At 42.2% G+C, this 72,089-nt stretch overlaps 2 protein-coding genes across 2 annotated transcripts in view; both read right to left on the bottom strand.

Annotated features, from left to right (window-relative positions):
* The window catches only part of LOC149459883 (alcohol dehydrogenase class-3), a 21,133-nt gene extending 19,986 nt beyond the window's left edge, over positions 1-1,147 (bottom strand). The window contains exon 1 of the mRNA XM_089680577.1: positions 1,023-1,147. Within this exon, the coding sequence (XP_089536703.1) occupies positions 1,023-1,040 (18 nt within the window). The 5' untranslated portion in view covers positions 1,041-1,147. The remainder of the gene's footprint in view (positions 1-1,022) is intronic.
* A 15,813-nt stretch (positions 1,148-16,960) lies between these two features.
* LOC149459882 (all-trans-retinol dehydrogenase [NAD(+)] ADH4-like) lies at positions 16,961-63,518 on the bottom strand. Its single transcript, XM_089680575.1, has 9 exons — positions 63,411-63,518; positions 46,659-46,760; positions 34,054-34,195; positions 30,982-31,069; positions 25,726-25,957; positions 21,304-21,564; positions 18,370-18,505; positions 18,110-18,248; positions 16,961-17,248 (listed from the first exon to the last, which is right to left on the bottom strand). The coding sequence occupies exons 1-9, from the start codon at positions 63,426-63,428 to the stop codon at positions 17,224-17,226; spliced, it is 1,143 nt and encodes a 380-aa protein (XP_089536701.1). The 5' UTR covers positions 63,429-63,518; the 3' UTR covers positions 16,961-17,223.
* Between the last annotated feature and the right edge of the window lie 8,571 nt (positions 63,519-72,089).

The following is a 72,089-nucleotide window of genomic DNA, read 5'->3' as shown; positions in this document are numbered from 1 at the left end:
TTAAAGCGGACAGTCTGCAGTTAAAGCAAATCACTACTAGACTTGTATCTAACCTTCTCGGCACTGTACGAGACTTGTAATCTTATTTTTTTTCAACTGAATTGTACACTGGATCTCTACACTCTGCATGTCGTGCTCCACCCTGTACACTGCATTCTCCAGGTTATCCCACTCTGCACAATGCATACTCCAGGCTGCTACACTCTGCATTAAGTCCTACAAACAACTACCCTACCCTTAAACCCATATAAAAACTCCGCCCACTCTCCCATACGTTGCACACCCGGGGGCTCCGCACACTGTGCCCTACGTTGCACACCCGGGGGCTCCGCACACTGTGCTGTACGTTGCACACTGTGCAGCTTTGCTGTATCTTACATACTCCAGGACACTATGCCCTGTACACACCATTGTGTAGGGGATATTTTCTAGAACTTATTAAAGAGTAAAATCCAATGTTATGGTGAGGTAGAAGGTTGGAAATGCTGGGGAGAGACACAAGTAGCTGGGTAGTATTGCCCCCTCCTGTATACAGGCACGTATAATGAAGTGTACAAGCACAGCTGGTGTTCTACACCTACTTCTTCCTATCCTCATTGGTAGCACATAGGAGTGGCATACCTCCAGACAGATCAGTACATGCTGGAGGAGTCCCATACAGAGGAGTGCACAGCATGCTGGCCTCTGCTCAGTCACTAATCAGGCTCACCATAGAGCACAGTATTATATTGTGATAGATGGTCTACCATGAGGACTCTGCTGTAATCATCTCCTCTCCATACACCAGTCTCAGCACACAATGACGGGATCATTATGGTCATTGGAGTAATGGCATCCATAACAATGCACAGTGCCCATTACCACCCCCCTTCTACAAGCACTGCTTGGGGCGCTTTCAGTTCTGAGAGGAAACAAGTTGAAGTTCTCAGAGAACCCAGACCGGCTCATCCACATACAATCCGCGAGCCTCAAACAGAAACACAGCTGTATGTATGCATGTGTACACACCGCCCTGCTCTCACCTGCCCAGCGGTGCTCATGTCTCAGGCTGTACTCCGACACTGTGCCAGGACTCTGCTAAGACTTCCCCTCCCACTCTAGCCCGCTATATGAGGCGTTATTCAGTACCCGTCTCCGTGTGATGTCGCCCCCTGCCGCACGGAGGGACCCGAGCAGCAGCAGTTCTATCACAGGTTACTTGGGCACTGCAAGTTCTAGTGTGCACATATATGCAGCTCCCTAGAAAACATCCCTCGTATGGGGCTATTTGAGAACATTTCCAGCATGTCTTTTCACACCTTCTGTTACCACAGGGAACACTTTGGGGGAGATTTACTAAAACTGAAGCCCCAAGAATCTGGTGCAGCTGTGCATGGTAGACAATCAGTTTCTAACCTCGGCTTGTTCAATTAAAGTAGAACTCTAGGGATTTTTTTTCATTTTGGATAGAGCAAGGGAGGGTTATATCCTCTGTCAGATTTCTTTCTGTGTCCCATTGCAGAGATTTCCCTTCACTTCCTGTCCCATAGCCAAACAGGAAGTGAGAGGAAATCCCTACAAATTAAGGGAATTCCTTGGGCGGACCTTTTTTGGGGTACTTTTTTGGGGACAACTCAAAATATGGGATTTTCTTTTACTTTCACCTTCAATGATAATGGTAAACAGGACAAATAAAGAGGGGGAATCTGCCTAACCCTAGGTTCACACCTAAGCATTTTCCACATCATTTTGCATTTTGCAGAAATGCAGTACAGTCCATTTAACATGATTTCCTATGAGACATGTTCACATCTCCACGTTTTCACCTGCTGTGTTTTTTGGAAAGGGTCAGGAACTTTTCTGAATGCAAAAAGTTGCGCTTTTGGTTCTATAGATATCAATGGAAACACTGCAGAAAAGCATGTAGTGCATTTTGGCTGCATTTCTGCTGCATTTTTGCTGCATTTTGAATCTGCTTAGCAACAAAAAAAATAAAAAAAAATGAAAAAAAAACCCACAAAAGGCATCAAAAACATGACAAAAACACAATGCAGAACTGGCTCAAATGCAACCTGCATAGGTGTGAAAGCCTAAAGTGACCAGGTGTTCTAATTCTACACTATATCCAAAACTAAAAAAAAATGTTTTGCCTTTAGATATACTTCAGCAATAAAACCTGGAAGCTGATTGGTTTCAGAGCTGCACCAGATTTTGCACTCTCCAGTTTTAGTAAATCAACCCCGTTGTGTATAAACAGATGTGGAGTATCATAGGTGGCAGCCAGGGGTGGACTGACAACTCATGGGGCCCCCAGGCAATAGGGGATCACGGGGGCCCCTGTGTCCTTGCCCAAACTAAAAAAAAACTATGAAAAAGGTACCAGGGGCATCTCATGGGGCCCCCTACTGACCCCGGGCCCTCGGGCAGTGCCCGAGTTTCCAAATGGTCGGTCCGCCCCTGGTGGCAGCTGTCCATGACTATACCTCCTAATATGAGCATTGCTAGCTCTGGCCTTCCCGGAAGGGGGGGGGGGAACATGTTCCCGCTCACAGCTGTTTTTTTTTATCTGGAGCTAAGGTAGCCGCCCACTGCCTTTCTGAGCTAGGAGGAATTTTGGGCATTTTCCCCTGCACTACTCGGCAGGTCTGACAGGAGGCGGAAGGGCCAGCACCTTGAGGGTATATTCCTATTTTGCATTTTGTAAACTGATCTGCTCCACTTGTAAGGGGTCTGGTGAATTGTTAGTAATGGTGCCAAGAGCACAAGTCCCTATCTTGATTCTTCCCATCCAGAACAACCCATCTTCTCAAAGCATTTTCTGCCCTCTCCATGCCAGAGGCCTCTGCACAACATTCCCAGCCATTAACCTTTATATCCCAAAGGAATGAATGTACACACACTATGTACACACATAGACAGAGTTGCCGCACTTTACAGATGTTACTTTAAAGATGGCAAACACAGTCACATCACATCAACCTACTGTCTGGGGTCACTTGACAGTATATTTGCAATCACATAGTGGACGATCCATAGCAGTCACATGTGAAAGCAGCACGCATCCCATTCAGTAAACCATCTTGCCTACACAGTCTCGTTCTACTGGGGGTCATTAGTAGACATTCAGAGGCTCTGTTCACCTTAGGCTGTCTGTGTTCACTCACTGCTTCTCACAGGCAGTCCCACCAAGTTAAGATCACTGTAGACACCTCTAACTTAGGTACAACTATCCCAGGTCCTTCAGGGAAATAGCCTCATTTTAGGGAGCACTTGGGCTGACCTAAAATACCTTTTGCAACCCCGTAACCTCATAGTTTTGACAGGTACCCACTCCCACTTCCAGTCAGATGTGCCGCAGTGATTTGACCTGTAAGTTCAACCCTCCCTCCTCTCCCTGCAAGCTTCTGGGACACCTCGCAGGTCCCAGACTGCAGAACCTTCACAAAGTGTAGCGCGCTTCGCTCATGTGCAGTAGGGAACTGGCTGTGAAGCCGCACTTCTGGTTTCCCTTACTGAAGATGCTGGCACCTGGTCCCAAAGTTGATTGAAGATCCCAGGACAGAGAAGTGCCATTATATTTACATTTTTAAGGGGGCGCCTGGAGCTCCACTTTAAGGCCTTGTTGACACCTACGTGAAGAAAACTGATGGAAACTGACATGAAGCAGAGAAATCAGTTTACATCAGTTTTCATACGTGCTTCAATTAGTTTTATACACATTGCAGATTCCTGCACAGAAAAAATCTGCACTGGATACCACTGTTGGGGTGTGAACAGGGGACATAGAGAACAATTGATTTTGTTGTGTCCTTGCAGAATACGTGCAGAGAAACTGATGTCTCTGCACCATGGTGTGAACGACCCTGAACGCTCTATCCAGCAGGCATGATGACGTCTAAGCTAAGTTCCTCCGAACACGTTACACATACACACTATATTGCCAAAAGTATTGGGACACCTGCCTTTGTACGCACATGAACATTAATGGCATCCCAGTCTTAGTCTGTAGGGTTCAATATTGAGTTGGCCCACCCTTTGCAGCTACAACAGCTTCAACTCTTATGGTAAGGCTGTCCACAAGGTTTAGGAGTGTGTCTATGGAAATTCCAGAAGTGCATTTGTGAGGTCAGGCATTGATGTCGGACGAGAAGGCCTGGCTTGCAGTCTCCGCTCTAATTCTTCCCAAAGGTGTTCTGTTGGGTTGAGGTCAGGACTCCGCAGGCCAGTCAAGTTCCTCCAACCCAAACTCGCTCATGCATAACTTTATGGACCTTGTTTTGTGCACTGGTGTGCAGTCATGTTAGAAAAGGAAGGGGCCATCCCCAATCTGTTCCCACAAGGTTGGGAGCATGAAATTGTCCAAAATGTCTTGGTATGCTGGCGCCTTAAGAGTTTCCTTCACTTGAACTAAGAGTCCAAGCACAACCCCTGAAAAACAACCCCACACCATAATCCCCCCTCCATCAAACTTTACACTTGGCACAATGCAGTCAGTCAAGTACCATTCTCCTGGCAACCGCCAAACCCATCGGATTGCCAGACAGAGAAGTATGATTCATTGCTCCAGAGAACACGTCTACACCGCACTAGAGTCCAGTGGCGGCGTGCTTTACGCCACTGCATCTGATGCTTTGCATTGCACTTGGTCATGTAGGCTTGGATGCTTGGCCATGGAAACCCATTCCTTGAAGCTCTCTACACGCTCTTGTTGCTCTAATCTGAAGGTTACACAAAGTTTGGAGGCCTTTAGCTACTGAATCTGCAGATAGTTGGCGACTTCTGCACACAGTGTGCTTCAGCATGCGCTGACCCCGCTCTGTCATTTTAAGTGGCCTACCACTTCATGGCTGAGTTTCTGTTCTTCTTAGTTGCTTCCACTTTCTTATAATACCACTAACAGTTGACTGTGGAATATTTAGTAGCAAGGAAATTTCACGGATGGACTTATTGCACAGGTGGCAACCTATCACGGTACCACGCTTGAGCTCCTGAAAGCGACCCATTCTTTCACAAATGTTTGTAGCAGCAGTCTGCATGCCTAGGCGCTTGATTTTATACACCTGTGGCCATGGAGGTGATTGGAACACCTGAATCCAATGATGTGGAGGGATGTCCAAATACTTTTGGCAATATAGTATATATATAAATATATATATATATATATATATATATATATATATATATACTGCTCAAAAAAATTAAAGGAACACTTTTTAATCAGAGCATATCATCAAGTCAATTAAAGTCCTGAAATATTGATCTGGTCAGTTAAGTAGGAGAGGGGGTTGTTAATCAGTTTCAGCTGCTTTGGTGTTAATGAAATTAACAACAGGTGCACTAGATGGGCAACAATGAGACAACACCCCAAAACAGGAATGGTCTTACAGGTGGAGGCCACTGACATTTTTTTCCCCTATTCATCTTTTCTGAATGTATTTCACTAGTTTTGCATTTGGCTAGGGTCAGTGTCACTACTGGTAGCATGAGGCGATACCTGGATCCTAGAGAGGTTGCACAGGCAGTCCAACTCCTCCAGGATGGGACATCAATACGTGCCATTGCCAGAAAAATTGCTGTGTCTCCCAGCACAGCCTCAAGATTATGGAGGAGATTCCAGGAAACAGGCAGTTACTCTAGGAGAGCTGGACAGGGCCTTAGAAGGTCCTTAACCCATCAGCAGGACCGGTATCTGCTCCTTTGTGCAAGGAGGAACAGGGTGAGCACTGCCAGAGCCCTACAAAATGTCCTCAAGCAGGCCACTGATGTGAATGTCTCTGACCAAACAATCGGAAACAGACTTCATGAGGGTGGCCTGAGGGCCCTAAGTCCTCTAGTGGGCCCCGTGCTCACTGCCCGGCATCATAGAGCCCAATTTGCATTTGCCATTGAACACCAGAATTGGCAGGTCTGCCACTGGTGCCCTGTGCTTTTCATAGATGAGAGCAGGTTCGCCCTGAGCACGTGCGACAGATATGAAAGGGTCTGGAGAAGCATTGGAGAACATTATGCTACCTGCAACATTCTTCAGCATGACCGTTTTGGTGGTGGGTCAGTGATGGTCTGGGGAGGCATATCCATGGGGGCATGCACAGACCTCTACAGGCTAGACAATGGTACCCTGACTGCCATTAGGTATTGGGATGAAATCCTTAGACCCATTGTCAGACCCTACACTGCTGCAGTGGGTCCTGGGTTCCTCCTGGTGCAATGACCAGCCTCATGTGGCGAGAGTATGCAGACAGTTCCTGGAGGATGAAGGAATGGGGACCATTGAATGGCCCCCATGCTTGCCTGACCTAAATCCAATAGAGCACCTCTGGGATATCATTTTTAGGTCCATTCGACGCTGCCAGGTTGCACCTCAGACTGTCCAGGAACTCAGTGATGTCCTGGTCCAGATCTGGGAGGAAATACCCCAGGAGACATCTGTCGTCTCATTAGGAGCATGCCCCGACGTTGTCAGGCATGCACATGGGGACCATACAAAATACTGAGTACCATTTTGAGTTGTTGCAATGAAATTTCAGCAAAATTAACTAGCCTGCTGCGTCATTTTTTCAGGGTATCTTTGAAGTCAGTCCTCTGTAGGTTGATAATTTTCATTTCCATCAAACAATGGGACATCCTTATATTCCTAACACATTACTCAGTCCTTATCAGTATAGATAACCAGCATGATATTTTTCCCCATTGAGATTCAAAGTGTTCCTCTATTTGTTTGAGCAGTGTGTATATATATATATATATATATATATATATATATAATATTCCTGACGTGCATGACATGCATAGGCAAGGTCTATTTGCACATTAAAAGGGAGGTCATCAAGATTGGCAAAAATGGCAATTTTAAATGGGACTCTGAATTCAATGGTTCTTTTCCAGAGGGAGACATGTATTCGATTCGAGAACAGTTCACATCATACTTGCAACAGATGACAATATCCAGCAGAATATTTGTATATATTACAACAAACAGCAGCCCTCAGAGTCCCATTTAAAATACTTCATATTAAGTATATATATGTCCAATCTATAATATGCACATAAGTAGCTTCCACGTATGCAATAATGTGTATTATGATCTAGACCTGTGCTTCCATAATGGCAGCACAGTGGCTAAATGGTTAGCACTTCCACCTGGCAATACTACGGTTGCTGGTTCGAATCCCAACCGCGGCACCACCCGCCTGGAGTTTTCATGTTCTCCCTGTGACTGTGTGGGTTTCCTCTGGGTACTCTGGTTTCCTCCCAAACTCCAACGACATGCTGGTAGGTGAATTGGATCCTGTCTAAATTGTCCCCAGTATGTATATGTATGAATGTGAGTTAGGGAATTTTGATTGTACGCTCCTTGAGGGTTAGGGACTGATGTGAATGTACAATATATATGTAAAGCGCTACGTAAATTGATGGCACTATATAACCTGAAATAAATAAATAATAATGTATAACATATCTAGATCATGACCCTTCTAAAAACTAAGCTATAAAAAAAACCTCACCCCTGAAAAACCAGTTAATGACCCTGGAGCATTTCTGATTGGCTGATCAAACACATTTGATTTTGTTGTTAGTCAAGAAGAAAAGACCAGTTAAGGCAGTGTTGCCAACTGTCAGTATTTTTACTGGCAGCCAGTAAAAAATGGGCACTTTTCTCTTGCCAGTAAATGCTAGTGACAGGAAAAGATTGCCAGTCAAAAATGATGGCTGTGTTGCTCGGCTCGGAGCTGTTCTTGCCCAGAGCTGTCTGAGACTATCCAAGTGTCTGCTACAGTATGTTCCGGAGGCACCAGCGGAGGGCGTGTCTTGTGAAGGTGGTGCCTGAGCTTGTCATGGGATGTCATGGTGCAAGCGAGCCAAGCCAAGCGGCTGTAGCCTCAGGTGTAAGTCTGCAGGATGGGAGCAAGGCAAGCCAGGAGTCAAATGAAGGGACCACCTGGCGTGGACACAGACTGTCACTGTGACTCAGAAGAAGATGTGTCATGTCAGGGAGGTGTTATCATCATCTGTGCTGCTGCACACTGCTGTCAGTGTCACTGCAAAGTCAATTCCATGTATGTATGCCCGCCCATTCCAATTTCTTTCTCTTTGAGTCCTGTCCCTAAGCTACTTACTATATTGAAAATAAAATAAGAAATATGATTTTTTTTTTGCCTTAATATCTACCTTAAATCACATTGTTATTTGCATACTGTATTGTACTTGTTTGTAGCATAAATACTAAAATTTGCACTTAAAACTGTAATTTTTTTTTAAAAATTTGGGTGTCGTGTCAGTGAATCTCAATTTGGTAGGTTGGCACAGGGACGAAACTAGGCAAGGGAGTGGGGGTGCAGTGATTCTATTCAGGGTGGAGAGCGGGGAGAGAGAAGACCAGGAGAACTGCACAGACATTGCCTGGGAGTCTATGACTTTCTCTCTTTTCATTACTGAGCATCTTCTTATCCCGCCTGTCTATTGTGTCAGCTGTTGCACACTGCATAGTGCACCTCTAGACCCTGCACTCTGTAAGTAGCGCACACCTTAACCCTGCACTCTGTACACAGTGCACCCCTAAACCCTGCACTCTATACACAGTGCACCCCTTCACTCTGTATGTAGCGCACCCCTAAACCCTGCAATCTGTACATAGACCACCCCTAAACCTTGCACTCTGTACACTGTGCACCCCTAAACCTCTGCATTGTGTACATAACGCATCCCTGAATCCTGCACTCTGTACTTAGCACTCCGCTAAACTCTGCACTCTGTACACAGCATACCCTTGGACCCTGCGCTCTGTATGTAGCACTGAGGGTGAAGAGAAACGGACTGGAGAATCTGTCCTCAGTCCCTTTCTGTGCCTAAAAATCATTAATGGCCTGTTTAGGCATTTTTGGTAGTTTGGCATCTTTGCCCTGGGCCCTGAATGAACTTGTTCCGGTACTTGGGGGGGAGTGAGTAGGTGCCGAACTGAGCCTTTGCCCCTAGTGAAAGAATGTCTAGCTTCGCCACTGGATTGGCAACACTGAGTTAAAGACTAGGTTCACCTTTTTTTTTTTTAAATAAAATCCAGCTTCCCTATGCACCAATATACCATTAACGTACCTCAGTTACAAAAGTATTCAAACTCTCTTTGATCTGGAGAGCAAGGCCTTACCTTAGCCTTTGGTAAATTTCTTAGAAAGCTTTTCCAATTCCTGGAATGTAGACAGAGGACAGAGGAGCCAATAGAACCCCAGAAGCAGATTACCAGCTGATCTCATAGGCACACACATCCTGCACTGACCTCTTTACTACACAAAAAGAAGGCGCCTCTAAGTGCAGCAATATGACAGTTTATTATCATAAAAGGCTGAAACCGCTTACAAGAAATACAGGCTCATTGCATGTGTGTAGCCTATATTTCTGGTGGAAATGGAGCAAGGACCATTCGGGCGTCCAGCGGCAGCGGGACCCATGGAGTGCAGGAATATCGGAACCAAGATGGCCACCACACTTCTAAGATCCGTGTAGAATGCATACGCTGGATGTGATGTAGGATGGAGGGCAGTAACGTGTTTTGGAGCATCTTAGCAAGCTCCTTCGTCAGACTTCAAGGGTGATCCTTGCTGTATACACCCAATGTTGAGGTGAAAGCAAGCCCTGTTGGATTGATACCAATCTGGCTGGCCTCTGACCCAGTGACGTTCATATTATATACTGTATTTGTGCTTATGACCTCAGGAAGTAGGTCATGTCCCTATGGTAAGAGGTTTATCTGTACACTGGTGATGAAACACAGACATTGGCCCAAGTGTGGAGTATTTTTCTGCAGAATACTACCCTGGATATATACTGAATGTGCACTTTAGTCACAGTATTTGGCACACTTGTGCATTAATGTACTGTATATTGTTGCTTATTTACAGCTTTTGTATCTTTATTCAAATGGTGTAGTGATGCACTGAAATACACATTGTTTGAGTTTGATGGCATTTTATTGTAAACAGAATTTATCTAATGGGGTCAATACAGTTTTCATTTTTTTTTGTCTTTGTATTCTTATAAATTGAGTTCAGATCTCTCATCGTGATTTCATGATTACACTTTTAATTTCTTTCTTTTTCTTCTTTACATGTTTCATGAAAAGCTTTACATGCATTAAATACTCCTGACCCTTGCACTTAGTACATTACATATCCCAGACCAATGTACCCTTTACCCTTTACCATGTACCCATAACTGAACACCGACTTCTTATTTTCACTGTGTCTTTGTGTATTTTGGTATGTTGCCGCCTTCACCATCTGTTTCCTCATTCTGCATCATTATGTTTATGTTGCTCTGTAAGTGTCTTATCTAAGTTATGGCTGGTCTTATCTTTACAATTCTCTCTTCCCTCTTGCAAGCTTGGCTTAGATGTCAAAAGCTTACTTTGCTAGCCAGCCATCCTTATATTAGCTAATGATAAATTAACAATCAACCACCCCCACCCTTAATAGTATAAATCTAGAGCACCTTTATGGAGAAGCACTTTGCTGGGGTTCTTTCCTTTAATGATTCTTTCTAGAAGTGATTCTTTATACAAGTGCCTTGCGCTTTAGGGTGTGCACTTCAGCGATTGCACGCAGTGAGCATACATAGCAAACTGCATTGAAAAGCATCAACAGGTGACCCTCTCTCTATTCTGCTCTCCGTCTACTCTGTAGCATGCGCTTTCTGCCACTCCTTCTGACAGTTGTATCTGCTCTTCTTAAAGTCTCTTTCCTTAATCCCTCTTCTCCACCCCACAGCTTATATACATTTTATTTATTTCAGGTACTCATATAGCGCCATCAGTTTACGCAGCGCTTTACATATATATTGTACATTCACATCAGTCCCTAACCCTCAAGGGGTGTACAATCTAAGGTCCCTAGCTTACATTCATACATACACATACTGGGGACAATTTAGACAGGATCCAATGCACCTTACCAGCATGTCTTTGGAGTGTAGGAGGAAACCAGAGTACCCGGAGGAAACCCACGCAGGCACAGGGAGAACATGCAAACTCCAGGCAGGAGGTGCCGTGAGCTGGGATTCGAACCAACGACCCTAGTACTGCCAGGCGGAAGTGCTAACCATTTAGCCACTGTGCTGCCCATCACGCTCCCTTCTGTCTTCTCCCTATTACTGCACTCACCAACTCCTACTAATTCTAAATCCACATGCTCATAAAACCTCCAGAACACTGAGGCATGTCCCCTCATATAAATCCCATTCCCATATTACGTCCCTCACCCTTCTGCTTCTCATACCCTCTGGAGATATATCCCCAAACCCTGGGCCTCCATCAACTAGGTGTGCCCAATGCTCCCATCACCTGCACATTATGGCAGCAGCCGCAATCAGCAGAACGTAATCTCCATTTCTCTACTTTCCAAAGCCAGCCTCCCTTTTTCCTGTGCCCTCTGGAATGCCCACTCTATCTGTAACAAACTCACCTCCCTCCACGACCTCTTTATCACGATTCCTTTAACCTACTTGCCATTACCGAAACCTGGCTTCATGATTCTGACACTGCTTTCCCTGTTTCCCTTTCCCATGGTGGCCTTCTCTGGAATCACTCTCCCAGACCCAGTGGACGGAAGGGAGGTGGGGTAGGAATCATCCTTGCCTCAGAGAGCACCTATTAGGTACTTCACCCACCTCCCTCTCTGACACACTCTTCCTTTGAGGCACATTGTATACGTCTATTCTCTCCTGTTTCTCTAAGAATTGCTGTGATCTACCAGCCCCCTGGACCAGTATCTACCTTACTTGATGACTTCTGGCTACCCTTCTTTCTCTCTTTTGAAATCTGCACAATCATTCCCAGCGACTTCAACATCCCTTTTAGTGCTAACACTCCTGCTACTTCCAAACTTCTTAAGCTAGCCTCCTCTTTTGTCCTGAAGCAATGGATACAGGCTTCTGCTCAATCCAGTGGAAACACCCTTGACCTTATATTCTCCTATCTATGCATTCCATGCAACCTCTCCAACAACCCTCTCCCACTCTCTGATCACCACCTTATTAGCTTCACTCTCTCCCTATCTCCCACCTCCTCTTCCTCCAACCACCTAACAGTTACCCTTAGAAACCTTTGCCACCTCAACCCTTCTCTACTCTGCTACTGACCACCTCTGTGACAAAATATCATCCCTGTCCTGCCCAGTTCTAGCCACATCTGTCATCTGTCACTGTCATCCTCCAAACACAAGCTCGCCCCCTCACTACATACACAGTCAGGCCTCGACCCCAACAACCTTGGCAAATAGATGACACCAGAGGTCTCAAAAAACATAGCAGAGCTCTTGAGTGTCTGTGGTGTAAGACTAAGTCTCAGAAAGACTTCAACCAATATAAATCTGCCCTCCAGAAATACTATTCCTGCCTCCATATTGCCAAGCAGACCTATTTCATTACTCTCATTAACACCTTCTCATCCAGTCCCCTTCAGCTCTTCTCTACCTTCAACTCTCTTCTTCATCCTCCACTGCCTCCACCCACTAACTCACTCACTGCCCAATCACTTCAAAAAGAAAATCAATACAATTTGTGAGGAGATCCCCGACACACAGATACCTCCGCTACTTAACACTCCACATGCACAGGGACAATCACTACTTCCCACATTCAACCCCACTACTATAGACGAGGTTGCTAAAACGTTTTTCTAACGTCCACCTTACCATGTGCTCCTTGGACCCTGTTCCGTTGTAAATGCTACGGTCACCCTCTGGCCCTTTCCTACACTCTCTAACTCACATCTTTAATCTCTCCCTCTCTTCCGGCATCTTCCCCAATTATCTAAAGCAGGCACTTGTCACTCCCATACTTAAAAAGCCCTCACTAGACCCCACCAATCTTAACAACCTACGACCCATCTCCTTGTATCCGAATTTCCGAATTACAATAGTAATGAATTTAAAGGAATCCAAAATAACAAAACATTTTCTCTGAAATTCTAATCAAAGCAAATTTAAAAACAAATTTGAATTTGAAAACAAATTTGAAATAAAAACATATTGCTGACCATAGCTGATTTCCTTCAGAGACTATGCATAGTAGTGTTAGAATATAGCCGTCTTCTGAAATTCAGATTTCAAAAAGAATAAAATAGAATTAAACAGAATAGAACAGAATGGATTAAAACAGAAAGGAATATAAAATAGTAGAATAGAATAGAAATTAATAGAATAACATTGAATAGAATAAAACAGAATAGCCGTCTTCCAAAATTCTAATTTTAAAATAGAATAAAGGTGAATAGAACAGAAAAGAATAAAGTAACACAGAACAGAATAGAAAATAAAAGAAAAGAATAGAAAAGAATAGAATAAAAAATAATTCTTAATAATAATTTTTTCGTTCTGCACACGTCTATAGTCAACTCAGTAACTGCAAACTGCCCAGATACTAACACAGCAAAGCAACCCCAGCCCACAACATTTCTACTACCATGCTTCACAATGGTTATAAGATTATTTTCTTGAAATGCTGTCTTTGGTTTGCATCACACATGCCTACTTTTCTTTTGACCAAACTGCTCTATCTTTGATTCTCCAGTCCATAGCACACTGTTCCACAAGGCCGGGTCTTTTCCATTATGGAATAGCTAACTGTAATCTTGTTCTAATGTTCTTTTTTGGATAGCAGCAGCTTTTTCCTGGCACACTTGCCATGCAGGTTCAATTGGTTTGATCTCTTTTTGATTGTAGATAGGTTCACTTTGACACCAACTGTTGCAAGAGTTAGGCTGGCCATACATGAGTCTCTTTTTTTTTTTCTTTCAGTCAGAGGGTTGAAGAAAAGACAATGACTCATTTTCCCCATCCACAGATTTGATGTTGATGGAGGAATACCTCCTGTTGAGCTGTTATGACAGTGGGGATACTACCTCACCGTCCCAATACCCATAATATCCACATCTTGGAGACATCTTTTAGCATAAAATGGCCAGTTCTTGGGCTAAATGTACTGAGCTAGACATCTTTTAGCATCAAATGGCCAACTCTTGGGCTAAATTTGCTGGGCTAGACAAACTAACCAGTATTTGAAATCTATGACACGTGTAGATTATTTTCCTTCAAGTGGAATGGTTGATTTCAACTCAGTTGACAATCTTTTTTTAAATTCCTTTCCAGGTACATAGGCATCCGAAACCTTTTTTCTGAAAGCCCTAGAGAGCTCTTTCGATCTTAACATGATGACACCACACTACACACATGACATGCCAATAGAAAAGAGAACGCCAGACCCTAGAGGTCTGTGGTTTAAATCAAACAGGTTCTACCTGCATACTTCCTAAGGAGGTTCTAATCTTCTGGCACCTAATCTAGAACAGTGGATTCTAATTTCATGGATTTGGTGGTAATTGTATGGGTGTACTTACTTTTTTCCAAAGGTAATAATTAAAATATATGGTTGCATAGGCAGGTTGTGTCTGCAACCTGCAAAAACATGAATTATGACTAGCATAATTACAGATGACACTCAGATACAGGGCTTTTTTTCTGCTGGAACTTGATGGAACACCGTTCTACGTCCTCTGGCAGCCTTCTCCTCTCCAGCCTGTCACACAGGGCTGGTGTTAGAAACCACGGGGCCCCATACAGCCAACCTAACAGGTCCCCATAAAAAAGAAAAAGAAAAAACAGTTTACCATGCTTCAGTTATGAATGAACACAGTGAGTGATAGGTCCCGATCACTCACTGTGTTCATTCAATAAAGGAAGAGTCTGGTAAATGTGACATATATACAGGACCCTTCCCCCACTCTCCATCCTGAGGGATCCTATTCTGTGCTTGCAGCTGCCGGTGGGAAGGAGAGGAGGGGGGCCTTGGCAGCAGGGGGAAATGTATGGTACATGGGGAGGGTCATGGGTGTGGCGTGGAGGCAATTACTGGATCCGATCCCCTGCATGGATCTCTCTGCAGCAGCTAAAGCCAGAGAAGAAGCCAGCCTTTACCTGCAGCAGAGAGAACCATACAGGAGATCGGATTCAGTAATTACCTCCTGCCGTGCCGATCACTCTCCCTGCCCATGTCTGATACACCCAGCTGCCTGGGCCCCCCTGCTGGCCTGGGCCCAATACAGGAGGACTGGTGGTACCCCCTTATCCACGTCCCTGCTTTCACATAACACAGAAGCTGATAGAGGAAGTTTTCTATAACACTCACTTCCTCCACCGGCTTCTGTATGCTAGTGCTGTCAATCAGGCATGTGCCCCACATCTTTTTGATGGGTGCCCCGGGACTGGGTTCAGATACTGCACCATCGGCATTTAATGGGGGATTCCAGAGGCAGCTTCTATCCCCGCCTTCTGCCTGTCAGATCAGAATAGCTCCGAGCCAAGTGAAGCACTCTGAAAGTCCTCCTCGGCTCTGTGCTACACTGATCTGACAGGAGGAGCTGCAGGGATAAGACTGCAATAGGATTAGGATAAAAAAAAATAGCCCGCTCTGCCTAATAGAGCGGAGTCAGCACAGCTCTAATGCAACTGTGGGTGAGAGAACTGCGGAGGGAAAGGGAAGAGGAATGGGGGGCCAGTTGTTCAGAGGGACTGTGAAGAAGTTGGGGATGTTCTGCAGAGGTCAGGGGTAGGGGTTATAGATTGTGAAAAGTGAAAGCTGTAGGCAGGGGCCTTTGTACAGGGTTAATAGAGCTGTGGGGGGAGCTGGGGGTGCAGAGGTGAAAGATGGGGGTTTGTAGAGGTTGAGAGCTGTGGATTGGGGTGCAGAAGTGAAATGTGGAGGGAGGAGAGATGTGTGGATGGGGATGCAGGGATGATTGTGGACTGGGGGTGTAAGCTGTGAATGAGGGGGTTACATGCTGACAGAGGGTAAAAAGGGGAGTTGTGGATTGGGGGGGGGGTGCATGCTAAGGTGAAATATGGAATGTGGGGTGGGAGGGGGGAGAAGGTGAACTGTGGGTGAAGGGGGGGCTGAGCTGGGGCGAAGGTGAACTGTGGAGGGAGGGGGAGGGTGAGTTGTTGATGGGGGGGAGAGGGTGAGCTGTGGATCGGGGGGGAGAGAGGGTGAGCTGTGTATGGTTGGATGGAGAGGGTGAGCTGTGGATAGGGGGATGGAGGGGGTGAGCTGTGGTCTGTGGATGGGCGGGAGGGTGGACTGTGGAGGAGAGAAGAGAAGGTAACCTGTGAATGGAGGTGTGAATGGAGGGGGGGGGGATTGAGCTGTTAACAGAAGGGAGAGGGTGACCTGGGCACGAGAGAAGAGAAGTTAACCTGTGGTTGGGGGAGGTGAGCAATGGTGAGGGGGGGAGAGGGTGAACTGTGGACGATAGGACAGACGGTGACCTGAGGATTGGGGGGGGGGGGTGAGCTGTGGACAGGGGGAGAGAGGGTGAAATGTGGATGATAGAGCAGAAAGTTACCTGAGAATGGGGGGGGGGAGAGGGTGAACTGTGGATGATAGGACAGAAGGTGACCTGAGGATGGGGGGGGGGGGTGAGCTGTGGACAGGGGGAGAGAGGGTGAACTGTGGATTGGGAAAGAAGGTGGGCTGTGGACGGGGGGGGAGATGAGCTGTGGATGAGGGGGGGGGAGCCTTGACCACACCCATTATTTGGTAACACTTTACTTCTCTTTCCTGAGGAATGGTGGGATTTGCGGCGGGAATAGGGGTGAGGTTGAGGGTGGCGAGTTGACTGGGAAGGGTGGGTTCTTGCACCTATTCTCTGAGAAAAAAAGCCCTGCTTAGATATGACAGTGTTTAACATGTTCCATGGTCCATGAAATAGTGTGTCATAATAATGATACAAGAATATCTCTTGAAATTTGTCTACCCTGTGCTGTGGGCTAAATCAATTTTTCATGAATCCAGATTTGTAGGACAGTGTGCTTATTCCTATGCTCAATATACAGTATTTATTCAAAATATGTGAGGCATCCAAGAGCAACTGTTCGAAGAACGTCAGAGAAACTGAAGCCTGGCAGCGTTTTCATAAAATACTTTACTCTTCTACAAATAGTCACAATTAATTGAAGTATTTTATTTTACAGCAGAATAGCATGCAGAAAACAAACGGTAACATTAAACAAGGTTATACAAGAACTGCACCATACACAGTTTGTTGCTGATATATAAAATTGCGTGTTTCTTTACTGATCCACAAACACCCATGATACATTTTTCATATACGCTATGGAGTACCAGAATTCTCTGTAGCTTAACATGATGATGCTGCACATTATTAGTAGGTATGTTCCTCAATGGCTTCCAACGTGCTCACATTTAAAACATCAGCACAGTTCGGATGCTGCATGAAACAAAAACAAAAATGTCAATTCACCTGTTTAACATTTATTGAATTTAAAGCACACAAGTGAAACCTTTAAAATGGTAAAGTATATTTTAAACTATAATCTCACAAGAAATAAAATGGCAGCACAAACCTTGTCTTCATCTACTTCTCAATGTGCAGCCTCTGCTGGAGTGAGTACTGCTTACTGCAGCACATTTGTAATGTTGCCATAAGAGGGATCCATTGAATACTTGTTCCTCTCATGACAAGTGATAGTGCTATATCGATGCTTTGAATAATTCACTGGTGAATGTACAATGTTATCTTCACTTCATTATATATAATCCCTACGTCATATTACCTATGCTGGTTATTTTGTGACCCATTAATTAACTGCTTTCCCGCCGCTCTATAGCAGAAATACTGCTACAGGGCGGCAGGGGTGCGCAAAATCACAAATATATTTGTGATTTTGCATTTCCGGGAAAGGAGAGCGTGTGCCCTACCCCCGCCGCTATTGCCGGCCTGACAATTAGCGGGTCCGGGCCGGTGATTCCCTGCCAGCACCTAGCTTACGTACCCACTGCGCATGCACGAGTAACGCTGCGCTTCGTGAATAGTTCTGTACCTGTCAAATTTGGGTACTCTCTCCCCAAAGGTGCCAATCCTTAATGGGGAGCAGTCCTTAAAGCGGAACTTCCTCTTTTGGGTGGAGCTCCACTTTAAGGATCATAGCAAAGTCTCGAAAATCATGTTGTAGTCAGTTACTAACAGTTTGGAATTATCTGCTGGTTGATGCCTTACTGCAATTTTTTCACCTTCCATGCATTAATTTATTCTATCTAGATTTGCTAATGTATTGTTCCTTATACGCACCTCTTTCCTTCACGCATGAGGTCAAAAGCCTTGTTAATCTCATCAAATGGCAAAGTGAATGTCACCAATGCATCCAAGTCAAACTTTTTAGATAGGTAGTCAGATACCAGTTTTGGAACATTGTCCACACTCTTCCAGCCTGTTAAATAAGTTAATAAGTTGGTTGAAAAAAAGATTTAACAAATACAACTAAAACAAGTATGGTATGTGTATTGATTGTTAGCTTTATTTAAGTGTTCTTTTCTGAAATTCAATCTCACCTCCAAAGAATGTGGCTTTCAAGGTGCGTCCCATTATCAGTTGAAATGGAGCAACTGGTACACCCTCTTCTGCCAGTGAAACACCAACAATTGCACATGTTCCCCAACCTACTGTGGTGCACTCCAGTGCTGCTTTCTAGAAAACAACATATTTCAAAGGAAGGAGTATCGGTTATGCCATTGGAGTTTTAAAGTGTATGTAAACACTAACTATACATTTATCATATTTTAGTATTTAGCATTAGCATTTTGTTATATCTGTTAAAAAAAAAAGTTGCCCATCCAGTTAGGCTGACCATACACTATACAATTTTCTATCCAATTTCTGCCCAATTTCCTTTAAATTTACCTTCAACTATGTAGCACAAGGGCCTGTCTAATTGGATAAAACTGAAAGTGTTGTTTAGGTTTGACCTCATCTCTATCTATCCATTCAGTCGTATCCGACCCTTGGTGATTGCATGGACCGTCACTCGTAAGTGACTTTTTCCATGAATTCTCTTAGCAATTATTTTACAGGGTAGGTTGCCTGGGTTTGACCTCATATTATATGGGTTTTGGTAAATCTAAAGCAAAATTCTCAAGAAAATTGTATAATGTATGGCCAGCCTTAGTATTGTGTCCAGATATCAGTGTTGAGTACAAAACACCTCCCACTATGTTATATAGAGGTGGATGAGTTATGTAGTCCTAACACATTCCCTTCCCAGGGTGACAACGCTGCTCCTGCTAGGCTCCTATCACCGTAGGACAGAAAGTGAAACCCTGGCAGGATCACCAGGTTAAGATAAAGAAGAAACGTTTGTAAAAAAGAAATGCAGCTACAACATCTGAGGACTGGTAAGCTGCAATACATTACAATTTTGTTCTTGAAATTAGATACAGTATGAAGGAAGGTTTTAAGCATGATTACGCACACATCTTTCTTTTGCATCCAGTTCTGACAGCACATAATGATTTTATTAAAATAGCTTTTATAAAGGGCCAGTAGCCCACTAGTGTTTGAACCAGCTAAAATGTCTTCATACAAAACAGCCCATCTTCTACATTTCAGAGTTGTCAAATCTATATGCCCCCTGTATATGGGCAGATTTTCAAAATTATGTTTTAAATGAGTTAAGAAAATAATATTTCTCTTGCGAATCTTGCTACCAGTAATCACCTCCCAGCACACACAGAGTATCAATGGATAGCTGACCTGTCTCAACATATAACTTATGTTTATGCAATGCTAAAATCTAATCTAAAACTAATAAAACACTATCAGCCAGGTTGCCATAACCAATAAAAAGAACTTCGATTTTGCAGAATAAAAAATACAGGGGTACTTTTCCTAAGAAAAACATGTATTTTTTCATTGAAATGTTAAATACATACATATGTACAGTCCTGGCCAAAAGTTTTGGGAATGACACATATATTAATTTACCTGCAAGGAAACATGTGCAGACATCATTGCTTTGCACAAAGCAAGGGTATTGCTGCTACTAAGATCTCACCTAAATCAACCATTTATCGGATCATCAACTTCAAGGAGAGAGGTTCAATTGTTGTGAAGAAAGCTTCAGGGCACCCAAAAAAGTCCAGCAAGTGCCAGGGCCATCTCCTAAAGTTGATTCAGCTGCAGGATCAGGGCACCACCAGTGCAGAGCTTGCTCAGGAATAACAGCAGGCAGGTGTGAGCAGGGGTGGACTGACAACTCATGGGGCCCCCGGGCAAAAGGGGATCATGGGGCCCCTGTGTCCTTGCCCAAACTCAAAAGAGCCTATGAAAAAGGTACCAGGAGCATCTCATGGGGCCCCCTACTGACCCCAGGCCCTCGGGCAGTGCCCGAGTTTCCAAATGGTCAGTCCACTGTTGGGTGTGAGGCATCTGCACGCACAGTGAGACACAGACTTTTGGAGGATGGCCTAGTGTCAACAAGGGCAGCAAAGAAGCCATTTCTCTCCAGGAAAAACATCAGGGACAGACTGATATTCTGCGAAAGATCTAGGGATTGGACTGCTGATGACTGGGGTAAAGTCATTTTCTCTGATGAATCCCCTTTACGATTGATTGGAGCATCTGGAAAAAACCTTGTCCAGAGAAGAAAAGGTTAGCGCTACCATTAGTCCTGTGCCATCCCAACAATAAAGCATCCTGAGACCATTCATGTGTGGGATTGCTTCTCAGCCAAGGGAGTGGACTCACTCACAATTTTGCCAAGAACACATTACATGAATAAAGAATGCTCCAAGAGCAACTTCTGACAACCATCTAAGAACGGTTTGGTGACGAACAATGCCTTTTCCAGTATGATGGAGCACTTTGCCATAAGGCAAAGTGATAACCAAATGATTTGGGGAACAAAACATCGACATTTTAGGTCCATGGCCAGGAAACTCCCCACACCTTAATCCCATTCAGAACTTGTGGTCAATCCTCAAGAGGCGGGTGAACAAAACTCCCCTCACAAATTCTGACAAACTCCAAGCATTGATTATTATGCAAGAATGGGCTTCCATCAATCAGGATGTGGCCCAGAAGTTGATTGACAGCATTCCAGGGTGAACTGAAGAGGTCTTGAAAAAAAAGGGTCAACACTGCAAATATTGACTCTTTACATAAACTTAATGTACAGTAATTGTCAAAAAAGCCTTTGACACTTATGAAATGCTTGTGATTATACTTCAGTATATCATAGTAACATCTGACAAAAAGATCTAAAAACACAAAATCAGCAGACTTTGTGAAAATGAAATATTTGTGCCATTCTCAAAACTTTTCGCCAGGGCTGTAAATAAGCATTTAAAAGAACAAGATGTTACACATGCTAGTATGGGTATGTACTGTATGTTATCATATGGCTGTATTGTGAATGTTCACTCTGAATTTTATGAAATAGAAAACATCAAAAAATTTTTTTTTTTGGAAGAAAACATCAAAATACTTACCATGACCTCAATAATTCCAATACACTCAATAGCAAAATCCACCCCACCATTGGTAAGTTCAGCTATGACTTGCTGGATAGGCTTGTCATAATCATTTGGACTAATGCATTCAGTAGCTCCAAGCTCCATTGCTTTAGGAAATTTGTCTTTGTTGATGTCAATGCCAATGATGCGAGTTGCACCAGCTGCTTTACATCCCATTACAGCTGAGAGGCCAACTCCTCCCAAACCAAAGACGGCACATGAGGAGCCAGGCTCAACCTACAAGAGGAACAAGATAAATATACAGATACCATGTCAAAGAGCTACCGAATTCAATACATTTGCCACATGTTGTAAGGCTTTATAACATAATCAGTATCTTTATAAAATGAAAACAAATAATTTGCTGCAAAAAAACTCTTAAAAAAAGACGAATTCATGCAGTATCCAGAGCAGTTATGGAAAAAAGGTCCTCTGATACCTAAGGTAAAGATGCCAAAAGTACAGAAATGAAAGTTGCTGTCCATCAGCCTTTGGATTGTCACCATTTGGTTCATGGAAAATGGAAGGACATGGAAGGGGAATTGTAGCTGCTGCTAAGAGGTTAAACCAGTAAAGGTTAAACTTTATTTACAAGTGTGCAGTAACATGCATTTATTTGTACCTTGAAGCACGTTCTGTAAAGGTCCTAAGGAGGATATTTTTGGCAACGTAGGGGTTTACAGTGAAGGAAATAAGTATTTGATCCCCTGCTGATTTTGAATGTTTGCCCACTCACAAAGAAATGATCAGTCTAAAAATTGAATGGTAGGTGTATTGTAACACTGAGAGACAGAATAGCAGCAAAAAATTCAAAAGAAATGCATGTCTAACAAATTATGCACTGATTTGCATGTTCATGAGGGAAATAAGTATTTGATCCCCTATCATCAAAGTGTTGTCGTATGTTGATGCCTGTTGCGGCAAAATAAAAGTTCTGAAATGCATCGCAACACATGCAAAAAATATGGCACTTTGCATTTTCCCAGAAAGCAGTGCAGTGAACAGGACACTGTGAGTTTTACTGCACTGTGTTGCAGTGTACATGCCTTTTTAAGGTACATTGGAGTGCCAATTTATAATGAATGGCACTGCAGCAATGCATGCAACAATGTGTTGCACATTGCCAATACACAATGGTGTGAATGTGCCCTTAGTAGGATGAAATATGCTGTTTAGTTTTTGTGTAGCTTTGAAAAAAAATACATATTTATGAAAATAAATATTTGATAACCAAATTTTGTTCTTCTATTAAGAACTAAGGTTGCTTATATCTAAAGTGTACATTTTATTATGCGATTTGTTCCTAATATTATGTTTTTGGGCAAAGCATGGTGAAGTTATTTAGAAATAAAAATCTCTGTATTAGTGCTACCAAAAGAGCAAATAAAAATGATTAAAACAAAATACTTATATTCAAAAGAAATAAAGCATAGCTAAGGGAGGAAAGGAGGAGGTAAATTTACAAGCCAATATTGCCCATTTAGAAGTGTGCAAAAATAGGAAATAGATCCTGCAGTGAATGAGTTAATGCACATGTTCTGGGGCCAGGTCACTGAGGGGTTGTAAGACCTACATAATTATAAGAATAAAAAGAAATTAGGTCATGTAAAGTATTACAGTATATAGTATAACCAACTTAGGTACCAAAAGTCAGCCACAATATGCTCCTGCAAATAATCTTAAAGTGTTACTAAACCCAGGACCCTGCATTCACTATATCTGGTCTCCCACAGAACACGGAAGTGCAATTATTTTAGTAAACATAAACTGCTAAATACCTTTTCTCATCAGCAGTTAGATCAGTCTTGTGACTTCAGCAGAGCACTGGTTAAAGCTTGTAGGAGGAGTTTTCTTTCTGCTCTAGGAGGATGTGATACCTCTGACCCTCTGTCTGCACAATGCTGATTGGCCCTGTGCTAATCACATGCACTCTCCAAAGAAAAAAAAAAACCTCCCTAGCAATACACACCAAACTGAGCATGTGTATGTGACTAAGGATTCAGTATGTATCAGGTGGTCATTTCAACAAGAGAGCTCCCTTGTCTCCTCCTCCCATGCTCGTCTCAGGAATTCTCCAGAGCTTCCCTCATCCTCTGGAACTCTCTACCCCAATGTATCAGACTATCACCTACTCTGCTCACTTTTAGGTGATCTCTGAAAACCTATCTCTTCAGGGAAGCCTATCCTGCCCTCAGCTAATAATGGAATCTTCTACTCCTTCTACCAGTCCATCCCCCACAGTTACTACCTTTTGTACCACTAGCCCCTCCCTTTTAGATTGTAAGCTCCAAGGAGCAGGGCCCTCCTAACCTTCTTGTATTGAACTGTATTGTTGCTGTATTGTCTCCCGTTATATTGTAAAGCACTGAGCAAACTGCTGGCGCTATATAAATCCTGTATAATAATAATAATAATAATAATAATAATAATAATAATAATAATAATAACAGCCTTTTTACACAATGCAGAAGATTAACCCCTTAGGTTCCACAGTGAGTATAACAAGCATGCTTTACTGCATATACAGACTGATTTTACTGCTGTGGGTTTAGTAACACTTTAAATTGTTGATTACTATATCATTTTAGTACTGGGAGTTGATGTAGGTGGGGACATGTACAGGTGAAACTCGAAAAATTAGAATATCGTGCAAAAGTTCATTTATTTCAGTAATGCAACTTAAAAGGTGAAACTAATATATGAGATAGACTCATTACATGCAAAGGAAGATAGTTCAAGCCATGATTTGTCATAATTGTGATGATTATGGCTTACAGCTCATGAAAACCCCAAATCCACAATCTTAGAAAATTATAATATTGTGAAAAGGTGCAATATTCTGGGCTCAAAGTGTCCCACTCTAATCAGCTAATTAAGCCATAACACCTGCAAAGGGTTCCTGAGCCTTTAAATGGTCTCTCAGTCTGGTTCAGTAGGAATCACAATCATGGGAAAGACTGCTGACCTGACAGTTGTGCAGAAAACCATCATTGACACCCTCCATAAGGAGGGAAAGCCTCAAAAGGTAATAGCAAAAGAAGTTGGATGTTCCCAAAGTGCTGTATCAAAGCACATTAATAGAAAGTTATGTGGAAGGGAAAAGTGTGGAAGAAAAAGGTGCACAAGCAGCAGGGATGACAGGAAAAGGCCATTCAAAAGTGTTGGGGACTTTCACAAGGAGTGGACTAAGGCTGGAGTCAGTGCATCAAAAGCCACCACACACAGATGGATCCTGGACATGTGCTTCAAATGTCCTAACAACGTCAGAAGCGTATTACCTAGGCTAAAGAAAAACAGACCTGGTCTGTTGCTCAGTGGTCCAAAGTCCTCTTTTATGATGAGAGCAACTTTTGCATCTCATTTGGTAACCAAGGACCCAGAGTATGGAGGAAGAATGGAGAGGTACACACTGCAAGATGCTTGAAGTCCAGTGTGAAGTTTCCACAGTCTATGTTGACTTGGGGAGCCATGTCATCTGCTGGTGTTAGTCCACTGTGCTTTATTAAGTCCAGGGTCAATGCAGCCGTCTACCAGGAGATTTTGGAGCACTTCATGCTTCCTTCCATAGACGAGCTTTATGGGGATGCTGACTTCATTTTCCAGCAGGATTGGCACCTGCCCACACTGCCAAAAGCACCAAAACCTGGTTCAATGACCGTGGGGTTACTGTGCTTGATTGGCCAGCAAACTCACCTGACCTGAACCCCATAGAGAATCTAGGGGGCATTGCCAAGAGAAAGATGAGAGACATGAGACTGAACAATGCAGAAGAGCTGAAGGCCGCTATTGAAGCATCCTGGTCTTCCATAACACCTCAGCAGTGCCACAGGCTGATAGCTTCCATGCCACGCCGCATTGAGGCAGTAATTGCTGCAAAAGGGGCCCAAACCAAGTACTGAGTACATATGCATGCTTATACTTTTCAGAGGTCCGACATTGTTCTATGAACAATCCTTGTTTTATTGATTGCATGTAATATTCTAATTTTCTGAGATTGTGGATTTGGGTTTTCATGAGCTGTAAGCCATAATCATCACAATTATGACAAATCACGGCTTGAACTATCTTGCTTTGCATGTAATGAGTCTATCTCATATATTAGTTTCACCTTTTAAGTTGCATTACTGAAATAAATGAACTTTTGCACGATATTCTAATTTTTTCGTGTTTCACCTGTGTATGCTCAGGATCTGTATGGTTTATTTACCAAAACAAACAGAATCTGCATCTGCATACATCACAACCTTATGTTACCTGAAATTTGGTCAAAGTATCTTTTCTTTGTAAATGAACAATATGCAGATTGATCACGCTTTTCTGGATATGTAATATTCATAGTGTTCTATGATATATTTAATTTATGTGTTCAGTATAGATAAAACACAATTACAACATTACCTTAGCGGTGTTGATAGCTGCACCATACCCAGTTGAAAACCCACAGCCAATCAAACAGACTTTATCCAGAGGGGCCGTGTCATCGATTTTGGCAACGGATGTTTCAGCACAAACTGTGTATTCAGAAAAAGTGCTGGTGCCCATAAAATGATACAGTTGCTTCCCCTTGCAACTAAACCGACTTGTGTTATCGGCCATAAAATCTTGATCAGAGATGGCAGTTTTAATTTTGCTGTAGAAAAAAAAAAAAAAAGAACAATCATGATGCCTGTTTCTTAGGTGATCTGCAGGGGGCCAATATTTCTATGAAACGTGAAGAATTTAAATATTCATATAATTTTACCTAAAGATAACTTATAGGAAAGGGATGTAAAAGGAAACTGTTTATTTATGTTGCTCTGTGCTAATATGCAGGAAGTTTAGATGTTCCTTTTAGCCAAGTAATACAATCATGGGAAATACTGGAAATTAATATTTTATATACAGTAAATGACTTTCAGTCAGCAGGTGGAACTTTTTACACTAACAGGACCTCCCTAAAACTCCACTTGAAACTGTTATGCCAAAAATAGACTTAAATGGAAGACCCACACCCAGGGGCGGACTGACCATTTGGAAACTCGGGCACTTCCCGAGGGCTCGGGGTCAGTAGGGGGCCCCATGAGATGCCCCTGGTACCTTTTTCATAGGCTTTTTTGAGTTTGGGCAAGGACACAGGGGCCCCATGATCTCCTATTGCCCGGGGGCCCCATGAGTTGTCAGTCCGCCCCTGCCCACACCCCTCCCTTTCTCCTAGCAAGGACAGAATTTCCTAATTAGTGAGCAAACATCCCGACCTGCAGGGTTTATGTTTAGAAAAAAACAGTATGATTTCCAAATTAAATGGCATTGGGGCACTCTAAAATACATGTCTATTTGCAAAATACTAGTTTATGCAAATAACAAAAAAAATGCCAAAATCTCTATTATATGAGCTTAAATAAAAAATAGAAAACCATTTGTTCTGATGGTTGTCATGATACAAAAATAATTGATAGAAATGCACAGATTTTGCAAACTTTCAATTAGGTTAAATACAGTGTTTAATAAACAGTGATCATCTTGCAGAAAATAGTTGATCATTTTCTAACCTATATTATTATAATATGATATTGATTGCCACTATGGTAAAGCACAGATATTTGTTTTTGTTATTTAAAAACATGATCTTGATGATAGCTGCAGTTCCATTTGTATCCACTAGATGCTCCCATATAACCGTATGTACTAAAACAAGTATTGATTACCCTGTGCATGATACTCCTGACATTGTCAATATGTTACAGAAAGCTGCATTAAACAGGGCCGTATCTAGCCTGTCCGATGTGGGGGTACCAGGGGCGGACTGATAACTCATGGGGCCCCCGGACAATAAGGGATAATGGGGCCCCTGTGTCCTTGCTCAAACTCAAAAAAGCCTATGAAAAAGGTACCAGGGGCATCTCATAGGGCCCCCTACTGACCCCGGGCCCTTGGGCAGTGCCCGAGTTTCCAAATGGTCAGTCCGCCCCTGGGGGGTACAGTAAAAAATGTCAGGGGGGCAGAGGATCGGAGGTCAGCAGGGGAGAGGACAGGGGTCAATACTGGCAGGGTAAAACACAGGGGCACAGCTTCTTCTCCCACAAAACGCATAACTGAGATCAGTATATAGTGTCAAATTAGGTCAGGAAAGTATCAAATTAGAATGGTATAATGTTAGATTAGGGCAGCATAGTAGCAGGTTAGTGTAGTATAGTGGCAGGTTAAGGTTGGCTTCGGGGGGGGCACAACTAAAATCTGAGGGGGGGGGGGATAGCCCACCCCAACACCCCCCTAAATCTGGCCATGGCATTAAAGTGTAAAAACTACACATTTTCTGAGGACTTTACTTTTCAGCCATGTTCATAGTGTTTTTCTTACCAAAAGTAATAGAATAAAAATGAATTATGTCTGAGCCTAAGTCTGTATGAGCTTACTGTAATATTTTTATTACCTGACTTCACTTATGTGCTTTTAACAAAAGCATCTAAGTGTAACATAAAATGATTATTATGCCAAAATACATGACATCAAAATATGCATCATAGCTACAGATGCAAAAACAGAATATACTCTTAAAATAGATTAGAAAACAGAAGGTGAAAATGCAGCACACCAGAGATTCATGATTAAAGTGTTACTGAACCCACAACAGTAAAATCAGTCTGTATAAGCAGTAAAGCATGCTTGTTATACTCACTTTGGAACCTAAGGGGTTAATGCTCTGCATTGTGTAAAAACGTTGTTTGATTCTAACTTCTCTGATCCTTACCTTCTTCCAGTGTCCCCCTCTTATCTCCTGATAAGACACATCAAGTGGAGTCACTCTGTACTTGCTCAGTCTGGTGTGTCTTGCTAAAGAGGTTTTTTTTTTCCTTAGGACAGTGCATGTTATCACCACAGGGCCAATCAGCACTGTCGAGACAGACGTCAGGGGTCCTGCATCTTCTTAGAGCAGAATGAAAACTCCTCCCACAAGCTTGGCTGGACACCGATAGAAGTCACAAGACTGCTCTAACTGCTGATAAGAAAAGGTATTTAGCACTTTGTATTTACTAAAATAACTGCACTCCCATGTTCTGTGCACTGTGTGAGACCAGATATAGTGAACGCAGGGTCCTGGGTATAGTAACACTTTAAGCCCCGTAGGCGGGTCGAAACATGTCAGGAACATAGACAGAGCGAGTTCAGGCTGAAACCATATCTTTACATCTCTATATAGACCAAGAAAAGCTAGAAATATTCCCCTGAGACTTTGTATGGAAAAACCTTTGACATACAAAGTCCCAGGGGAATATTTCTAGCCTTTCTTGGTTTCTATATATTGGGATGTTGGCAAAAACAGTTTAAATGGTGGGACATTTTACCATATTGCTTATTTTTGTACTACATTTCTATATAGTGGCTGCGTTGCATTGTGCGGCAGTTCCACCTACTGTTTTCCGATCTATTGTAAGAGTACATTCTGTTATAGTATCTATAGCTGTGATGCATGTTTCCATGTCATGTATTCTGATTTCCGATCTGTTTCAGTTAGCCTGGATGAGCTTGTTTGAACGTCAGCACCCAATCTGTGCTTTGGACTACAAAAGGGAAGTCTTGCAGTGCTTTAAGCCGTGCTCTAAGTTTTTTGTATATGGGTCACCGTGTGTACTCTTATGTTATAGTGTTTTTGCACTGTTTTCTAACATATCCACATACTGCATTAATTAGTCGTAATTGTACATGTTCCTCTTTGTTAACAAACTCCATTATCACTATATATGGTATAATATTGTGAACCGGTTGCAATGACCAAAGCTTTTTTGGACTTACCTCTGCTATGGATCACAAGAGGGACGTTTCTCCTGCACTCCTGTGACCAGTTTTCAGCCCTCTGTCAGCTGACTTCACTCAGTTGGTCCAGGTTCTGGAACGATCCTGACTTTACAATCAGGATCCACCTAGATGCCTGGACCAGTAGCTGGATCAGTCTTTCATCAAGCAGAGAGCCTGAGCCAGCCACTTCCATTCCCTCCACTGTCTGGTGCTCCAGTGAGTGCTGGAAGGGCAGAGCAGAGAGCTGGTGACTGACAGTCTCCAGCTCTCTGCTCACTGAAGGCTGAGAACTGAGTGATCAGTGGTCTTTGATTGCTCAGTTCTCAGTCTTAGAAGCAGCAGGAGACAGATACAGCATTGGACAGAGGCTGCATCCACCTATATGAGTATAATTTGTCTTTTTAAGAACCCCATTCTTCTTTTTTAACTGTTACAACCAAGTGTCCTATGAAGTGCTTGAAGTGACCACCTCTGTGTTTGATACTGCAGAGGAGTGCTGTGCTCCAGAACCAGCGCTAGTTTTGGAAGCAGTCTCTATTAAGATGTGAGGGTCTTAGCTGTGACATGTCATAACCATCCTGACACGTTCTTTTTAAAGAGGTCCTATCACCAGGGCCAGTGCTTCCACTAGGCAAACTAGGCAGCACTAGGTGCACTGGCACCTAGGGGTGCCTGGGCGCAGCTCAGGCCAGCACTCTCTCTGTGTGGGACACCACCACGTCATGAATGATCCTTCAGCTGAGAGGAGGGGTGGCAGAGGGGAGGAGCAAAGGACAGAGGAAGATGCTGGGTGTCTGGGGCCAGTATAGCAGCTGAGCTGCAGCTCCTTTCAGTGTTCCTCTCAGACTCAGTCTCTTATTGCAAACTGGCTGGTGGCTGCTGATCACTGTGGAGTTCCAGCCCTTCTCTTCCCATTCATCAGCAGAGGCGGAGTTGCGATTGTGGAGGAAGGTAATGTCTGACTCTGATGTCTCGTGTCTGTGTGAGTGTGACCCAGCCAGCCAGCTATCCATCACATGTGCAATGTGTCAGTGAGTGATGACATCATCACAGTCCCACAGCCTGCTCTTCTAGTGCCTGCTGGGCCTGCCGATCTGTGTCAGTGTTGGTGTGTTGTGTTGGATCTGTCACTGTGTGGGAGCGCTCAGTTCAGCTGCCTGCTGTCACAGTATTTTATCTCCCCCCATTGCCTGGGGAATTCTAGCCTGGGATCTATCAGATTGTGGATCCATCATCCTCCACTCACTGCAACTGTCACTGTGCCACTGCCAGCGGCAGATACAGTCCGTCCGTGACACTGATTTTGTCTTTAATATTGGTGCGGGTGGCACTTATTTTTGCACATTAAAAGAATTTAGCAGTTTCATATTTTGTTGATAATAATATTGTACTGTTTTTAAAAAGTTTTAATTATTATTTATTTTTTGGGAGGGGGCTCAAGTAGCTGGTCTTGCCTAGGGCGCCAAATACTCTAACACCTGGCCCTGCCTGTTACCAATTTGCACTAGTTCATTTGAAACCACCATTCAATTCAGCAAAAATAATACACACTTGTGTTTCCACTCATGATCTGATCTGCTGACAGGTAAGAGAGTTGGGCTGTGTCTTTGCAGAGGTCAGGATGAGGGGGTTACTTACTAACACTGGGGAGTACAAAATCTGGTGCAACTTTGCACAGAAACCAATCAGCTTCAAGGTTTTATTGCCAAAGGTTAACTGAAGCAATTTGAACTGAACCATTCTTTTGGAATGGGGTGCCTCAAGACTGTCCTTAATTTTAAAGGGTGCCTCGGGACTGTCCATAATTTTAAAGGGTGCTTTAACTGAAAAAAGGTTGAGAAACACTGGTCTATAGTTCACAGTTCATATAGATGACGTTACCTGATCTTTTGGCAAAGGTTGGTTTTGGGGCTTAGACAGAATTTGCATTCACCACACTGTGGAATATACAGAGGGATAACTTTGTCACCTAGAAAAAAAGAACACATAGTAGTTGATTTACTAAAACTGGAGAGCGGGCAATCTGGTGCAGTTCTGCATAGAAACAAATCAGCTTCCATTTTTTTTTTAATTGAAAAAAGCTGAAGTTAGAAGCTGATTGGCTAGCATGAACTGCACCAGATTTTGCAGTCTCCAGTTTTAGTAAATCAATCACATATTGTTAAAACAAAATTTGCTCTTCCTATTAGGTCATATTTGCTGACACTGCATAATTGTGTCTATTTATATTGTGTATAGGTAAAAAAAAATCTTATTTCATTTTTTATTTTTTTCTTATTTAGAAAGTACTGGAGCACCATACGTTGCAGGTGAGATTGCTTATTTTTACAATGGTTCATGCAAAAATGGCCAGCTGTCCAACTACACAGGCAGTGTTTAATGTCTCAAAACATTTGTAAACCTGCTGTACAATATCACACTTGTAATGACCCCCATTGGTTTTTATTATGATGACATTAAAAAGCATAATGTTGTCATCAGAAGGCTGTTTTTTTTAAAATAACAAGCATTTTATACTTACATGCTCTGTGCAGTGGTTTTGCACAGAGCAGCTCGGATCCTCCTTTTCTTGGGTTCCCCTCTGGTGCTCCTGGCTCCCTCCTGAGCAGTGCCCCCACAGCAAGCTATTTGCTATGGGGGCACTAGTGTGTGCTCGTCCCCAAACCCCACTCTCTGCATCCATAAGACACAGCAAAGCGGAACTTGGCCCCGCCCCCAATTCCCTGCTCACAGGCAAATGGCTCCTGCTGCTGTGTCTCAGCCAATGAGGAGGGGGAGACCCGGGCAAGCTGAGTCTTCTGTGCACATCACTGCACACAGAAGGTTTTTCACCTTCATGCATACAATGCATGAATGTAAAAATCCTTAAGCTTCTACAACCACTTTAAATACTTTAAACCACTTTGGTTATGATTAAGCATGAGATCGTGTGAAACGCGTTAACAGGTCCTGTATTCATGTCCTGGTGTTTTGTGTGTCCTATGGATCAATAAATACACGCTATATTCATCTATCCTCAAGGTGTGCGGATGACCCTTCTTCCTATTTAACCACTTTAAATATTCATCATTGTTCCCAATTTTCCTGCGAGGATGGGCCGAGAGTTCCAGTTCGACATGGGAATGCAGTATCAGGCCTGCTGAGAGATGTGGTCTGGTCAGAGCAGCGGATTCCCCGCAACTGGTTCACTCACATGGAATTCCACCTGGAGCCAGAAAACCACCAGTATTGGACCGTTGGACTTGTTATCTCTGGTCAAGGTATGATATGGGCAGCAAACATTAGTTAGATTAGAACTGTGTCTGTGCTTCTGAGAGACTGTGCATTATGTTCTGTACCACTGCAAGTCTTCAGTAAAGTCGCTGGTAACTGTTTCAGGCCTGGTCTTAAGTTAATAAAAGGGGTCAATAAGGGTACATGGCAAATCAGAATGTACACAAGGGGAGATGAAGAGGGGATGAAGAGGAGAAGCTAGAATGTTTCAAGTTAACCATGCAGAGGAGATGGCGGGAAGACGTCTATCATGCCATTGCTATGGGTAAACAGCACTGGTGGGAATGCTATAGCAGCCAGCCAGCGGGAAGGAGGTACCAGGCATTGGTGATGGGTCCTCTAGTTATCGAGGAAATCACTGCTCTGACACCCTCTCCAGCAGTCGGTGCCCCCACAGCATTTGGGACTGGATCCGTGGCACAGAGACCCATAGACCTAGGTGCAGGTACAGGAGAGTTAATTGTGCAAACATGGAGATCTGCGCTCAGTGCATAGTGGGATCTCTCTTCTGCCACTGGGAGTAAGGTGGCAAGGTAGAAGGGCTGGTGGAGCAGAATACAGGGTCCTTGATGTGCCCCTCACAATGCTGCATTCGGGAAGTAAAGTGTACCGTTTCATGGGAAGAGCATCTCACAGTGAAGAACCTAAAGTTGATGTGATACTGTGCAAGGTGGATGGTTCATTCTTAAGTACGGGATGCTGCCTTAATGCTGATCTTCACATGATCGTGGTCCCATCTGGTCCCGGGCACTAGTGAGCATGTTCACAGAGTGGTCCCCATCAGCGGGGTGGTTTATCCCCAGGCTCACAACCTGGTGTTGTCCCCATCTATTGTAGACCTCACCCACATCTGTAAAAGGCTACCAGGAAGCTAACTAACCCCCAGTAATGAGCACTCTCAGAAAATCTCTGTACAGGCTGAGGCTGAGAGTGCTGTTGTCACACAGACCAGGGCCATGCCACCCATGAGACAACTTGAGGTGGCTGCCTCAGGTGGAAGGGGGCGTCACTGAGGCCAGAGCTTCCATACAGACACTCTGTCCTTAGTACAGCCCAGTAACGCTGAGCATGGTAAAGCCAGTATTACTCAGCTCCTTGCCTACCTGCCTGTGTGACAGGCATGGTGGCTGAGCCTTTTAAGTGACATAGAACCTGTTAAAAGTGCAGATTCAAGGTCAATGAGCACAGCACTGTCAGCCACTGCATTTGGCAACTGAGAAAAGTTTCCTGCCCCAACAATTAGACAAGAAGAGGGGTTGATTTACTAAAGGCAAATAGACTGTGCACTTTCCAAGTGCAGTTGCATTCTGCAAGTGCAATTGTTCCAGAGTTTAGTAAATGGGGTAAAGCTTCACTTTGTGAAAAATATCCAATCACATGCAAGAAAAAAAAAAACAAAAACTGATTTTTTGCTTGCACACAATTGGATTATGGAAGTCAGCCGCGCTTCTGCTCATGTACGAAGATCTGGAGCAACTGCACTTACAGAGTGTAACCACACTTTGCAAAGTGCACAATTTATTGACTTTAGTAAATCATCCCCAAAGTCTGCACTTTTAACAGGCTCCATGTCACTAAGATAACTGAGTTTGTATGTGTGTGTGTGTATGTATTTGTGTGCACACAAACAGATAGCCCTTGGTGAGGACATACAACTATTACGGCAATGTGCTATCATACCTGGTTTAACTTTTGTGACACCTGGTCCAACACTTTCCACGATTCCAGCCCCTTCATGTCCAAGGATCACAGGGAACAAACCTTCCTTAAAATGAGTACTCACAGCATGAGCATCAGTTCTGCACACTCCTGTGGCTACGATCTATAATAGAACGTGTTTAGAGGATTAAAAGCCCCATTCACATATGTGCATTGCCAGGTCCAGTGTCAGATTTGTGTTTCCAGTGCCCACTTTGCAGCACTACAAATCCTTACCATACCAACTATCCATTTTATAGTTTTCCTGTTGGATTTTAAATATACTGGAGTTGATTTACAAAAGGTGAATAGCCTGCTCACTTTGCAATGGAATTCCCCCCAGATCTTAGTGAACGTGGTGAAATATCACTTTGCAAAGAATACTGAATATAGTGCAAGGAAAATGTAAAAAAACTGCATTTTTGCTTGCCCGTTTTTGGAAGTCAGCAGAGCTTCGCGTCATTCACTAAGCTTTATGGGAAATTGCCTTGTAAAGTAAAACACGCCATGTAAAGTCAACAGTTGATTTACCTTTAATAAATCAACCCAAATGTTTGGATACACAAGCATCTTCTTTTATTACCATCTTCAAATGGCAAGCAAGTAGCAAGGAACATTTTGTTTTTTGGCATACATTCACTCCACCAAAAAAACAGTAACACGCAGATTACAAAATACAGGCAGACTGTGAAGCCACTGGAATATTTTTTGCATTAGTAAATAAGGACCACATTGTGATGGCAAATTATTTATTAATTTTCCAATATTTGTTAATTATGTTTTCTCTTTTAAAAATGCTCTTTTGTAACATATTGCAGTAAACACCATAACAATAGGACTACAATCATCAAAACAGTAGTTTACTTTACGGTGTGGCTCTTAATTATTCTTGTTTGATATTACCTATGCAATTTTATATATATTAATAAGAATGGCATATACATCTTTGAATGGTGACCCCATTTAACCACTTCAAGTCCAGACACTTTCACCCCCTTCCAGTCCAGGACAATTTTCAGCTTTCAGTGCTATCACACTTTGAATGACAATTGTGCGGTCATGCAACACTGTACCCATATGAATTTTTTAGCATTTAGCAGATAAAACTTTATTTTGGTGGTATTTATTTACCACTGGGATTTTTATTTATTTTTTGCTATATAAATGAGAGTTCAAATGTTTTTTAAAAAAGTGTTTTTTTTACATTTTTATTTGTTTATATTATTATTTATGTTTTTTAACATATTGTCACCCTAGCAGTATAGTGTCACCATAGTGACACTATACTACTTGTGGGGGGTGATGAAGATTTTTTTTTTCCTTTTTTACACTGATTGCTTTTACACCCATAAAGGCTGTAAAAGCAAGTTTTTTTCCTTTTTTCTGGCTGCATTCTTGCAGCTATTGAGAAATACTGTGAGAGCTGCAATTGGGATTGGTCACAGCTTGTCACATGGTACAAGGTTGTTGTGAATAGCCTTGTACCATGTGACCTCTGTGATCATTCACAGATTTCACAAGCAGTAAGCAATGATGTCAGGAAGTGACATCTTGTTTACTACTATTCATGTGATCACTGATTGGCCAATCAGTGATCACATGAATAAGGACCTCACACAGAGGTCCCATACAGCGATCGGTGTTCCGCTGTGTCCAGAGGGAGCGTGCACAGGCAATGTCCACGTCCACCCGCTCCAGCAGCGCTCCCGCCCGGCCATTTATGTACATGGGCCAGACGGGAAGTGGTTAAAATAAGTAAGGGGTGCAATGGACCTCTTTTAATAAAACTTTTGAAGCTGAAGGGTAGTTGCATTTTTTTTGTTTTGCCTTACAGCTTTAGTGACCTAATGTACCTGTAATGATAAATGTCCCACGTCATACAGGCATTTCTCCAGGTTCCAGTAACCAGCAGAGCATGGGACATACTTCATTACAGGTAAGTTAGGTCACTAAAGCTATAAGGCAAAACATTTTTTTTACCCACACTTACAATCTGACCATATAATCAACTTTAGACTAAAACTATGCAATATGAGGACCTGAGGATATGAGGAGATGATGACCTAAACTATCCAATAAGTTTAAATGTGACTTAATCCTTGTATCAGATAGGAACTTGCCATAAGCTCTCCTATGGAGGTCTCACCTGGACCCACTCACCCAGACCTAACGGTCGTAAAGGTGGTGGGGTTGGTCTGCTCCTGTCACCGCAGAGCACCTTCTGAGTCCTCCCAAACCCCCCCTCCCTATCCTTCTCCTCCTTCGAGGCCCACTGCGTCCGACTATTCTCCCCAACCCCCCTGAAGATTGCTGTGATATACCGGCCTCCTGGATCCATACCCCGCTTCCTGGAAGACTTCTCCTCCTGGCTACCCTTCTTCCTCTCCTCTGAGCTACCCACCATCATTCTTGGGGATTTCAACATCCCTGTCAACCTTGACAACCCGGACACAGCCCGTCTCCTCCACTTAACCTCCTCCTTTGCACTTGCACAGTGCATACAATCCACCACCCACTCCGACGGTAATATCCTTGATCTTGTCTTCTCCAACCGCTGCGCTCCCCACAACCTCACTAACACCCCCTTCCCTCTCTCTGACCACAACCTGATCACCTTCTCTATCTCCTCGTCCTCCAACGCCTACCCCTCCAAATGTCAAACTACTACCAGCCGTAACCTCCGCAACCTTAACCCTGCCCCCCTCCACTCTGCAGCTGATCAACTCCACGACCGCATCCTCCCCCTGTCCTGCCCCGACTTGGCTATGACTGCCTACAACAACGCGCTGTCAGCAGCCCTTGACTCACTAGCGCCTTTAACCACACGCAACATCAGACTCCGACCGCTCCAGCCCTGGCAGACTGATCACACCAAAACCCTCAAACGACGCAGTCGTGCCCTGGAGCGACTATGGCGCAAAACAAAATCCCAACAAGCTTTCACCTGCTACAAATCTGCCTTCCGCACCTACACCTCCTCCCTCCAAGCAGCCAAACAAGCCTACTTCCTGACCCTCATCAAGGCCCTCTCCTCCAATCCTCGCCGACTCTTCTCCACCTTCAACTCTCTACTCTCTCCACCCCCACCTCCACCCAGCACCTCACTCACCGCCCTTGAGATTGCCAATCACTTCAAAAACAAGATTGACACAATTCGCAAGGACATTGCCGCAACTCACACGCCCTCTCAACCCGTCCCCTCTCACACAGCTACCCCATCATCCCCCCTCCCCCTCGACATTACCCGCAGGGACTTCGTTGCTGCTCAAACTCCCTCCAACCCCCTTCCCCCTCACTTAGCTACCCCCTCTTCACCCCTCTCCCACGGCCTCACCACTGCTCTGACCTCCTCTCCCACCCCACCCTACATTCCTCATACTGAAGCTCCCCCAACACTCCGCACCTTTGACCTTACTACCATCGAGGAAGTCTCCAAGATCCTCTCTGATGCCCGCCTCACCACCTGCCCCCTCGACCCTATCCCCTCACAATTCCTACGACCTCCCTCCCCCTCCATCCTACGCTCCCTCACCCACATCTTTAATCTCTCCCTCTCCTCCGGCACTTTCCCCTCCCCACTGAAGCATGCACACATCACCCCCATACTTAAAAAGCCCTCCCTGGACCCCAATGACCCGAACAACCTCAGACCCATCTCCCTGCTCCCACTTACATCTAAACTCCTCGAGCGCCTCGTCTACACCCGCCTATGCTCTCACCTCAACGACAACAACCTCCTCGATCCCCTACAGTCTGGCTTCCGCCCCCTACACTCCACCAAAACCGCCTTACTCAAACTCTCCAACGACCTTCTAACCGCCAAAGCTAATGGCCACTATTCAGTGCTCCTACTCCTTGACCTCTCTGTGGCCTACGACACAGTTGACCACCCCCTCCTCCTCAAAATACTACACTCCCTCGGCCTCAGAGATTCTGCTCTCTCCTGGCTCTCATCCTACCTGTCACAACGCTCTTTCAGCGTTACCTATAATGCTACCACCTCCCCCTCACTCCCCCTCTCTGTTGGGGTCCCTCAAGGCTCTGTCCTTGGGCCCCTTCTCTTCTCCATCTACACCTCCTCCCTTGGCCAACTCATACACTCTCACGGCTTCAACTACCACCTCTATGCCGACGACACACAAATCTATCTCTCAACCCCCCACCTCACCCCCTCGGTCTCTGCCCAAATCACACACCTACTGAGCGACATATCAGATTGGATGTCGCTCCACTTCCTTAAACTGAATCTCTCCAAAACCGAGCTCCTTGTCTTCCCCCCAGCCCGAACCCCACCCCCCATTGACTTCTACATCACATCCAACAACGCCAATATCAAACCCGCTCTGCAGGCCAGAGTACTTGGTGTCATTCTGGACTCCAACCTATCCTTCCAGCCCCAAGTCCAATCTTTAACAAACTCGTGCAGACTCCACCTCCGCAACATCGCCAAAATCCGCACGTTCCTAACCCCAGAAACCACTAAACAGCTCATCCACTCCCTCATCATATCACGACTCGACTACTGCAACTCCCTCCTCACTGGCCTGCCTCGCCGCTGGCTATCCCCGCTTCAGTCGATCCTGAATACGGCTGCCAGACTCATTCACTTTTCCAAACGCTCCGTTTCCGCCACCCCCCTCTGCCAATCCCTCCACTGGCTTCCGATTGCGCAACGGATCAAATTTAAAATCCTAACACTGACGTACAAAGCTGTCCACCATACTGCCCCGAACTACATCACTGACCTAATATCCAAGTACCGCCCAGCACGCACACTCCGCTCCTCACAAGACCTCCTTCTCTCTAGTTCCCTGGTCTCCTCCTCCCATGCCCGCCTCCAGGACTTCTCCAGGGTGTCACCCATCCTCTGGAACTCCCTGCCCCAACCCATCAGATTATCACCTACTCTCCTCTCCTTTAGGCGCACCCTGAAAACCCATCTCTTCAGGGAAGCCTACCTCACCCCCTGCTAACTTGCCGACCTCCTCCACTCTTCCTACCACTCCATCCCCCACAGCTATCTCCTCCTGTACCACTATCCCATCCCTTCTAGATTGTAAGCTCGAAAGAGCAGGGCCCTCGATCCCCTCATGTTTTGCATTGTATTGGTATTGTTCTGTCACATGTTCTGTCCCCCTTTGTAATGTACAGCGCTGAGTGAACTATTGGCGCTTTATAAATACTGTATAATAATAATAATAATAATAAGCTAGCTTGTTCTTTTGACTTCTATCACCGTTTGGTTTGGTACAGCCTACATACAGGATAGGAACCTACTAAAGCGGATAGCTATGTCTGCATAAAAAAAATAATTGGTGTTGATCCACCCACAATCCTGACTTATACAACTCCTGAGCCTGGAAACGGGAAGAGAAGACCACTACAGACCCCTCACATCCTGAATATTTATCTGTTTGAACTGTTTCCCTTTTGTAAGTGTTGCAGATCACAGACAGACAACCAGACTTAAAAACAGTTTTTTAACCCCAAGCTATCACACTCATGGATACTCACTTGTAAAATTGCTGTTTTGCACTGTTTGTACTTTGTCAGCTTTTAGATATTCACATACCACACAGCGAGATACTGGGGTTGATTTACTAAAGGCAAATAGACTGTTCACTGTGCAAGGGAAGCCACATTTTCAAGAGAAATTGCCCCAGAGCTTGGTTAAAGAGGTGAAGCTTTGCTGACTTTCATCATCCAATCATGTGCAAGCAAAAATTTAGTTTTTTTCCTTGCATGTGATTGGATATTCTTTGCGAAGTGAACCTTCAACGCATCTATTAAGCTCTGGGGAAAATTAATTTGCAAAGTTCAACTTCTCTTGCAAAGTAGGACCTCACCTGGAATATACAGTTCACTTTTGGGTACCAATTCACAAAAAGGATATAGGGGAACTGCAGAAAATGCAGAGAAGGGCAACCAAACTGATAAGAGGCATGGAGGAGCTCAGCTATGAGGAAAGATTAGAGGAACTGAATTTATTCTCTTGAGGAGAGGAGAATAAGGCGGGATATGATCAACATGTATAAATACATAAAAGATCCATATAGTGAATTCGGTGTAGAGTTATTCACTTTAAGGTCATCACAGAGGACAAGGGGGCACTCTTTACGTCTGGAGGAAAAGAGATTTAATTTTCAAATAAGGAAAGGTTTCTTCACAGTAAGAGCTGTGAAAATGTGGAATAGATTCCCTCAAGAGTTGGTTCTGGCCAGCTCATTGGATTGTTTTAAAAAGGCCTGGATTCTTTCCTAAATATAGATAATATATTTATTGGTAAAGTTGATTCAGGGAATATCTGATTGCTTCTTGGGGGATCAGGAAGAATTTTTTTCTCCTGCTTGAGCAAATTGAATCATGCTTTATTGGGTTTTTTGCCTTCCTCTGAATCAACTGTGGGTATAGGATTGTGTATATAGGATCGGGGGCGGACTGACCATTCAAGCACTCGGGCACTGCCCGAGGGCCCAAGGTCAATAGGGGGCCCCATAAAATGCCTCTGGTACCTTTTATAGGCTTTTTTGGGTGTGTTTTGAGTGTGGGCAAGGACACAGGGGCCCCATGATCCCCAATTGTCCGGGGGCCCCATGAGTTGCCAGTCTGCCCCTGTATAGGATTGTATATTTTTTCCCCTTTTATTGGTTGAACTAGATGGACTTCTGTCTTTTTTCAATCAGACTAACTATGTAGCCTATTTGCCTTTAATAAATCCAACCCATTTTCTGTTTATAGAGTAATAGCATATGTATATAGTAACTGTGTATGCAACTGTTTCGGAATGGAAATTTCACAGTGTTGCTGCATCATATGAAATATTATGCCATGCTCACAACCAGAGGCAAACATAATCTTTTTTGGGACAACCCTTTTGTTTGATCCACATGCCTGCTAGATGTCATTTGGCAGCTTATGTGACCTATACAAACCTGTGGTGATAATCCTATATTTAGTGCACCACCCTCTGGAATTCTCTATTATTATCTAGAGATATCAAGAACTCTCTAGGCCCAGTATATACAAGCAACTATGCTTCACATTTAGTATTTCAATTTGACTGCACAGCTTACAGAGATGACAGATGGATGCATGTCTCTTTATAAACAACCTAACTGACAAGTTGATATATGATGTGAGGATTTGCTCAGAGTTATGGCAATATGCCATCAACTTGTCTACTCAGTTGCAAGAAGCTCTTTCCTGACTGAATCATCATGGGCACCTTCAAAGTAGAGCTAAAGAAAAAACTAGTTTTTTTTTTCATGTTGGATAGACTAAGGAGGGATTATAGCCCCTGTTAGGTTTTTTGCCATCTGTGTTGCATTGTATAATTTCTATTTGCTTCCTGTCCCATAGCCAAAACAGAAGGTGAACTGAAATCCCTCCAAAGTGAGGGAATTCCTGGTTGTCAGCGGACTCACTATTTGGAAGATTTCCCCTCTGTTACAGTTCTGGGAATAACCAAAAGTTTTGGATTTTTTTTCCTCTTTTAGTGAAAACTGACAGAGAAGGTGAATCTCCCCAGTGGGGGTACAGACAGCAATAAAATCCTGACAGGGGTTTTAATCCTTCCCAAATCTATCCAAAACAAACATTTGTGTCTTTAGTTATAATTTACTGTATTTGCACTTTCAATTTTTTTGAATCCGTTGCAAGCTGTCCTGTGAAATTTTACCCACACGTGACTTTTTTTAAACTACTATAGCTCCAGTAAGAGATTTTAACAGGGTACCTTACACAACATATATAATCTTATCTAACAGATTATAACTTTGTGGAATAACCACCACCTCCTGGGTCCTCAGTAGACGCACCACTATATTTGTACAAGCTCTTTTTGGCTTTTTTTTCCTATATATATATATATATACACACACACATATAAATATTTTGTCATGTTACAATCAAAAACGTAAATGTGTTTTATTGGGAGTTTATGTGATAGACCAACACACAAATTGGCACATAATTGAGAAGTGGAAGGAAAATGATAAATGGTTTTCAAAATGTTTTACAAATAAATATCTGAAAAGTGTGGCATGCATTTGTATTCAGCCCCCTTTACTCTGATACCCCTAACTAAAATCTAGTGGAACCAATTGCCTTCAGCAGTCACCTAATTCGTAAATAGAGTCCACCTGTGTGTAATGTAATCTCAGTATAAATACAGCTGTTCTGTGAAGTCCTCAGAGGTTTGTTAGAGAATATTAGTGAACAAACAGCAACATGAAGGCCAAGAAACACACCAAACAGGGCAGGGATAAAGTTGTGGATAAAGCAGGGTTAGGTTATAAAAAAAATATCCCAAGCTTAGAACATCTCATGGAGCACTGTTCAATCCACCATCCAAAAATGGAAAGAGTATGGCACAACTGCAAAACCTACCAAGACATGGCCGTCCACCTAAACTGACAGGCCGGGCAAGGAGAGCATTAATCAGAGAAGCAGCCAAGAGGCCCATGGTAACGCTGGAGGAGCTGTAGAGATCCACAGCTCAGGAGAGAGAATCTGTCCACAGGACAACTATTAGTTGTGCACTCCACAAATCTGGCTTTTATGGAAGAGTGGCAAGAAGAAAGCCATTGTTGAAAGAAAGCCATAAGAAGTCCCGTTTGCGAGAAGCCATGTGGGGGACACAGCAAACATGTGGAAGAAGGTGCTCTTGTTGGATGAGGCCAAAATTGACCCTTTTGGCCTAAAAGCAAAACGCTATGTGTGGTGGAAAGCTAACACTGCACATCCCCGTGAAACATGGTGGTGGCAGCATCATGTTGTGGGGATGCTTTTTTTCAGCAGGGACGGGGAAGCTGGTCGGAGTTGATGGGAAGATGGATGGAGCCAAAAACAAGGCAATAAGCCTGATAGAGTCTGCAAAAGACTTGAGACTGGGGCGGAGGTTCACCTTCCAGCAGGACAACTGCCATAAACATACAGCCAGAGCTACAATGGAATGGTTTAGTTCAAAGCATATTCATGTGTTAGAATGGCCCAGTCAAAGTCTAGACCTAAATCCAATTGAGAATCTGTGGCACAACTTGAAAAGTTGTTCACAGAAGCTCTCCATCCAATTTGACACAGCTTGAGCTATTTTGCAAAGAAGAATGGGCAGAAATTTCACTCTCTAGATGTGTCAAGCTGGTAGCAACATCCCCAAAAAGACTTGCAGCTGTAATTGCAGTGAAAGGTGGTTTTACAAAGTATTAACTTAGGGGGCTGAATACAAATACAGATATTTATTTGTAAAAATGTTGAAAACCATTTATCACTTTCCTTTCACGTCACAATTATGTGCCACTTTGTGTTGGTCTATCACATAAAATCCCAATAAAATACATTTATGTTTTTGTTTGTAACGTGACAAAATGTGGACATTCACTGGCCACTTTATTAGATACACCTTGCTAGTGCCAAGAAAATATCCCCCACACCATTACACCACCAGCCTGAACTGTTGATGCTAGGTCATCCTATAAAGCCAAATTCTGACCCTACCATCTGGATGTCGCAGCAACCAGTCTGCTTATTCTGCTCTGACCTCAGGCATTGTCGTCCACACAACTGCTGCTCACTGGATATTTTCTCTTTTTCAGACCATTCTCTGTAAACCCTAGAGATGGTTGTGCGTGAAAATCCTAGTATATGAGCAGTTTTTTAACCTCCCTGGCGGTATGATTATTTCAGATTTTTGGTGCTGAAAGCGGTACCATTTTTTTGCATGGAAATATGTATTTTTTTTATTGTAGGCTGTAATTTTTAGGAAAAACTCACTGAAATCTGTCCGAACAAGAGTCTAGTAAACATCCCGGGTATGATAAAATTTGAAACACAAAATCATAAATTATAATTTAATAAATAATCATAAAAATAATATAAAAATAATAAAAAATTTAATTCAATAATATAATCAAACCAAAAACACTGAAATGTGAAATAGAGCGCCAAGTTCGCACATTGCTGAGCTCAGTCGCAAAATCGTTTTTAGTTTCTGATGACGAATTTCCCCCACGAATCATTATCACTCAATTCTGTAAGTGGTTCTGATTTACTATCGCTGTTCTCTAGCTGATCTAAACCGCTTTTGACCTAAAGGGACACTTTTTGGACGCCATGGACATTTCTCAGTTTCCAGGCAGAAAGAACAGACAAAATGCAGGCAGGGCGCAGGACAAAGCACTAGGGACAATATGTATGTGAAATAGGTTGAAACAGCAATGTTTTACTGTGTAAAATGAAAAAAAAAAAAAATGACATTTTCTAAAATTTTTAAATTTCCCGCCGCCGGCGGCGGCGGCGCCCGTACGTCCCGACATCACAGGGACAGGACACAGAAGCCGGATGCCGGCATCGGCCGGAGGAGATGGCCGGGGACGCTGCAGGGGACACATCGTGGGAGCGCAGGGTAAGGTAAGTGAAGAACACATGCCGGAGCAGCGCCGCATGGTATTCCCGAGTGTAGCTCGGGGTTACCGCTTTTGGTACTGAAATGTTACCCCGAGCTACACTCGGGAATACCGCCAAGGAGGTTAAATACTCAGACCAGCTCATCTGGCACCAACAACCATTCCATGGTCAAAGTCACTTAAATTCCTTTTCTTCCCCATTCTGATGCTTGGTTTGAACTGCAGCAAGTTGTCTTCACCACATCTACATGCCTAAATGCATTGAGTTGCTGCCATGTGATTGGCTGATTAGCAATTTGTGTTATTGAACAGGTGTATCTAATAAAGTGGCCAGTGAGTGTGTGTGTATGTATGTATGTGTGTATATATATATATATATATATATACGGGCCCCCTGTTTTTGGTGAGATTCAGTTTTTTGTTATATATTTGTGACATGAGTAAAATAAAAGTTTAATTTATGTCTGCTACATCACACTCCTGTTAATTGACTGAATAGGTGGATACTTATATATTATTCCCATTTTAAGATTGAAACATGTGTCGTGCTTAGGTCATTTGCTTTAAACAATTATGCAGTCCAGCTCTGCCTGCTTGTTCCATTTCATGGTCTATAAGTATTGAAGCCAGAGACAGCCAGGCAACTAGAATTTGAGAAGGAGGTCAGAAATGACAACCACCATATTCTTCTGTTGACAGGAGTTTCTCATGTAGCACCCTCCTAGTGTATGATGCCAGGTAAATTGAGTTTTTGTTCCTTCTACAATCAGTGATCATTTGTTTTAGTACATTCAGGGTCTCACAGGGTCATTTGATTGCTTCACCCTGCCTCTGGAAGAGCTTAGGGAAGGAGATGCAAATATCCAGCCTGATTATTTTTCAAGCTCTATCCATTCACTGTAGAGTAATGTCCAGAAGGGTGCTGGAAAGGTGATAAATAGTCTGAAGCCCTGGAGAGCTTCTCTCCAGAAGGTCTCCAAAGCCTGAATCCTTGTTGTCCTCAGTCAGCCTATGAACTGTGTAGCTGTTCTAGAGGCCTCATTAGTGTCAGGGCTGTGGACCTGAATGTATCTGCTTAGAAGCTGAGTGCAGGACCATACCACAATGGATCTAGTCTGGAGAAGGACTGCCTCAACTACTGGCCCGTGTCTGTAAGAAGCTGGAAGGTGGCAGCTGTGTTGGGGGCTTGTGAGCAAAGACCTTAAATTGTTCCCTGTAACTGTGCAGTGTTCTGGAAAGCATTGGCTACCAGTTGTGCATAGTCACAAAGTAACTAGATGCCAAACAACTTGCCTCATGCTCTTCAACTGTGAAGCCTTAGACTGCTCAGAGACTTTCCTCGTGGTCTTCAGCTGTGAGATATTAGACTTCTCAGACACTTTCCCCATGGTCTTCAGCTGTGAGATCTTGGACTGCAGAGACTTGCCTCATGGTCTTCAGCTGTGAGACCTGAGACTGCTCATAGATTTTCTTCATGGTCTTCAGCTGTGGGGACTGCTCAGAACCTTGACTCATGGTCCAGAATTCATGTTTACATAAGGGGAAGATTGTTCTCTAATTGTTTTGGAGTATCCCTTGTTCTAACTCCTCTCCTGTTAAAGTTCTTCAAGCAATAGATTTAAAAAAAGACATCCCTTAGGCAAGCCATACACAGAGAGAAAGAAATTCACTTGATTTCCCCATCAACACAGACAGTGTTGACAGGGGAATCCCTCTTGCGGAGCCATTGTGTTCTCCCAGCTGGGGAAGCCATCCCCACTGGGAGAAGAACGTAATTATTGCTAGCAGCTATACCTGTAGTGATAACCGTATGTCAAATCCGGCAGGCTGGTTGTACCCAAGTTGATTGATTGATCAACTTGGGTACATTCAGCCTGCCCATACATAGTACGAATCTCTGCCAGTTCCTGCTGAATGTGCTCAGATTCGAACCGTCTATGGCCGGCATTAAATTAAGTTGTTGGAGCTGGGGTGTATGGACTGGTGCATGTGGTGGTGGGCAGTCTCTGTACTATTAGCGAAGAATCAGCTATTACTGTTGCCCCCCACAGGGGGAGCGATACACTCTTAATCATATTTTGCATCTACTCTAACCATCATGCCAGGGCTTTAGTGTCAACAGAGAGTTAAACAATGTATAATGCTCCGTTCTTAAAACACTGGAAAAAGAAAAATAAATGTTACCTTTATCCGAACTTCATGATCCTTTGGGGGAGCAACTTCTATTTCTTCAATACTAAAGGGCTTGCCAGCCTCCCAGGCTACTGCTGCCTTACATTTGATAACCTGCCAACAATGCCAAGTAAACACAGAATGATTTACTGTGAAATTTACACAGCAATTCTTTACAGTTGTTATGGAACAAAGGTTAGTAGAAACAGTGTCAGTGTTAAATATCCTGTCAGAATCTTTTATTTGTGATGATTAATGTTGCAAATGTTTAGGGTTTAAATGGCAAACACAGTTTATTAAAGGGATGGGAACAGAATTAACAAAATGTTTTTATTACAAATACCTCTTTAATAAAGGCTATACAGTATATGTGATACGGTGTTTGAAGAGCATGCTGAGCTCCCCCTCCTTTTTTTAAAATTTATGCTGGGTTTATCATTTAGTGAAATTAAAAAGCTTGCATATTCTAACAAATGTCCAAATACTTTTCTTAATGAATGTGTTTCTAGGTTTACTTGCACAATTAATATTTTTTTTACTTTCATACTAGATTGATGTCTACTGATAAACAATAAGATTATACATGCACAGTACACATTTTGTAGTTTATCTACTCATAAAGTATTTTAGTATTGTTTCTCTTTTATAAGCAATAATGAAACATCTTATACTTCATGCTAAACTATTGTTTATGATTCTAACCTTTTTTCAGGAAAATAAATCACAGGGTATTTTTTTGTATCAGTGAAAGCTTATTCAAATATCAGTTAATGTTTGTATAGCTTATTTATAGATACAAAATATGAGGTGTGGTGTAATCTGTGGTAATGCAAAGTACTTTATGGTGTACTTAATCATGTTCTTAGGCCCAGGATCCTCGTTAGCATTGGGGCAGAGCATTAAAGGGGACTTGAATTCAAAAGGGGAAGATTTGCTATGTTACAGGGAACATTTAGAAATTTTCCATGAATTCTTCCTAAAAAAAATAACAGTATGTCCCTGGTATGTGGCGGTGGCTAGGCAATCCTGTGGTACACCTTCAAATTGTATATCTGCGGTGTAAGATCTAGGGCATTGCACCTCTAGCTAGTCTCATGAGATTTAGCGGTTGATTTACTAAAGACAAATATTCTGTTCACTTTGCAAGGGAAGTTACACTTTGCAAGGGAAGTTACACTTTGCAAGGGAATTTGCCCCAGAGATTGGTGAATGTGGTGAAGTTTCACTTTGCATAGAATAGCAAAATACATGCAAGGAAAACAGAAAAATAAAAACATAATTTTTGTTTCAACATATTTGGATAATGGAAGTCATCCGAGCTTCACCTAATTTACTAAGTTTTGGGGCAAATTCCCTAGCAAATTGCAGCTTCACTTATGAAGTGAACAGCCTATTTGCCTTCAGTAAATCAAGCCCTTAGAGTGAGATTTTGTAATGTCACTGCTCTGCTGCTTACTATACTTGCTGGAGTCTCTGACATTGTGCCCAGTGCTCAAGCACTTTGCCAGTAAGTGGACCAACTTGACAAAGCCATAGAAATCAATAAGCAGTTACAGTTGAATGTCAAATCACTAGATTTTTAAATCTGGTGTTTGCAGGGTAATTGGCAGGGGTCAGAAGTACCTGCAAATTATCCAAAAACATCATAAACTAGTTCTAAGGGATTGCAAAAGGAAAGGACAAAGAGACAAAAAGAGAATGCGTTTCAGCATGATTAGGGCCAAAATGCGTTGGATTGCTATGACTTTTTGTCACCGTTATCAATAAAAGAATGCATGTTTTAGCTGATCTACACTGGTGCCAGCCTTTACTTATGTTTATTGGAGATTGGAGGTTTTCAGAGACCTTTGAGGCTGAGAGCTGTGTTACAGAAGCTGAGAATGACTCACAGGAGGTTGTAGCTCTACACATTTGTTCCAATAAGTAGAAAGAAGATGAAAGAAAAAAGACATGGTATGTGGAAAAAATACCTTCACCATTTGTTCATTATGGTATGCTGCAAGCAGGGGCTGACTGACAACTCATGGGGCCCCCGGGCAATAGGGGATCATGGGGCCTCTGTGTCCTTGCCCAAGCTCAAAAAAGCCTATGAAAAAGGTACCAGGGGCATCTCATGGGGCCCCCTACTGACCCCGGGCCCTCGGGCAGTGCCCGAGTTTCCAAATGGTCAGTCCGCCCCTGGTGGCTGCAAGGCTCACAATATTTTATTCTAGGTCCCAAAGGGTATACCATACCCTACTATAGTCCCTTAGACTATTAGCCTTAAATAAATAGTTTTTTAAACAAATTAAAATAACAAACATGTCATATTTATCTGCTCTGTGCCATGGCTTTACACAGAGCAGTCCCGATCCTCCTCTTCTGGTGTGCCCAGCTGGCGAGTGTCCCCAAAGCAGGCCACTTGCTATGGAGGCACTAATGCGTGCTTGCTCTCGAACTAGCTCTGTGTGTCTATATGATCCAACTCCCTCCTCACTGGTGGTGCCTGACAACAGCAGGAACCAATGGCTTCCGCTGATGTGTCTGAGCCAATGAGGGTGGAGAAAGCTGAGAGAGCCTCTGCTCTTGTGCACATTGCTTGATCAAGGTGGGGGGCTGCATACTAAAGGTTTTTTACCTTCATGCATAGAATACATGATGGTAAAGTCCTTCAGCCTTTAGAACCTCTTTAAGACTAAGCCCTTGAAATGACCTTTATTGTCAAATGTCGATGACAACAGTCTTCAGCATAACAGATATAATCTGTGCAGGAACAAATGGCTAGGCATTTACAGTATATATGATTTATCATCACATGCACACATCAACAAATTCTGATGGTGGGTGTAGCTAACATCACAAATAACTAAAATTCTTAGTCTGCTTTTTTTTCTGCCTAGCAAAAAAAAAAATGTTTCCACTGTAACTTTTTGTGATTGACATTTCCTTGTTTTTTAAGTGAAGAGGCAATTATTTTAGACTTTGTAAATGCACTTTCTTTGTTTTAGAAATGTTATACATGACAATATGTTGAGAGTTATTACCTTTACAACAATGTTTTAAATGATTGGCTGCATTTACTTCTAATGTGAATGTTGACGTCGTGCTAGACCTACAGTGTTGCAGAACATGTTCTGTTTTACCTGCCATCACAATTTTTGTCATGCATTTGGAATTTTGACCATTCTAATATTTGGCAGGCAATGGTAGCTAGTTGGCAGATTTGTATGTTTTGCAAATTCATGTTTTATAGATATAATACACCAATCCCATGCTGTTTATAAATGGCTTATTCAAAATGTGCAAACGAGTACGTGGTAAGCTTCTGAAACTCATTTGATAACCAGATTATATGTTGATAATCCATCTAGATTTTATTCTAGGTAATTTGAATAGACTGTTATCATGAGGTCTGGTATAATCATTTGCATTTGACCATTTTTATAGTAACACATTGATAGTGCTGACACAATGACGACTGTAGTAGTTGATAAGGTATTCATTGTTTATCATTTTTTTTCTATTTTATTGTAATACAAAAATGAAGGTATGTATTGTCATTGTGTTCACATCATGACATTTTTTTTCTGCTAAAATAGCAAAGTAGAAAAAGAATGCACGGATGTGTGTGGTTGTATATGTGAAAACTCTGCCCTTGCTATCACATGAGACAAAGTTCTCATTTTTCCTTACATGTTGAACTTTCACGATTCATTGGTTGGTGCTTCAATGTAACAATATTTAATTTCTCCTTTAAACCGTCTGTATGAACTTAATATCGTACTTCTAGAACTTAAGGTGGAAGTAAAGGCGAAACCTAACTCTAAACCTACTCTCAGCCACCTTCTAAACCTAATCTATCTAGCCCTGTAAAGAAAAATTTGTTATACTTATCTGTAGCTGTACAGCTGCTCCGGTTCAGTTTCCAATGGCACCCTTTGTGAGCTGGAGACAGACAACATCGGCTGGGAAATGCCTGGGAAGTGATGTCACCCATAGATTTACTATGGAGCTTCCATTGTCAGCTGCCTCTCCTACACATTAATTTACAATGAAGCCGCTGCTGACAGCTCAGAATGGGACCAGCTCGGAGCAGCTGCAGAACAGGTAAGTATAGAGATTTTTCCTTTATAGGGCTAGATAGATTGGGCTTAGAATGTGGTTGAGTGTAAATTTAGAGTTAGTCAGGTTTTGCCTTTGCTTCCACTTTTAAAGTTTTACCAGACATAGATATGGTCAAACCTATGTCTGTTCCAAGCAGGCCCTAACCTGGGGGGGGTCAAGGGGCCCAGCCATACCTATGCTGCAGAAGGGGCTGCAGGGGGGGCTTGGCGGCATTTACTAGAACATGGGAAATAGTGGCGGGGCAAGGGTGCGCTGAGCACTCAGTTTGCAGACCTGTGAGCAGGACGCATGTGTATGCAAAGGCTGGGGAATCAGTTCTGTGTAGGGTGCATTTTCCTCCACTTGCAGCAGATGAAAGCCAGCTCCTTCTCCCTCTTCCTCTGGTATTCATTTGCTTCAGGAGAAAAATACAGCTCCTCTGTTGTAGTAAATGCCACCCTACATAGAACTGATTCCCCAGCCTTTACATACACATGCGTCCTGCTCACAGCTCTGCAAACTGAGTGCTATGCACACCCTTGCCCTGCCACTATTTCCCATGTTACAGTTCCTAGGTTTTCTGGCCCCTTCTAGCTTGTGATAATAGTACTCAGTGTGACTCTCCCTTCCGGTAACCCAGAACTTATTTGAATGTTCCACCCCCTCCCCCAGTTACCGCGCACAAGACAAACATCATGGCACTGCTGGTTGGAAATGGAGGCTGTGGGTGAGTGATCGGTATCCTGGTACACATGTTGTTGTACAGCTGATATCAGTGCTGTGCAGGGCAGTCAGTGTGTCAGCTCCTTTATGTTTGCTTTTCGAGACCACCCATGGATAACACTGCTTAAAGGTCAGGCTGCTGCCCACTAGTCTCTCTGTATTTTCCTAGTTACTGTTGATACTAGGTACCTGCAGGGTAGCTAGGAGGGCATGTGCCGCATTGAGAGGGGGCCCCTGCGATCTCAATATCACACATGGATAGGAGGGGAGGTGGGGGTGGTATTTACTAGAATACAAAAAATGGCCACTTCCCCAGTCTATAACTGACCTTCACAGCAAGGAGCACATGGAAGGGCGACACAGGTGGACCCGAGGGAACCCACCCCTCCTTAAAGGTACAGGAGCGCACTGGACACCCAGCATGTAGCACAATGGCAGCTAAGGTGTTCAGTGTGCCCCCGCGACCAACAATTTAGCAGTACAAAAAATGGGGTGTACAAAAAATGTTAAAAACAGGGATTTAGTCAGCACACATTTGCAAACACATGCATAAGCTACAGAGCCTCGTCATAGCACCCCAGTATTCTGTAGTTCCTAACTCTACAAATTTTAAGAGCCCCCATAGTAGAGGCACATGTATTTAATGGATAGACCAAGGGCAGGTGGACCTGAGGGAGCCCACCCCTCCTTAAAGGTACAGGAGTGCACCGGACACCCAGCATGTAGCACAATGGCAGCTAAGGTATTTACTAGAACCGATTAGCTATATTTTCCTTCAGCAGCAGCTGAAAGCAGCCTTTTCCTGCTCTCCCTCCCACCACCATTCAGCAGCTGCAGGAGGAAAATATGGTCAATTATTTCAAGTAAATGCTGCCCCCACTGCCCCTCCTGTCTAGATTCTACTTCTTTCTGCTGCTCGGACCTCCTGTGTGCTCCCTTGGCTCTCCTTCCCCCACAGCGCTGCTGGCTCCCCTCCTCTCCTCTCCCACCAGCTGATGGAGGAGATGGTTTCAGGAAGGAGAATGGGGGAAGGGGCTGGTAAAGGTGTCAATTTCCAGCCCTTTCCTTTTATGACTGAACACAGTGAGTGATCTATATTGATCACTCACTGTTTATTCATACTGAAGCACAGTAAACTGTTTTTCCTATGCTTCAGTTTATGAACGAACAGGAAGCTGCTCAGCACAGAGCACGTTCCCATATAGTCACTGTCCAGTGCAACTGAGGCTGCAGAGAAAGGGACTGGGGAATCTCTGTTCTAAGTCCCTTTTTCTGTCTCAACAGTGACCCCTGATATTTCGCCAAAGCCCCCCAACAGGGCTCCCAAAAAATTGTAAAAAATAATAAAAGGTAATATTGCAAAAAATAATTTTAAAATTGTAAAAAATAATTACAAATATAAAATAAAAAAAAATAAAATGACTTACATAATATACTGTGCTCTACTGACACCAACCTCTGCTCTACGGACACCACCCACTGCCCTACTGACACCGTCCACTGCCCTACTGAAACCATCCTCTGCCCTATTGACACTGTCCACTGCCCTACTGACACTGTCCACTGCCCCACCGACATTGTCCACTGCCCTACTGACACTGTCCACTGCCCTACATGAAACTGTCCCCTGTTCTACTGACTGACACTGTCCACTTTTAAGGTAGGCTAAGTTCATATTTTTACAATGGCATTTGTTTTATTAATCTAAGCAGATTTTATGGGTACAATAATGCTTTTCTTTAACCATGCCCCTTTAAGCCTCTCCCACTGTTTACACGATTTGGCTGCACCCACTGTTCACTACTTTGTAGTACTCTCCTTGGGACAGCTGAAGGTATCCGAGATCTTTTACAATTCTATAGTGTGTACTACAAAAAAACATGCTATGCACCTCTAAAGTGTTCAAGTCTGGCTCAAAGAAAAGGTGGCAACCTTAGCCATTGTACCAGAGGAAAGCAACAGCACTTTATGAGGCGAGTTCAAACTCCACCTTTGCAGCAGATTAGAAGGGGTGTTGACTGAATAAAAAAACCCCACAGCCCAGCAGGTCAGGCCTTTAATAAGCCAGCTATGACTGTAGAATGAGGTGATTTCAAGCCTTTACCTCCGTAGCAGATTAGAAGGGGAAGAAAAGAATAAGAGTGCATCAAAGCATCGTTACCCCTCCTAATCCGCAATGGAGGTGAGACCTGAAAGCTCACCTACGTGGTAATTGTGGTAGCCTTCACGCTACATGCACAGCGAGTCACTATAACTAAAACTTTGAAATCAATAGATCAATAGTATGCTATATATATTATTATTACCATACTATGGCTTATTTACTGTATGTATTTATTACGCTTGAACTTCTCTCTCTGGGTGGTGTGTGGATAGAGAAATTCTCTCTTGTTGGGGAAGAATGTCTAGCTTTGCCACTGGTTCTGAGTGCAAGGATAGATAGATATTTAGTCTGTTTGGAGAAAAACTACTGAGTTGTATATCCTAATCAATCAGCTCTGACCTCACGTACAGCCAAATCCTTGTAATTGGCATCTAAGTAGCATCTGGTGTTAATGTGTCGTTTCTTCAAGTGGGTATGGCAACACAGGCACACACAGGGGCGGACTGACCATTTGGAAACTCGGGCACTGCCCGAGGGCCCGGGGTCAGTAGGGGGCCCCATGAGATGCCCCTGGTACCTTTTTCATAGGATTTGGGCAAGGACACAAAGGCCCCATGATCCCCTATTGCCCAGGGCCCCAGGAGTTGTCAGTCCGCCCCTGGGCACACACACAAGGAAGAATTCATGAAGAGAAATACAAAGGAACAAGTAAGACAGGCAATAGTTAAGCAGACGTATACTTCCAGTAGAGGTCCGGGCGGGCCAACAAAAAGAACACAGGCCAGGATCATGGCCAAAAAAAGGATCATTGATTAGAGTTCTGAGACAAAAGTAATTTGATGGGACCATTTTACTGAAAAACCTAGAACATGCTTCTGTCATATTCTCTATTTTACTCCAACAGTAACCAGAAACCGGCGCTTAAATCTCTCTTGCTGCACTCAAAATGGAATAGTGCACTTACTGAGGTGCCGCACTTGATAGATTGGGGAATCTTGATACTAGCAGAAAAAAACAAAACAGGGTGCACTCTCCTCGTGTATTAAGGCAAAAACCAAAAATTTATTAAAAAGATGCAAAAACATACAAGCCATAAAGCTCATAAAAACAGAGACAGGAAGTCAAAGGTGCCAATCGTGGACAGATGAGCTATTGCTCCGAGAAAGAGAGTTCGACTCCCGAAACGCATCAGCCTTTATCTGAGGATAAATACTGTCCACGATTGGCACCTTTGACTTCTTATGGCTTGTGAGTATGTTTTTGCATCTTTTTAATACATTTTTGTTTTTTGCGTTAATGCACGAGGAGAGTGCGCCCTGTTTTTATTTTTTTCTGCTATTCTCTATTTTAACCTATAGGTGGGATAGCTTTTTACTGGAAATATTATAACATGCCAGGAGCTGCACTGACCACAAGACAAAAGATGGATTTGATGAGGCCAAGCAACTAGTTTATCTTGCTCAGAAGCCCACAAAATATTATCATTGATCTATCATACAAGACACTGTGGATACAAAAGTGACCTAAACATCCAAAATACATACTCTCACCATTAACTATTTATAAAAAAGAAATAAAGCCTTTGTTATTGTATTTAATTTAAAGTACTGTCAAAATGTAGAATCTTATATTAATTTCCACATTGTATTTCAGTTACCGGTATTTCTAGCCTACTCATATTATTCAGAATAAGTATAAAGAGTCAGTGAGTGCTCTGGATACATAGAAGAGTGTGAGCTGCTGGCACTAAAGGACCGCCCTTGGTATCCTCACTGGTAAATGAAATGTAAAAGGTGCAGCGCTAAAGTAATACATTTAAAGTAAAATTCTTATAAGTATCTAAAACGTGCATATGAATGAATAAATAATGATGAAATAAATAAAGCAGAAATGAATACATAGCAGCAATACTTGAAAAAAGACACAGTGAGGCGCTCTGATCATTGCTAGTAATCTAATAAATGTGAAAGTAAATAAATAATTGATTTAGCAATAATCAATATACTGATAGGTATGGTGAGGGTATACGTGACACTGAACGGTCAGCATAGAGTGATATTGAATAGATTAGTGACTTGTACATATACCAGATGGCACAATTATGATAAGCAATGATATAGAACAGTCCAGTAAATGAATCCGTGAACAGGTGACTTCCAGTGCTGGTGAATCTGTGAGAAGTATTCCTTTATATGCACTCATCAGAAGCGCATATAAAATGCGCATGAACAGCTGTTTTCTTCCCCAGGCAGGTCAGGCAGCACACCCATCAGTTGTGGGACCATGAAGGCCAAGGAAATCTCAGATAGGGATGATGACACCAAACAACATACAAACCGTGGTAGGAATCCTGAGAAGTTAGCTCACAAATGAGCCAGAGATAACCTGCTGATAGTGTAGTACTTTATTTCAAAGGTTAGGTACATCCATGTGGAGAATACAAAGCAAAAGCATAAAACCACTAACAAAAATGGCCGCTGGACCTTCGAGCGGCCCCGACAGCATGACGTCAATGCACAGAATTTTATATAAAATGTATTACTTTAGCGCTGCACCTTTTACATTTCATATTATTCAGAATGATTTTGAAGTTTGTACACTTAAAGTGGCATTAAACTAAAAACCAATATGGTAACAGCTTACCAATCACGAGATGTAGTGGCTGCATTTCTTTTCTTTCTTTAGGCTTTTTTCCCCTCTGTTTTCACCTGGTAATCTGGTCAGTAACACACCTCTTGTTTTAGAGTGCCCTCACTTTGAATTAAGCAATACAGGGGGCACTGTAGACATTGGGGGCAGAGAGCAGCATTGTCAGTCTGGGGGGAGGAGGGTGTTAGATGTACTAGCAAATTTATATACACTAACACATTGAAGGTGAACACAAGCTGCACTTTATAATCAATTACAGCAAACAGTATTTTTCCTTTTGGAATAAATAAAAGCTGATTATTGTAAGCACTCCTGCCAATGGTTTGTCGCATCCCTGTAACTGCAAGAGAGCCTGTTCTTTTTATAAACAACAGCCTTACTGGCTGGATCACTGGATGAAAATAGAAGAAAGCAAGTCTAAAAAAAGGAAACTAATGGAGCCTTCACATCTAAGATTTGGTAAGTTGCAATTTTGCTTTTGGGTTTAATACTGCTTTACTGTATGAAGATCGTCACACATTTACTTCCTTGAATTCTGTGACACATATTTACTATACCCTGTGAGTTGAGACTGCTGTGTCACAGAATTCACAGAGCCTGCCTTCTGAACTACAGAGGTGCTGAGGGGAGGAGTTTCAAGAGGCAGAGTCAGTACAGGAATCACTACTTGCAGGCAGCAAGGTACCATGGGATTTGTAGTCCTTAGAAATTGAAAGTAAATCACAGAGGAAAAGCTGCAGAGCATGCAGGGAATCCAGGAAGATGTGGAAAGAGATGGCCAGCAGACAGGCAGTCCTCACAACACGAAAGGAGATTTTTCACATACGCTTTTATTGATTTGTCAAAAATTACTATTGTTTGTATTGCTGATGACAATGCTGATGTTATAAAGTGAAAGTATATGCTGTGACCATAAGATATATTTAAATTGTTCTTAGCTGTTTTATTTCTTAGATGGTTCACTACCATAATGGCTGAATGCCAACAAAAATTAGCTGAGGAATTAGAATAATAACTCACACACTGAATTTGAAACCGTCTGGGAGCCCTTTATAAGCAGTAAGAATTCATAGCATTCTTAACTAATTTTTGCCTAGAGATACACAGTCGTATGGCTCCTAGAATCCACTACAGACTTTGCGAGTTAGCAAGTAGTAACCACTTCTGAAACAGAACTGAAAAGTTACTAATTGAATATGAAGACCCAAGGTATGTCTCCCCACATCTGCTGTGGGGTGCAAGTAGTCCCTGATATCATGATGCTCTGCCACTACGCAAGCCACAATCTCTCTCCAACCGTTGCCTGTCACTAGTGTCACTAGACTCCTCCTTGGCTCTGACATGTGGAAGGGGATTTGGGGCAGGGGGATCTGTGCTGAGAGAGGGAAATTGGGAGAGTGGATTTGTATTGAAAGGGGGGGGGGTGCTGGGGGAAGAAAATTTGGCTTGGAGTGGAGATTTTGAGAGTAGAAGACTATTGCTGGGAGGGGGGGGTTAGAAGAATTATGTTTGGGGGATTTGAGGGGTAAAGGGTTAGTGCTAGAGGAGGGGATTTGGGGGGGGGGAGAAGAGGATTTGTTCTCCGAGGTATGGATTTGTGCTAGGGAGGGGGGATTTTGGGGGAAGAGGAGAAGTGCTGGAGAAGGATTTGGAAGAGGGGAAGATTAGAGGTTGAAGGGTGATTTGGAGGGGAGTGAATTGTTGCTGGAGGGGGGGAATTGGTGGAGGAGAGGATTTGTACTGGGGAGGGGGGATTTAGGAGAGAGAGGATTTGTGCTAGTAGGGTGAATTTGAGAGGGGAGATGTTTTGTGCTGAAAGGGGGATTTGGGAAAGTGGGTTTTGTGCCAAGAGGTGAAACATTTTTTGGATGGGAGGGAAAATGGGGGGGGGGGGAGTAGGGGGTGGAGGATTAGTGTTGGGGGGGGTTGGGGGGTTAGGAGGGGGAAATTGGGGGGGGGGGGGGTAAATGGTTAGTGCTGGAGGGGGGGGGGGTGCTGGGAAGGAGAGGAATTACGCTGGGGAGGAAAGATATAGGGGAGAGAGGATATGTATTAAAAGTGGAATTGTGGAGTTTTTCTGTTTTTCTATTTTTCTGCATTTTCTATGTTATGAAATGGACCTTTTTAAATAATATTTATCAAGAATTTTGTAAATTGTTACACATTACACATTTCTGGAGGATATTGGATATATATTTGTTTTTTATTATGTAATATTGAGTGATACCAAATAAACAAACCAATAAAATAAATAGCGTGGCACTAAATATTGAGTTTTCACTTAATTATCTTTACAATGACTTTGTTAAACAATACCCCTTTAAACCTCTTTCACTGTTAATGCAATTCAGCCAGTCAAAATCCCAATCCCTTTTCTTTTGAGCACCAGTCAGTGTCAACAGACATTTTCAAATGACTAATACTTGGCGAAATTTCTCTCGTATGCTTTTTTCATTTCGTTCCTTTTGCTTTTTCTGAAAATAGTCAGTGCCAAGGATGTCTACCTGCTGTCCATCTCCTATAGCCATAATGTGCATGTGTATGGATGGAGAGACCTTTGAGAAGAAAGGTCTTTTAAGGGTCAAACTGTGCCCACATGTCCAATCTGGCCATGTTACAGCATTTGTTTGTAATATATTTTTATTAATTTTCCAGTAAACATTTACAATATAGGATTACGAATACACCCATTAACAAACATAGATAAAGTGAGAGGGTGTAGGCACTCATTAATGCCATTCAAGAAACCTATACCTTCTCTCTGAGTTATATCTGTGAGCAATATTGAAATCAGGTGGCCCACATCTTTTAGAATTTTTAATAACTCCCCTTACACTTGTGAACCCTGCATGCTGCATCCATAATCCTCTTTACCTCTAACCTTCATGTCAAGCAAAGTCAGGCATTTATCACTCCTCAGGTAACGAGGCATAAGACTTTTGGCTGCATTCAAGAGGAAGGGAAGTGCACTATTCTTGAATCTTTTAACTGAAACTACTGCATTATGAAATAAAACTTGGGTCCTTACTAACTGACAGAGATAATATTTATCCATATTAAAATGTCTTCCCAGTATTTTTGAATTTTGGGGCATTGCCACCAATGCTAAATTGTTCCCGATGTTACAGCATTCTTGTAAAGATTCTATTGGATGAACTAGCACAGTGAAAATGTAATTTGAGTGCTAAGGATTTATCACGTCAAAATCTACAGTACGTAACACATACAGCAGTAAATATGTATTTTTATTGAAAGGACATGCAACTAAAAGAAAGACCCTACAGTGCTATTTAAGCATGACATTATATATTTTTCCTCTTTTGGTGATAATGTATTTTCATTTCTTCTCCGCACTTATCACATTCCTGTTCTAATCAGTCTATCAATGTAGATAAAATTCAATATTGCTAAGCAACAGTCTTCCTGGCAAACTGACCGTATTGAAACTGTTATGTAGCTTGTAATTTTAAGTGGTAATTAAAATAAATACAATATATTTATAAAATCATCTGAGACTGTGTACCATTTTTTCATGATATCTGCAAATGCTGGCAACACTAAACACTTGCTTTGCTTTTGGCTCACACACACAACTGTGGATGCTGTCACTTCCTCCGAAGAGTTATACTTCAATGCAACCTGATCTCCTACTAAAACCATGCAGGATCTTCCGAGCCTGAGCAGAATCCTAAACATTGAAATGTCTACACTTATGACTCTCTGTATTGCTACAGGACAACCTGTTCGGATTGAAGCTCTCAGTCTCCAACTGTTATTTTTAATTTCAGGTTCTAATATTTCCATTCTGCAGCACCCTACCTTCTCATCTCTCTTGGTTATGGCTGACTATGCCTTGGAAACAATGACAGCTATTTAGTGCCCAGAGAATTAAACTATCAGATTGTGTTGTTCAGAATAATTATGAGTGAAGAGACCGACACAAAAACACAAGCCAACATCAGTACAAGCTACTTACTACACTTATTTGAGAAAGAATAGTGTAGTATCTGGCTGCGCTGTTGTTAGTTTGTGTTTTTGTGATTGAATGCATGTCCCTTCACTTGCAACCTTTCACAACAATAGCACAAGCTGACAGTTTCACTCTCTGGGCTCTGAATAGGCTGGTCCTGGCTCAGTCTGCAATGAACAGGAAAAAAAACTGTCAGCCAGCTTAGAAGCACACCTGAGAACTTACATTTCCGGAATTTGTATTCCAAAGATGTAAACAAAGCTCTGCATGTGTGGCGTCTTTTCCCTTTATGTTTTACATGTTTGCATGCAGTGTGTATGTATATTGTATGCATTTATGTGTATGCAGTTTGTATGTTTGTTACATGTATGTGTCTGCAGTGTGAATGTATGCTGCGTGTATGTGCATATGCTGTATGTGCATGCATGCAATGTATATGTAGGTTGTATGCATGTTTATGACATGTGCATGTATGTTGCACATATGTGTATGCAGTGTTTATGTATGTTGCAAGTATGTGCATGCAGTGTATATGCATGTTGGATGTATGTGTATGCAGTGTGTGTGTATGTTGTATGAATGTATGTATAGTATGCGTATGCAATGTATACAGTATGCATGTTGCATGTACTGTATGTATATGCAGTGAGTATATATGTTGTATGTGTGTGCAGTGTATTCTGTATGTGTGTTGCATGTATGTGTATGCATGTTGCAATTATATGTGTGCAGCAGGGGCGGACTGACAACTCATGGGGCCCCCGGGCAATAGGGGATCATGGGGTCCCTGTGTCCTTGCCCAAACTCAAAAAAGCCTATGAAAAAGGTACCAGGGGCATCTCATGGGGCCCCCTACTGACCCCGGGCCCTCGGGCAAGTTTCCAAATGGTCAGTCTGCCCCTGGTGTGCAGTGTGTATATATGTTGTAATAATGTGTGTAGTGTATATGTATGTTGTGTGTGTATGTATACAGTGTGTACTGTGCATGTATGTGTATGCAGTGTGTATGTATGTTGTATGCATGTGTATGCAATGTGTTAGTATGTTACATGTATCTGAAATTCAGTGTATATGTGTGTGTTGCAATTGTGTGTATGTGCAGTGTATATGTATGTTGCCTGTATGTGTATGCAGATATGTATGCATATATGGGTATGCCATGTGTATGTATATTGCACATGTGTATGCAGAGTACATATGTTGCATTTATGTGTATGTTGTATGCATGTACAGTATGTGTAGGCAGTATACATGTATGTTGCATGTGTGTATGCAGTGTTTATGTATGTTGCATGTACTGTATGCATGTGCATGCAGTGTGTATGTATGTTTTATTCATGTAAGTGTATGCAATGTGTAAGTATGCTGTATGTATGTGCATGCAGTTTGCATGTATGTTGTATGCATGTGCATGAATTGTGTTTTTATGTTGCATGTATATGTATGCAGTATGTGTGTATGCTACAATTATGTGTGTGCAGTGTATATGTATGTTGTATGCATGTATAAATGTTGTATGCAGTGTGCATATACTATATGTGTATAGCTGGAACTGCTATTCTATGTATGTATAAGACGGTGGTGGTGAAAGAATCACAGGGAGTGCTGTGGGCTGGGCTGCAAATACTTCTAAACTATGTATGTCACATACACCTGACCCCTGCATTGACTGCGCCCAACAGTATGTCATGTAAGACAAGGCTGACGGCAGCTGTGCTAAAGTGACTGAACAGAATACCTTAGGTTAAATTATTTGTTTTTTGATGTTCTAGCCATACACAGTATTAGTAGAATTTTGTGGAAAATGTTTCATTTTATCAGTGTTTGATTTTCTTATTATCAGTGTGGTCAAATCGACATTTGTTTTTGATCAGACTGACAAGAAAATTTGAAGGAGCAGGATGGAAAATTTTTCTTGAACAAACAAATGTCTAACAATGTATGTGGTTTTCATTTGCATAATTACATTGATTTCAAAATTAAATGAAAGCTACATGAGGTTTTGAAGTCATCGAATGAGAATTTTTAAATGACTGGTTTGTACAAATATTCATACAAACATTTGCTTGAAAATCAACTGGTGTATGGTCTGTAGTTGATGAGCACCAAACAACTTGTGAGGGGAATTATATTGTAAAGCGCTGAGCAAACTGTTGGCGCTATATAAATCCTGTATAATAATAATTGCAAGCTAGATAAGAGATTCATGAGTTTTGAAGTTTTGAAAGCAGGAGTTTGAAAAGGTGAGTAAAAGTAAATAGAAGCTAGATTGGTACTGACAGGAGAAGAATCTATAGAGTAGGAGCAGAGATGGATGACACCAAAGGTAAAATGGATACTATAATGTACGTTGAAACCCTTTCTGGACCCTGTATCTGCACTGCCAGCTTTTTCTGATACTCAGTGACCGCAAATAATTCCTGGACTCTAATCACTGACACATTATGAGGATTTATGAGCATCTCGGGCTATATCCTGCAGAATTCTTCCTAAATATGTATTCTTGGCATAGCTGTGAATGTATGCTTATGGCACAGACAGGGAAGAGCCAGGAGGATTGAGTGCACCCCTGATATTATTTTGGAGGAGAAATAGTCCAGTTTTCTAACCTAATTGACTGTTTTCGGAAAGCAAATAGATAGCCGATAACTGACGTCATCTTCATGTCGATTGCTAGCTTTAGCAAGCATTAACAACATAGAGGTCTAGCTGCTACTTATGAGCTTAGAAATAATGATTTTCTAAAAATGTTCAGTACATTTAAAGTTTTACATTTTACTTTTCATTATTTTATGCATATGCCTAAAAAACATTAGGTTGGTTTTGGGCAGAGAAAAAGATCATTAAAAGCCATATCTGGGGTACAAAGACATTTAATGTGTAAGTATATGTAGATTGCATTTATCGTTCACACTTTCTACTGCTTCTGCTATCTCCTGTACCTACAGTATACTCCTTGAGTGTGCTCTGCCTGCTTGCATATAGTAAAATATTCTGCACTGTAGGAATATGTTATATTTTGGACTGCAGACCAGTCGCTTACTTCTAAAATACACAGAAAACAAATTGTGTATAAACATTATTACTCTCAGTTTGATTTTTTTCTATCCCTGCTGCATGATGGCAAACTTAGGCTGATTGCAGTTTCATATGTTGTATCTCAGAATGTGGCATTTTCTATAGAGCAGATGAAATCAAACAAGATATTTAGTGGCAAACATGTAGACTTTCTTACTTGCCCAGCTGTGCTCATTGTGACGTCTCTGTTGATGTTGGATGTGCTGGCTGCTTTCTCCAAGTGCACAGAATGATGCCTGATATGGTTTAAATATCCCACTGTTTCTCCAGCCCCCAACCCTCCCAAGCCTCTCCTCTCTTGCTATTACTGTACTACAGTACAGATAACACAGGTATCATAAAAAGGCACCACTGCTCATAAACCTAAATGTAACTTAAGCTATTGTTAAAGAGCAAGGCTGTACTGATCTTGTAAAAATATAGACCTTTACCCTGTTGATTTTATGCTGCACCAAAAAGTTGCTTGAGGTGTTAATGGTCACAAACCTAAAGAAGATGAATAATTAAATTAATAGTAAGCATCACAATAATGCGCACAACTGCAAAAAAAAAAAAAAGACCTTTTTTTGTATAAGTACAGTATTTTTTTATGGATCTTAGTGCAGGTCAATTGCTTATTATGACTCCATGGACAGCTGCGTAAAAATCAAACTTGTTCTGCATTCAGAACTATAATATCAAAGCAGAAAAATCTGTGCCCAAGGTCAGTAATTTACGCATGTATTACGATATATTAAAATATTATATAAAATATATATTACTATATTATATTAACATATATTAAAATGTGCACACAGCTGCGCACAAATCAATAAACTTGTGCTGCATTCAGAACCATAATATCGAAGCAGAAAAATCTGTGCTCAAGGTCATTAATTTACACAAGTATTAAGATATATTAAAATATTAGATTAAATATATATTAATATATTAACATATATTAAAATGTGTTTATATGTGTAAATTTTACCATATGACCTCTGGAATGTTTTACCCCTTTCATGACCAGAGCTTTTTTTGCTACTCTGCAACTTTACCTGGCAGCTGCTCTGCCATTCAACACTGTACACTAATGAAATTTATATAATTTTTTCACACACATGGAGCTTTCTTTTGGTAGTATTTGATCACCACTGGGTTTTTCATTTTTTTGCAATATAAACAAAACAGACAGAAACTTTAAAAAAACAAAAACAAAACTATTTTCTACTTTCAGCTATAAAACATACTCAATAAAATGTAATTTCTTCACAAGGCCATTTAGGCCAAAATGTATTCTGCTATATGTATTTGGTAAAAAACAAAATACCAATAAGTGTATATTAATTGGATTGCATTAAAATGTTTGCATCTACAAACTATGGTATGTACTGTATATTTGGAAATTGATCAATCCTGATGTACTGATGACCTATCGCATCTCTTAAAGTGGTAGTAAACTCAATACAACTAAGCCGCGAGAAGCATAATACCTGAATTAAATGCACTTTTAAACAACAATTTATGAATTCTGTAGCCCGTTCTGTCTCCATCTTTGTGGAGTCCTCCCACTCCTTTCCTCACCCAAACTTCTGCCCAGCGCAGCAATCTCACACATGCACGGTAAGGTTATACCAAGGCACTGGTGAATGGTCAGCAATCTCGCAAGAGTAGTGCTGACGGCGACATGGTACATAGCTGTATTGATTGACGGCACACTGAGTGTGCTCTTAATCTGGATAACAATGCGCATGTGCAAATGACGTAATTGAATTGAGTGTGCGATATCTTCTGAACAGTACACCTGAAAGAACTTTTATAGACGCCAACGAGTAAGTAATTTTATACTGGTTTACATGATGCTGACTTGTCCTGGCACGTTTACTAACACTTTAATGCCCTTAAAATGCCAGTACAGTACAAATACCCCCAAATGACCACTTTTTGAAAAGTACACTTAGTAGATAGTATAATTTTTTGGAAAATGAAAACATTAAATATAATGTGTTTTTTCACCATTTTCTTTCTACATACTGTCACCAGTGCAGTACAGAATCAACATATGACTGATGTGGCAGTGATCAGGGATACTGGCTGGTGTTAGTAAGTAAAAAAAGAAATTTTAATTACATTTTTAAAACACTTTCTTCTTTTTTTTTAAACTTTTTTTTCTTCTTTTTTTACATACGTTCATCACAGTAATTCAGTGTCACAATGGTATACTGGGGGGGGGTTCAGGGATTCTTTTTTGTACACTGTGATTGCTATTACAGTGATAAACACTGTAACAACAATAAATTGAACTGTCATGAATGGGTTTTTATTCATGACAGCTTGCTTCTGTTGACATGCTGTGATTTGTACAGCTAATCACATGGTACAGGGTGCTTTGATTGGCCCAGGTACCATGTGATAGTTGTAGGCCAATCACAACATCACTACAGAAAGCACAGCTGTTATGAATGAAACTCTTGCATAACAGTTTTGTACATTTTGCTATGTGATCACATGATCCACCGGCCATGTAATGGAAACCATAATTATTAGGGTTTATGGTAGTGGGTGCACCAGTGCACACGTGCCAGGCAATGTATTTTTACATTGCTGAGCCTGGCCATGCCGCCCATCCACAGTAAAAGTACTGTGGGCGGGTGACAGGTAGTTAAATATTGGGTTTCAAGACAGAGTTAATAGAAAAGAAGAATGCTTTTACGGATGTTTTAGGCATATGCATGCACTTTATTGAACAGTTTGTGTGTTTTCTAGGATCTTGCTGGCAACTTATGTTCAGTAATTTCATTACAGCCATGTGCATGAGCTCTAAGTTTATGAGAAAAGGCACTATTAGTAGAAAAAATGTCACTAGGTCAAAACTTCACTATTTCGCCGAGTAATTGACCTCCTGTATTCAGAATGCATCAAAGCAGTCGCTTGGCACCTGGAACTAAGTAAAGATCACTGGAGTACTGTCTACTTTAGAGATACCCAGCTTTCAGGGGGATCAGCCAGGTATGGTATATGCATAGTTACATTGGTCCAATGTACATATATATTAGTGGTGCACTGAAATGAAAATTCTGGTGCTGAAACCAATACAGAAAACTCAGAATGCATGTCGCCGAAAACCGAAACCAAAACTGAAATGTCTGCGTAGGAGAGGGTGGAAAGGCTCAAATTTTTTTTTTACTTTAATGTGTATTTTTATTTATTTTTTGAACTTATGATTTAATTGCTATCACGTAGGGGACCAATAGTCCCTTATGTGATAGCATATGAGTGACAGGTCCTCTTTGTAGGGGGTGGGGGTCAGTGTGAGCAAGAAGGGGGCAGGAGAGGAACTGTGTGTACATTGAGGGAGCAGTGTATACACTCAGGCTCCCTCACTGGCTGCCCCTATATGTCACTGCAGGTTTTTAAATGTAATTAATGGCTTTTTTTCTTCATTATAGCTCCAAGAAGGAGCTGTCATTCTCCCCGCCACTAAAGGAAATAAAGGGGTGGGGTCACCAGTGAGATTATGCGGTGACCCCATGCATTTGTTTCCTTTGGCATCGGGAAGAATGACAGTTCCTTCTTGGAGCTATAGTGAAGGGGAAAAAAGCCAGTAATTACATTTAAAAACCTGCAGTGACATTTACCGGTAGCTCGCTGTATCTGCCTTTCTGCGAGGCCCCCCTGCTGTGCCTCCCACCCTCTGTGCAGATGTGCTCTACCTCCTGCCCTGTGCTATGCTGCCACTGTAGTGAAGATAGGAAGGTAGGACAATTTCCAGCACTGTTTTTGATGTTTTGCGGAGTACTGTGGTTTTAGAGCTGTGGCACAACAACAAATGAAAAATTCCCACAGAGGTAATGGTTTGACCTGAGGCACTTGGTAGCAAAGTCATCCAGTAGAAGCAGTACTGAGAATGTGCATTCCTTATTCTTTTCCCAGCTATTAGCCCAAAAGGAAATCTTTGCTGTTGCTACCTCTATTTGGTATTCCAGGGTTTCTGGATTTGTTCCATTGCCTAACTTCAGGGTTCTGGTCGCCTCCAATTGATTGCAATCCTCACCAGCTTCTGCTGTCTAAGTTTGTGAGTATGTATAGCTTGAGTGTGCATCAGTTGTTGTCCACTATCCGGTGCTTTCCACATATCTCGTTTACAGATGTAGAGAGCAAATCCAATTCAACATTTACTCTTCTATTGTTTCAGAGAACAGATCACTTATATCCTTAGAAGAATCCAATACTTGTATTTTAGTTCCTGGACCCTCTATTTTCATTTCATCACCCTTATAACAGTTTTTTTAGCTTCACCATCTGTGCCTGAGACCCACATTGTGTCTTACAGGCCTTCTATAACCTTTTTGGACTTATGTCAGTCTGTGTAACATTATCTTCTGGACTCTGTTAGCAGTTTCAAACAGCACCTAAGCCCCATCGTGGGTAGATTTTAGTCTCTACCATTTCTCTTCCATTATACCTACCTCCTACATTTGGAAATGTTTCTTTTTGAGATTGTGGACTGCTTTTATAATCCTTGCTCCATTATATTTGTGTGCAGAGGCATATATTTCCTCATAGAAAATTTCTTGGTTTTAACTTGTGACATCTTGTCTCAATGGATTTAATTCCCTAATAAGTACTCCTCTAACACAAAACAAGGCCCTTGCAACTTGTTGAGCAGCTGTCTGTAGCCTTACACGTCAGTTATGATAACCTCTCAAAGGCTTCTAAGTAGGTATTTCCCATTCCAGCATTATCTATCCATCTGCAAAGGGCACCTTAGTTATGTGCCTGGAATGTAAAAAATATGTGTAGCGCCCTCTAGGTAGAGAGGGGTTTTTTTTTGTTAGTCAGAGACTTGTCAGAACCCTGGCATGAGTCAGTCTGGAAGTGAGGCAATGAGGTTACCTCAGGCTGAGAGGCTCTACAGGTCAGGGCTTCTGGAGCCCTCCCGCCCTTCTAGAAACTGGAGGAATTTTCTATAAGAGGGGCAGATGAAGGAAGGAGGCCTAGACTTGCATGTTTAAGGGAACTTGGCCAATCCCAAGGCAGAAGGCATGGCATGGTGGCTAGGAGCAACATTTAAATGTGAGAGAGCCTGTGCAGCAGAGTGGTACTGGTGTTTGGGTGGAAGATAGACCAAGGAAGATGCTGGAGCATGGAGCCTGGGAAGAGGCCTTATGGAGGAGGGCCTACCTACAGGCTGGAGCAGACAGAACGATCTCCTCAGCCCTACAGTCTCCTAGGAAGGACAGCCTGTCAGCAGGGAAGGAACCAGCCCAGCATAAGCCCTGAAGGCAGCTGCAACCCACTAAGCTACAGGACAGGACAGTTTGAATACTTCTATACCCTTTGAGCCACAGAAGGGAGAGGGTAGTCAGGTGCAATACCCAACTAGAGGTATATCTTGCCTAGGGATACCCTCAGGACAGCTGGGTGGATGAGGAGAGTTTCATATGGGGTCTGAGGAGGTACACAAAAGGGGCTCCCTAAAGAGACTGCTGCTGATTTTTGATCCACATTTTGTACAGTGTTTGCTAAGAAGTTGTCCTTGAGTTTTACAGTTCCTTTGGCATCCCATATACCCCTAGACCCCATCCAAGTTGTTAACCCCTAACAAAAACAACAAAACCAATCTCAAGGACTGTTTTACTGACTCTGGGAGAAAGTGTGGAAAAATGAGTGTTGCCTGGCTGTGCAGAGATTAAGGGGGACCCAAAAATCTATTGCACCATATGCTTCTACCCTTTACTGTGTCATGCCGAAATCTCCTGGTTCTCTTTATGAATGCCAACTTTAACATGGAATGTCTGTAGATGGGACAAAAGAATCCTCATTTTCATCTGCTACTGCTGCACAACCTTGTTGGTGTTCACAGTTTACCTCTCACTTGAACTTGAAGGCAGTAGCCTTCCCTTTAAGGCTTTTTATAAGTGGTTATTGCTCTTTCTTTCTTTTGGGTCCCTTTGAAAGTTATTTTCTTTGGGTTTGGATGCTAAAAATTCTCATTGTAGCTCCCACACTAGACCCTGCAATTGGACATCTTTTTCAGTTGCCCTTCCCTTCATTTCTGGTGTCATTGCACCTCAGCGTGCTTAGTTTCAGATTTTTTAGGTTCCCCACATCCAAACACCTTTGGTTCCTGTGTTCATAGGTACTTCTTTTGAGGAATTCTTTACTTTCCTTCTTTTTTATATAAGGAGATTACTGTTATCCAAGATGTTTGCACTTATGGTGCTTTATTATCCTCTGCCCTGTATCTCTTCTGAGAGACCTCTCGATCTGCAAGATTGACAACACTCAGTTACTATTTATACCTTCCAAAATTAAGAACTGACTATCTTCAATTTCTTCAATTTGCTAGTCTTCAATTTGCTATGGATTCGTCTAGAGCACTGACTTTTGTGTCCCCCTGGTGAACCCTTTTTATATGGTTTCCTCTATAAGGAACTCTTTGCAGACTTTCCTTCAAGGCTATTAATTTCTACATACCTGTACTTGTGTGAGATGAAGATGCGTTATTTATGATCCTCATTGGAATATTATTCAGTCATCCAGGAATGCTTACAGTCTTACAGTCAACTGTTGTTGAACCAATATGATCCAAATATAGTAGAGCACTCTATAACATACAAATAAGATGAGACCTGTCTCAATTAAGTATTATGGTATAAAAATTTGACCATTGTTATGGTATAAAAATTTGACCATCGTCTGCAAATCATTGCTCTAACTTCTTTTACCTGAAGTCATTGGTTAGGCATTATCGGCTTAAGTTTTTTTTTTTGCTGTTGTTTAAATGCTGTTTTCACTTATGACACGTTCTCATTTCTTCTGTTGTTCTTGTTGTTACATGGTATATTTCTCCTAGGTGTTTTATTGCTTCATCTTTCTTTTGGTGGACTGTAACTTGGATCTTTCATTGTTTGAAGTCCACATTCCTTAGGTACACTTTTTCCTCTTTGGGGTGTTGCTGTATTGATTTACAAGTTTCAGTTTTCTCTCTTTTGGTTCCCTCTCCCTATTTGTAGCTCTTCTCCTTTGATTGACTCTTCTTCATATAACTTTCTGATCAGGCTTGCTTTCTTCTAGTCTATGCATTCTATACATTCCACATTGCCTAGATCTCTCTCTGCCCATCCTCTCAGTTGAATTGCTTTTTGGATGTCCAAATTGAATCTGATTTACATGTGGTCTCTTAATTAATGATAAAGAAAACAGAATTTTTGTACTTACTGTAAAACCTTTTTCTCAGAGTTCATTAAGGGATACAGGTCCCCCCTCTGTGTTTGTGATCAACTATTAAATGGACTTCTACAAAACTGAAGCATGGTGGAAGTGGAAGCGGTATACCTGATAGGCTGACTTTTCTGTGATCTTCTGATGGAACAATAAAGCTTTGTGATGGCCGAAGTCTTCGGAGTGTGGACGGCTTGTGTGTTTATGCCTGGAAGTGTCAGTTTTTGAAAGTAGTTTTTTCTTTTCAGTGCAGAAGAGATCAATGATGCAAATCGAAGGGGAGGTAAAGATTTACTATGGTATACTTTACTGAAACTTCCCACTCCTCTCACCATGTTCTTGGTATGCCAGTATTGATAAGAGTATTGCCACTATATAAATTGACCTAAAAAACTTAAAACTGACCAAGGAAATTTGAAAAGATTTGGTCTTCTTGAATTGACACGCAAGGTTTCTCAAGATTGTGTTGTATTCGCTTTGCACTCCTCTTTTTCTTTCTCCCCCCTTCCCACTTTTTTCCCCTGGCCCTTCACACCCTCCCACTCTTTTCCTGCCTTTCCTTCCCATTCTTATTCTACTTTTTTTCTCTATGTATTCTTTTATATCAGCCATATCTCTTATATGCTACAACATAGATGTTATACATATCTTATCTCTCTTGTATGCTATGGTGACTGAAAGGCCTGTCTCTATGGGATTTTGAGAGTATGCTATGTCTTTGACATATGTTTCTACTGTATCTGCCTGTATGTCTACTGTGTAATTCTCAAGAAAACATTTTCACTGGTTAAAAAAATCGAATTTAAGCTAATAATTTACGTGTAGTGTGTGCATGTATTATTTTTTCAACGTGAGCATATGACTATATCCATGGCAGCGGACAATGAACATTTCTGGACAGCTGTGGTTATATCTGGTCAGCACAATAAACGTTACCAAGTACAAAGGAGAAAATCACAACTGTACACAGAGGAGCTCATGTAATTAATTCTATTTTGTTTGCCAATCCTAAATGTTATCACCAACTACTTAGGAACAAACCATGTTGTTCTTGCAGCGATATTTATTCTGTAACTGATATAGTTCTGTAGGAAGAGGAATATTAAGAAACTGCATATTCTGTTTTTGCTAAATCGATATCTTTGTTTACCTTCTATCTGTTCAAGATAATGCATGTATTAGGAAAATAAGTGGATGTCATAAATGTATTTTAGCACTACATGATGTCTGTTGGTGTCCTATTATTGTATTGTGGCAGTTCTATTGCTATATCAGGTTGCTATATTTGAAGCAAAGTTTTAAAATTATTCATGCTTTACTGCTAAGAAAGACTCGCCCATATCCTGTGCAACGCCAAATGTCCCACCATAACATTTCATACAGCTTTGCTTTCTACAAAAGAAAGCAATGGGATTAAAACCAGTTTCTATACTACTTTTAGTAAAATCAAATGCTGGAAACATTTGCAATATTTGTGGAAGCTATCTCTACTAGTAAAAGGGGTGGTTTCTACATCACAGACACACCATAGACACTGACTTATGGTATACAGTATATTAAAAAAAAAGTTTTTTACGTACCTTAAAATAAAGTTACTAGTTTCCATGTTCCCCCTCAAAAATATTTAACA

The sequence above is a fragment of the Staurois parvus genome, unplaced genomic scaffold (genome assembly GCF_062004578.1).
Source record: "Staurois parvus isolate SC_StPar_1 unplaced genomic scaffold, SC_StPar_1.0 ptg000244l, whole genome shotgun sequence".
In the NCBI taxonomy this organism is placed as follows: domain Eukaryota; kingdom Metazoa; phylum Chordata; class Amphibia; order Anura; family Ranidae; genus Staurois; species Staurois parvus.
The sequence above is the reverse complement of the archived record's forward strand: the minus strand, read 5'-3'. Positions and strand labels throughout refer to the sequence as shown.

What these genes read in the sequence shown, in the direction of transcription:
- LOC149459882 (XM_089680575.1), bottom strand. An exon ending in AACCTTTGCCAAAAGATCAG is followed by an intron (nt 25,958 to 30,981) that starts GTAACGTCATCT and finishes TTTTTTCTACAG; the next exon opens with CAAAATTAAAACTGCCATCT. An exon ending in CAGCTATCAACACCGCTAAG is followed by an intron (nt 21,565 to 25,725) that starts GTAATGTTGTAA and finishes TTCCTCTTGTAG; the next exon opens with GTTGAGCCTGGCTCCTCATG.